Source organism: Bubalus kerabau, chromosome 15 (assembly GCF_029407905.1).
Source record: "Bubalus kerabau isolate K-KA32 ecotype Philippines breed swamp buffalo chromosome 15, PCC_UOA_SB_1v2, whole genome shotgun sequence".
Lineage (NCBI taxonomy): Eukaryota > Metazoa > Chordata > Mammalia > Artiodactyla > Bovidae > Bubalus > Bubalus kerabau.
This window is the reverse complement of record NC_073638.1, coordinates 69,547,389-69,619,477: the sequence shown is the minus strand read 5'-3', so window position 1 is coordinate 69,619,477 and position 72,089 is coordinate 69,547,389. Positions and strand designations below refer to the sequence as shown.

General features: G+C 38.1%; 1 long non-coding RNA gene across 1 annotated transcript; it reads left to right on the top strand.

The window, feature by feature from the left end:
* Positions 1-21,553: 21,553 nt before the first annotated feature.
* On the top strand, positions 21,554-51,555 carry LOC129628365 (uncharacterized). Its single transcript, XR_008702794.1, has 3 exons — positions 21,554-21,955; positions 50,121-50,267; positions 51,345-51,555. It is a non-coding gene; the product is annotated as an uncharacterized LOC129628365 (long non-coding RNA).
* Positions 51,556-72,089: the final 20,534 nt, after the last annotated feature.

The window sequence follows — 72,089 nt, the reverse complement described above, 5'->3', positions numbered from 1 at the left end:
AATTACTAGTTTTTATCTCTTGACACTCAAATCTAATCAGAAAGGAACATTTTTTTTTTTTTTTCCTCACTTGCCCACTTCAAATGCTGCCCTATTTTTCATTCTTTTTATTACTGGCATTCTTCAAAGAAAATTTATTTCTAGTTTCTTTCCCTCTTAATTAATTTTTATATTGCCTTAATCCTTACTTCTGACTTCTGCTTTTACTGTTACTGTGGAAAGGCTCTTTCCAAAATCATCTATATTTTTTATAATTCCTAGAGCCAAGGACTTGTTTCAGTCTTCACAATCTCAGTGCAGACTTTAACACTATTTTCCTAATCCTTTGATCTGTTCCCTTTTCCAAAAGTCAAGATACAACTCTCATTTTATCCTTTTTTTATCTGGCTGTCTCTCCTTTTCTCTCTAATATGCTGACTTATGTCCAATTAAAAATCTTGGCATTCTCAAAGAAATCATCTCTTGGTCTATATTTTTTCCTCAGACATTTCATTTATACAACCTTTATCTTAAGTGAATATCACCTAAATTGTTAAGATGAGCATGAAAGTCTTAATCTCCTTTCCCACTTCTAATGGATTGCATTCATGTAGTTTTGCAAACTTGGGGGCTTCTCAGGTGAAATTCAAAACTGACCCTCAAAAAGAAACAGCAAAGAGAGACCAAAGAAGTAGACAGATAACTCTAGATGAGTAGGTGGCACTTGTAATAAGCAAGGGAAGTTACACAGGAGGCTCGTCTAAGGTGGCAGAAGGAATAGATGTCCACACTTGCCCACCAGAATCTTAAGAGTTCATATGGAGGCCTTATAGGGTTCAGTCCTGTATTCAGTCCAGATGGTCTCAAAAACACCTTACTCTCTCAAGTGTCCTTGAAATGGCTCCTAGTTCAGTAACAATAGGTAGAACATAGATTCCAAAGACAAGCTTGGGGTCAGGAGCTTCTGATTGCCCAGGTCTGATTCTAGGGTCAACTGCCCTCACAGGTTCAAGAGAGCTTCCAAGATTTCTCCCCATGTTTCTTGTCTCTTGGTGCTCACACCCTTGTGTACTCTGTATATGCAATTAGGACTTACTGGCAGCCAATAGAATATCACAGGAATGATACTGTGGAGTTTCTGTGGGTATGTGGTTTTTAAAATGCTAGTTTCTACCTTGCCTTCTCTTGGACCACTTGCTCTGTGGAAAACCAGCTTCCATGTCATGAACCCTATGGAGAAACTGAGGTGTCCTGTCAATAAAAACATTCATTTGCCAACCATGTGAGTGAACTGACATGGAAGCAGATCCTTCAGCCACAATCCAGCCTTCAGATGCCTATAGCCCTTGATTGCAACCTCAAGATAGATCTTGAGCCAGAACCACTCAGATGAGCCATTTTCTGATCCCTGATACAAAGAAATCTGTGTAAGATATTGCTTTAACTTGCTATGTTTTAGAGAGTTTTTGTCTTCCCTTGGTTATACTGGGTCTTTGTTGCTGAGCTCAGGCTTTCTCTAGCTGTGGTGAGCAGGGGTTATTCTCCAGCTGTGGAGTGTGGGTTTCTCACTCCTTTGGCTTCTCCTGTTGCACAACATGGATTCAGTAGTTGTGGCCAGTGGGCTCGGTAGTTGCAGTTCTTGGGCTCCAGAGTGTAGGCTCAGTAGTTATAGCCCAGGAGCTTTGTTGCTCCATGGCATGTGTGGTCTTCCCTGAGCAGGGATCAAACCAGTGTCCCTTGCATTGTAAGTCCAGTTCAGTTTAGTTCAGTCACTCAGTTGTGTCTGACTCTTTGCAACCCCATGGACTGCAGTATGCCAGGCTTCCCTGTCAATCACCAACTCCTGGAGCTTACTCAAACTCATGTCCGTCGAGTCGGTGATGCCATCCAATCATCTCATCCTCTGGCATCTCCTTCTCCTCCCGCCTTCAATCTTACCCAGGATCAGGGTCTTTTCCAATAAATCAGCTCTTCACATCAGATGGCCAAAGTATTGGCGATGGATTGCACTGTAAGGTGGATTCTTAACCACTGGACCACCAGGGAAGCCCAAGGTATATTTTTTTCAGCAATGATAACTAAAATGCTGTATTATAGATAAAGAGATAGTAATTTTTTTTTTCTGTACAGGGCCAGATATTAAATATTTTATGTTTTCCAGTCTCTGATGCAATTACTCTATCATTGTAGTGTAAAAGCTCTTATAGGCAATATTTAAGGGGCTACACATAGATGTTTTAATAAAATTTTATTTACAAAAACAGAAGGTGGGTCATATTTGTTGTGTGTGCCAGAGTTTTCTGATCAGTGTTAGAGTTAGAAAAAAAAAATTATATGTTTCTGTAACATCATCACAAAACTAATTATCAGCTTATTTAATGGAATCATCAAAGTAGGAATCTTAAGGATAAATACCTTTCTTCAAATTTTTTTTCAGGTAAATAGTTCAGCTGTCTTAGCCAAATTTATTGTTTTTTTTATATAGCTGTATAGCATTTAAGTGTAGAGCATAGAAGAACTTTATAGCCTAAAATATCCACTTAAAATGAAGAGTCTATGATTTTTCCCATTACAATCTCTACAACTATTTCTGGGTTTTCTTTTTAAAGTCTTTAACTTTCATTGGAGGAAAAGGTGGATTGAAGATACAATGGAAAAAATTAACAATAGACTATTTAATGAACATTTTTTTCTGCCAATAAGAGGGAGATAGTATTATAATCCTCTCTGCTCTTAAATTACAGGAAAGACTTCTCATAAGCACTCCATAGTGGTTATTAATGACATAAAGGGATTGCTTTAAAATGGGCAAAATTCTCCATTCTCATTAGTGAAACATTTATTGGAAATGTCTGTTTAATAACCATAATAGTAATTTTACAGGGAAAAATTTAATAGAGTTGCAGAAGATCTTAGCCCTAAAGTAATTCTACATATGTTTTATAGATTTTTAATAAAAATTTTTATTAAATGGAATAGTCAAGTACTTCAAACAAAGGATTAAGTTTACAAAATTCAAATTATGACAGACAAAACTTTGAAAACTGCTTTGTATTTTAACCTGATAGACTGAGGTTGTAACTTTTATTGAAGAGCTAACTGCACTTTCAAGATGTGAGTGGGTGGCCCATGAATACAGATGACCGTTTAGTCTGTGTGCCTGCCACCATTCACCTCAAATTTATACTATTTCAGGGTCTTTTTTTTTTTTTTTTGAAACAGATATGCCTCTCCTAGATTTTCTTCTATATATTTCTGAAAATGAAAACTAACAAGGTGGGATCATGCCTCATGTGAAACAGGGTTTCAATCAACCTGTCCAAATCAATGAACAATTTTTTTGCTTGAAGCACTGCCAAGACTCACTCAAATCTCAATTTCAGTATATTCTGTAAAGGAGCCATGGGTTATTCCAGAATTTTGTTGTGGCAAACAGAGATATAGTTATTAAGAAATCAGTAGGACATTATATCATTTTGGTGACTAGTGATGATTATTGCAAAATATGTTTTCACTGAATGATTTAGTTTGTTATTAAAATCATCAGACTACTATGAATCAAATAGGCTCTCTTAGTGGTTTTATGTATGGGACTTTAAGGTGAATCCCTTATTTAGTAAAAGATTCATTGTCTTAAAATGGAGAAAGGTGAATTATATGAGTTTAGCAAAATGGAAGCAGCTTAGGCTTTTGATCACCTATGTACAATAATTTCTTGGAGGTAGGCCCACAGACAAAAATCTTAATTGAATTTCTGAATTTATACTTAGGAAAATTAGACTTAGAATATTTATGTGACTTAATAGTTTAGAAAGAGAATAGGTGTCAAAAATGAAGAATAAATACTGAAACTCCCAGTCATCTACTTTCCTTATGCAATAAAGCTTTAAAAACAGAACTGGACCAAAATGACAAGACATCTCATGCTGCAGTGAGTTCTGCCACTTGCCTTATCAATTTCCAAATTTGTACAAAAATGACCTTGACCATCGTAAGAATTATAAATTAGCCTGAAAATATAAATTGGGCATCACAGCCAATTAACTGTACATGCTATGGAATGTCATTCATATATATCTGATGTTCATGATAATTAAAGTTCATTCATCCATGATCCAGAAACAATTGGAGCTGACCTAGTATCAGTTCCACCAAATTTTTGCTGTGTGACTCTGGTCAAACTCTCTCTAAATATCAGTGTCAGAGTTTATATGAGAATCACATTAAGTAATATATTCATACCTAATCACAGGGTAATCATTCTTACAGAGTTATTATCACCATGGAGTCAATGATGTAAGGAGATAATTAAACATTTTAAAGATACCTCTCATGGTTAACAGAGTTTACATAGTCCTTCGAATATTATTCAACCTCTGTATGGGAAAGCATGACCTAATACACTACACTTGCTGCTCATTTCATTTTCCTATAACATTTATTAGAAGTTTAGCCTCTTTTCAATCAGAACATATATTTCTTGAGGAATCATGTCTAATTCCTTTCCTGCCACATTACCTTTACTTAGTACACTAACGGGCATATGGAGCCCCTTAATAAACTTATTTTGAAGACTAGAAGAGCTTCCTGAAGAACCAAGACCACCTGAGACTTACCCACAAAATAATTTAGACACCAACTCTATTTATTATCTATCTATGTATCCATCTAACTATGCACATACTACCAGCTATCCCATGCATGTTACACCGAAAAATGTAGATGGGAAACCATCTAGCAGTGGGGACTGTCTACAAAGAGAAGTGAGCATATAGAGATGTTATTGCTGTGGCTGCAGGTCCTACAAAGGGTTTTGAAACATACTCTCCATTGAAGAATACGGTTGATTTTCAGGGTTTATATCATCATTATTATTGATTTATTTTTTGTGTATCATTTTTAAGCCAGATTAACATGTGTATCCCTTCACTTTTAGGTTTAATGTATTACCAGTCACTAAATATGAATAACTGGATATATAATAAGAAATGATGATGATGATAGATAAGCTAGAAGAGAAAGGCAATAGAGAAAAAGAAGGGGGCAAAGTGAGAAAGGATGAGGAAGATAAAGGAGAAGAATGAAGAGGAGAAGAATAAATGGGGTAATGTACACCTTATTCTACCTCTGGAATTAAGGGCAAGGGATAGAGAGCTGAGAGTGGGTGTGCACATTATATAGATTAGTAAACTGTTGTCGTTCAGCTGCTCAGTCATGTCCAACTCTGCGATCTCATGGACTGCAGCAAGCCAGGTTTCCCTGTCCTTCACCATCTCCTACAGTTTGCTGAAACTCATGTCCAATGAGTCGGTGATGACTTCCAACCATATCGTCCTCTGTAGTCACCTTCTCCTCCTGCCTTCAATCAGTCCCAGAATCAGGGTCTTTTCCAACTGATCCAACCCATCACATCAGGTGGTCAAAGTATTGGAGCTTCAGCTTCAGCATCAGACCTTCCAATGAATATTCAGGATTGATTTCCTTTAGGATTGACTGGTTTGATCTCCTTGCTATCCAAGGGACTCTCAGAAATCTTTTCCAATATCACAGTTCAAAAGCATCAATTCTTCAGTGCTCAATGTTCTTTATGGCCCAACTCTCACATCCATACATGACTACTGGAAAAACCATACCTTTGATATATGGAAATTTGTTGCCAAAATAATGTCTCTACTTTTTAATATGCTGTCTAGGTTTGTCATAGCTTTTCTTCCAAGGAGTAAGCGTCTTTTAATTTCATGGCTGCAGTCACCTTCTGCAGTGATTTTGGAACTGAAGAAGATAAAGTCTGTCACTATTTTCATTATTTTCCAATCTATTTGCCATGAAGTGATGGGACCAGATGCTATGATCTTAGTTTTTCGAAGACTGAGCTTTAAGCCAGCTTTTTCACTCTTCTCTTTCACTTTCATGAAGTCTCTTTAGTTCTTCACTTTCTGCCATAAGGGTGGTGTCATCTGCATATCTGAGGTTATTGATACTTCTCCCAACAATCTTAATTCCAGCTTGTGCTTCACCCAGCCTGACATTCCACATGGTGTAATATGCATATAAGTTAAATAAGCAAGGTGACAATATACAGCTTTTATGTACTCTTTTCCCATTGGAACCAGTCCGTTTTTCCATGTCCAGTTTGGTTTCTTCTTCCCTTGCATAGAGATTCCTCAGGAGGCAGGTAAGATAGTCTGGTATTCCTATCTCTTTAAGAATGTTCCACAGTTCGTTGTGATCCACACACTCAAGGACTTTAGTGTAGTCAATGAAACAGAAGTATGTTTTTCTGGAATTCTCTTGCTTTTTGTATGATCCAATGAATGTTGTCAATTTGATTTCTGATTTCTCTGCCTTTTCTAAATCCAGCTTCTACATCTAAAAGTTCTCAGTTCATATACTGTTGAAGCCTAGCTTGAAGGATTTTGAGCCTGACCTTGCTAGCATGTGAAATGAGTACAGTTGTGTGGCAGTTTGAACATTCTTTGGCATTGCCCTTCTTTCAGACTGGAATGAAAACTGACTTTTCCAAATGTGGCAGCATATTGAGTGCAGCACTTTCACAGCATCATCTTTTAGGATTTTAAATAGCTCAGCTGGAATTCCATCAGCTCCACTAGCTTTGTTCAAAATGATGCTTCCTAAGGTCCACTTAACTTTGCACTCCAGAATGTCTGGCTCTAGGTGAGTGATCTCACCATCATGGTTATCCAAGTTCATTAAGCTCTTTCTTGTATAGCTCTTCTGTGTATTCTTACCACCTCTTCTTAATATCTTCTGCTTTTGTTAGGTCCATACCGTTTCTGTCCTTTATTGTGCCCATCTTTGCATGAAATGTTCTCTCAAAGAAATCTCTAGGCTTTCCCATTATATTGTTTTCCTCTACTTCTTTGCATTGTTTTCTTGGAAGGCTTTCTCTGGAACTATGCTATTCTTTGGAACTCTGCATTCAGATAGATATATCTTTCCCTCTCTCCTTTGCCTTTAACTTCTCTTCATTTCTCAGGTATTTGTATGGCCTCCTCTGACAACAATTTTGCCTTTTAGCATTTCTTTTTCTTTCAGATTGTTTTGACCACCACCTGCTGTACAATCTTACAAGCTTCTCTCCATTTATTTTCAGGCACTCTGTGTATCAGATCTAACCCTTGAATCTGTTTGTCACTTCCACTGTATACTCTTAAGGGAGTTGATTCAGGTCACACCTGAATGAGCTAGAGGTTTACTACCCTGCTTCCTTCAATTTAAGTCTGAATTTGGCAATAAGGAGTTCATGATTCGAGTCACAGTCAGCTCCTGGTCTTGTTTTTGCTGAGTGTATAGAGTGTCTCCATGTTTGGCTGCAAAGAATATAATCACTCTGGTTTCAGTGTTGACCATCTGGTGATGTCCATGTGTAGAGTGGTCTCTTGTGTTAGCATTCCCTGGCTCAAATGGTGACAAATCTGCCTGCAAGGCTAAAGACCTGGATTCGATCCCTGGACCGGAAGATCCCCTGGATAAGGGAATGGCTACCCAATCCAATATTCTTGCCTAGGAAATCCCATAGATGTAGTAGCCTTGTGGGCTACAGTCAACTGAGTGATTAGTAAATTAGTAAAGTAGAATTTGTATCCTGGATTTACTGTCAATTTATTATTAATACTAGTAAAAAAAAAAGTTACTTATTTAATCCTATATATAAAATCTCATTAGTTGATTTTATTTTATTTTTTTTTAAGTAGATGAAGTTAGCTATTGCATACAACTTCATTTCTTTCCCCATCTGCTTCTGCTTTAAGTATATTAAACAATGCATTACTGATTTTATATTAAATTTCACTTATTTGATTCTTATGTCTGTCTGTGGTCATTTCCTTTCATATACTGGGGGGGGTATCACAAAACACATTTTAAAATGCATTTAGAAAGTTATGATTAAAAATGTTTGTCATTGTTAATCAATTCTCCAAATCTCTAGAAAGGGTCTGTGTGTGTATATAGGTATGTGTGTGTATGTTTATACTGTTTTTTTCCACTGTGACAGACAATTACAAACATTAAATAATTTATCAGATACTTTTTCTATGGCTCAGACTCCTTTAAATCAGGGATCCCATGTAATAGAAATAATTTCAACTGCTCCACTATATATTATGAAGGTGATATTAATATTTAATGACTTTTAAAGAGCTAAGCCCTAATTAATTTATCAGATGGCTCTAAGTTAGGCAGTGTCAGGAAACATGTATTTATAAGTTGTTTACTTTTAAGTGTTATTTTCCTTATTTTTCTGACTTTCACTTTGATAAATAGCTTGCTTTGTACTGCATATTACAAAGTATGAAAATGAATATTTGATATTGTAAAGTCATATCATTGCTAATGGAGTCATTTTATCTTTGGACTTTATTGATGACATTAAAAAAAATAAATATGACCATAAAGTCTTACAGTTGCCAGAGAATTAAAGAAAGTATCTGTAAATCTCCAATTCCTGAACACTAATTCTTAGAGTTTCATGCCCTTTAGTTCCATCATATCCTTTCCTTCCTTTTAAAAGTCTAGATTGTTCTCTTCTTAAAAGTTCCATTTCACTCAAGTAATTGACCACACTTCATTTTCTTTTATCCTTGGATGACTTGGTTGCAGAGTCTTTTACTTCGTTTAAGTTTTCTAGAATTAAGAATTAGTCATTTTGGAAATTGATCATAGCACAATCAACTTACAAAGTTAGGCTATTGCGTATACCTATGTAAAGGGGATTTATGGATATCAGCATTATGTCCATAATTACACCTTGTTTAAAATTATATTTATTAGCTAATAATTACTCAGTAAGTATTTATTGAATTACTAGTATATACCAGATATGACAGTGATCAGAGATACAGTGTATCTGTGGTTGGGACAATACCAATATGCAATTAATACCTCTATTCAGAGGTCTGAACTATAGTCTTTGGGTCAAATCCAGTCCACAATCTGTTTCTGTAAACAAAATATTATTAAAATATTTCCTCTCTAGACATGAAGACAATGTTTGCTAGTCCTTTGTCTAATCGGTTACATTGGAATGAAATAGAATATGTTCATCTACTTTCATATTTACTGCTTTCATGTTAATTTTTCTGAATGGTGAACAATAAACTATGCATACATAGACATGTATATATGTAAATAAATATTTACTTATATATATGTGTATATATATATTTTCTATTATATCTTAAGAATTAATAACATTTGCTTATGACTTATCTATTTCCAGCAACAGAGATTAATTATTTTAATTTAACTCAGCACCCACAAAATGTCACAGGCATTTGAATGCAAAGATCATGACAGGATCTTTTTTTTTTTTTTTTTTGCTTCTCAATCACCAAACAATATTTTTCTCCAAAATGATCATGAGGGTTGGATGGTATAACAGAAGGAAAAGGGAAAACCTAGGAGGCTTCACCAGAGAGAGCATTCTTTGCTAGGAAAAGGGCTTCCCTAGTGGCTCAGATGATAAAGAATCTGCCTGCAATGCAGGAGACCCAGGTTTGAACCCTGGGTCAGGAAGATACCCTGGAGAAGGGAATGAAGCCTATTCATCTACTATTTTCTTCTGATCTATCATTAATTCATTCAAGACCTAAAAAGTCATGTATTTTTATTTTCTGTATTTACTTTTTATTTGCCTCCCTCATAGGTTCAGGGCTTCCCTGATGATTCAGCAGTAAAGAATTCACCTGCAAGGGAGAAGACGCAGGAGACAGGAGTTTGATCCCTGGGTCAGGAAGATCCCCTGGAGGACAAAGTAGCAACCCACTCCAGTATTTTTTCCTGGAAAGTCCCATGGACAGAGGAGGCTGAAGGGCTACAGTCCACAGGGTTGCAAAGAGTCGGACGTGACTGAGTGACTGAGCATAGGTTTAAGCATGGGATCGTCTCCTGGTTCATGCTCTGACAGTACCTGTTGCATTTACTTTGTAATTCCTCTAACGGCATGTTTGAGTCCTAGAATTAGAGCATGTACTTTTTAGAAATAATTGTTTACATAGCAAGTATATTCCATTCTCACATAAACACAACAGATACCAATGCTCTATTAGTAGATATTCAGTTAGTATGTTATTTACAGAAGATGACTCATTTCCCCAGTACATAATGGACTTTTCCTTATCCAAAGTAAAAGATGGTAACTGTGATTGTAAAGGTAGGTGATCCTTACTGAACCTAAATAAATAGTCAGTGAAAGACGCAAGGGAAAATACACTACCTACCACTCTCTCCTGCCTTCTCAACTTGTTTTGCTAGGATTTTTGCAATAGTCTCCTAACTGGTGCACTGTTTTTTTCTCCCTGCTCCTTATGTTTGTTCTCAGTATGGTAGCCAGAGTAGCCAGACTTCCAATAGGGAAGTCAGTATCACTTCTGTTCCCAAACCCTGTAATTTCAGTAAGGTTTCAGGTTTCTCATTTCAATTATCAGATCAGATCAGATCAGTCACTCAGTCGTGTCCGACTCTTTGCCACCCCATGAATCGCAGCACGCCAGGCCTCCCAAAGTTCTTCCAGTAGTGTAGAAAGTCCTGATTACTTTTTTTCTCCTAATACCTCATTTGTTCATATACACTTTGCTTTGCCCTCATAACCTAGCCCTTTCCCTGCCTCACTCCATTATAGTTTTTGAACTCTGCCTTTCAATTCAGACTTATTCCTCCCTTAGAAAATTTGTTCAGCTCTTTTCTTACAACCATATCTATTTTGCTAGTTTTTTCACCTCTTTCAAGTTTTCTCTCAAGTCCTGTCTTATTGAAGCCAAACTTGACCACCTGTTTAATATTACAAACCACATTCATCTTGGACTGATTCTTGATACCCTATGAAACTTTCCTTTCTATGCATAATACTCATCACCTCCTAACATATTATACAGTGTCCCAATGTATTATACTTTTAATTTGCTGTTCATTTTCACTTACTCTCTCCCTGCTGGAATGAACAATCTGGAAGTACTAATGATCTTGTTTTTTTCACTGATGTTGTTGAAATCCTGGTATATGATCAATAAATATTTGTAGGGAAAGAAAAAATATTCAAGACTAATTGTTCCATACTGACCTAAAGAAAAGATTGCATTAATCTTGTCCATAGGATAAATAATCCCTCAGGCCTTATCTGAGAGAAATTGTACCAACTGAGAAATAAGAGAAAGTAATTACTTTTGCTAAGAACACAAAAGTTTTGTTTGAAGGCAGTGCTTGGAATTATTTCAATATGTGGCAGTTTTTCATATAATCTGTATACAAATATGTGTAATTCATTTAAATAGTGTTTTATTATTTAATCTGTGATTAAATAATAGTGATTTATTTCTTATTTGTTTATTTATTTGGTTGCCTTGGTCTCCTAGCTGAGGTGCTTCCAGGCTCACTATAGTTGCAGCAGATATGTTTAGCTTCATGTGGGATCTTAGTTCCCAAACCAGAAATCAAATCTGAATGCTCTACACTGGAAAGTGGATTCTTATCCACTGGACCACCACAGAAGTCCCAGTAATTCATTTCTAATATAAAGTTTCATTGTCTCCAAACTCTAAATTTCCAGTGATATTGGAGGTAAATTAACTTCCTTTTCTATGCTCTCAGACAGGTAGTGAAAGTTGTTTGATGTTCCATTCTTTGTTTCCAAGAGTATGTGTTACCAAAGAAAAATTTGGAATGCAACATGTGAAAAAGGAAGTTATAGAGGTCATAACAAAATACTTTTAAACAGCTCTCTCAGGATGAGTTTGGAAGTTTACCTTCCTCTGCAATTTTCTGGAAGAGTTTGAGTAGGATAGGTGTTAGCTCTTCTCTAAATTTTTGGTAGAATTCAGCTGTGAAGCCGTCTGGTCCTTGGCTTTTGTTTGCTGGAAGATTTCTGATTACAGTTTCAATTTCTGTGCTTGTGATGGGTCTGTTAAGATTTTCTATTTCTTCCTGGTTCAGTTTTGGAAAGTTGTACTTTTATAAGAATTTGTCCATACCAAAACCTGACAAAGATGCCACCAAAAAAAAAAAAAAAAAAAAGAAAGAAAACTACAGGCCAGTATCACTGATGAACATAGATGCAAAAATCCTTAATAAAATTCTAGAAATCAGAATCCAACAACACATTAAAAAGACTGTACATCATGATCAAATGGGCTTTATCCCAGGGATGCAAGGATTCTTCAATATCTACAAATCAATCAATGTAATACACCACATTAACAAATTGAAAAATAAAAGCCATATGATTATCTCAATAGATGCAGAGAAAGCCTTTGACAAAATTCAACATCCATTTATGATAAAAACCCTCCAGAAAGCAGGAATAGAAGGAACATACCTCAACATAATAAAATGTATAAATGACAAACTCACAGCAAACATTATCCTTTATGGTGAAAAATTGAAAGCATTTCCCCTAAAGGCAGGAACAAAGACAATGGTGCCCACTCTCACCTCGATTATTCAACAAAGTTTTGGAAGTTTTGGCCACAGCAATCAGAGCAAAAAAAGAAATAAAAGAATCCAAATTGGAAAAGAAGAAGTAAAACTCTCATTGTTTGCAGATGACATGATCCTCTACATAAAAAACCCTAAAGACTCCACCAGAAAATTGCTAAAGCTAAATCCCTTGCATTCCTACACATTGATAAAGAAAATAGAAATAGAAATTAAGGAAACAATTCCATTCACCAGTGCAACTGAAAGAATAAAATACTTAGGAATATATTTACCTAAAGAAACAAAAGACCTATATATAGAAAACTATAACACACTGGTGAAAGAAATCAAAGAGGACACTAATAGATGGAGAAATATTCCATGTTCATGGATCAGAAGAATCAATATAATGAAAATGAGTATACTACCCAAAGCAATCTATAGATTCAGTGCAATCCCTATTAAGCTACCAACGGTACTTTTCACAGAGCTAGAACAAACAATGTCACAATTTGTATGGAAATACAAAAAAACCTCGAATAGCCAAAGCAATCTTGAGAAAGAAGAATGGAACTGGAGGAATCAGCCTGCCTGACTTCAGGCTCTACTACAAAGCCACAGTCATCAAGATAGTATGGTACTGGCACAAAGACAGAAATATAGATCAATGGAACAAAATAGAAAGCCCAGAGATAAATCCACACACCTATGGACACCTTATCTTTGACAAAGGAGACACGAGTATACAATGGAGAAAAGACAATCTCTTTAACAAGTGGTGCTGGGAAAACTAGTCAACCACTTTTAAAAGAATGAAACTAGAACACTTTCTAACATCATACACAAAAATAAACTCAAAATGGATTAAAGATCTAAATGTAAGACCAGAAACTATAAAACTCCTAGAGGAGAACACAGGCAAAACACTCTCCGACATAAATCACAGCAGGATCCTCTGTGACCCACCTCCCAGAATATTGGAAATAAAATAAAAAATAAACAAAAGGGACCTAATTAAAATTAAAAGCTTCTGCACAACAAAGGAAACTGTAAGCTAGGTGAAAAGACAGCCTTAAGAATGGGAGAAAATAACAGCAAATGAAGCAACTGACAAAGAATTAATCTCAAAAATATACAAGCAACACCTGCAGCTCAATCCAGAAAAACAAACGACCCAATCAAAAAATGGGCCAAAGAACTAAATAGACATTTTTCCAAAGAAGACATACAGATGGCTAACAAACACATAAAAAGATGCTCAATATCACTCATTATCAGAGAAATGCAAATCAAAACCACAATGAGGTACCATTTCACAGCAGTCAGAATGGCTGCTATCCAAAAGTCTACAAGCAATAAATGCTGGAGAGGGTGCGGAGAAAAGGGAACGCTCTTACACTGTTGGTGGGAATGCAAACTAGTACAGCCACTATGGAGAACAGTTTGGAGATTCCTTAAAAAACTGGATATAGAACTGCCATATGACCCAGCAATCCCACTTCTGGGCATACACCCCAAGGAAACCAGAATTGAAAGACATGTGTACCCCAATGTTCATTGCAGCACTGTTTATAATAGCCAGGACATGGAAGCAACCTAGATGCCCATCAGCAGACCAATGGATAAAAAAGTGTGTTATATATACACAATGGAGTATTACTCATGCATTAAAAAGAATACATTTGAATCAGTTCTAATGAGGTGGATGAAACTGGAGCCTATTATACAGAGTGAAGTAAGCCAGAAAGAAAAACACCAATACAGTATAATAGTGCATACATATGGAATTTAGAAAGATGGTAATGATAGTCCTGTATGTGAGACAGCAAAAGAGACACAGATGTATAGAACAGTCTTTTGGACTCTGTGGGAGAGGGAGAGGGTGGGGTGATTTGGGAGAATGGCATTGAAACATGTATATTATCATATGTGAAATGAATCGCCAGTCCAGGTTCGATGCATGATACAGGATGCTTGGGGCTGGTGCACTGGGATGACCCAGAGGGATGACATGGGGAGGGAGGTGGGAGGGGTATTCAGGATGGGGAACACATGTACACCTGTGGCGGATTCATGTCAATGTATGGCAAAGCCAATACAATATTGTAAAGTAATTAGCCTCCAATTAAAATAAATAAATGTATAAATAATTTAAAAAAATAAACTGCTCTCTCTAGGGAGGAAAAAGAGGTTCTAGAAAAAGCTGCCTATTTTTATTAGGAGTACCTCTGAAAATCTTGGTTTGCCATTTCTTGGGTAGATGGCCATCTAAGGATTGTTCTTTTCTCTTTCTGACACCAGCTGCCAGTTGACAAGCCTTATCTATCTGCTTCATGTTGTGGGTAGAAAGATCAATCAGAACTTCAGTCATCTACTTAAAACCATTTGAGTATAAATGGGCTCATTGTTACAGTCACAAAATGTATCCATTTGAGAACTGGAGACCTGGGTTCCACTGTTGGCTTAATTATATCCTAGCCATATGATCTTAGACAAGTCATTTAACCAAAGTGTGTAATTTTGCCATATATTTATCAATCTATAATTTCTACCAAATATTAGATTAAGATGATATTCAGATCAGATCAAATCAGTCGCTCAGTCGTGTCCGATTCTTTGCGACCCCGTGAATCGCAGCACGCCAGGCCTCCCTGTCCATCACCAACTCCCGGAGTTCACTCAGACTCACATCCATCGAGTCAGTGATGCCATCCAGCCATCTCATGACATTATACAAGAGAAAATATTTTAAAGTCATTTTTCAACTGTTAAATAGTTTTAATAGCATAGTATATTAAAATATTTTAATTTCATAATAAAAATTATCTAATAAGTCTGTATTCCAGTTTGGTCAAAGAATAGTCAAATAAAAAAAGGAAAATTAAAAATCATAAGATGATAATACTATATTTAAAATATTTATACACTTCTTGTGATTGAAGAACAAAATTCTAAAGTTTCATGATTTCTAAAAGTCATTGACCAGCAACTATTTGACTTTGGAAAAATGCTGTAGAGGAATTAAGGTTGTTGTCAGTGATGGTCACATAAATAACTCAAGTTTCTCAAGATGGCATTATATTTTGGTTAACTTACCATTAACAGAATAATTGTTCTCCAGTGTACTTTGTACATCCACCACAAAGTGTCCTAAGAGGAACAGAGATTAATTTAGAATTGACCTGTTGCTCTATTACTGCCAAGCTTAAAAAAAAATGTGAGATATTTGACTAGCAAAATGTACAAACTGATAAGGAAACTATGCATATTTGATATAGTGTAACTCAGGAGGAGACTCAAGTTTATATAAATTTGAGTTATGATCTATTGTCAATATTGAATGTAAGTAACACTATTGACAAAAGAATCAAACCCTTATATTTATGAGTCAATACATTCTCTCATTGAGAATTATTCATAAGAAGTAAATATATAATCAAACACTTTTTAAATTTATTTTATTTTTTATTGAAAGATAATTGCTTTACAGAATTTTACTGTTTTCTGTAAAATCTCAACCTGAATCAGCCATAGGTATATATGTATCCCCTCCCTTTTGAACCTCCCTCCCATCTCCCTCTCCATCCCACCCCTCTAGGTTGATACAGAGAGCCCCTGTTTGAGTTTCATGAGCCATACAGCAAATTTCCATTGGCTATCTATTTTACATATGGTAATGTAAATTTCCATGTTACTCTTTCCATACATCTCACCCTCTCCTCCCCTCTCCCCATGTCCATAAGTCTATTTTCTCTCTATGTGTTTCTCCATTGCTGCCTTATAAATAAATTCTTCAGTACCATTTTTCTAGATTACATATATGCGTGTTAGAATACGATATTTATCTTTCTCTTTCTGACTTACTTCACTCTGTATAATAGGTTCTAGGTTCATCCACCTCATCAGAACTAACTCAAATGTGTGCATTTTTATGGCTGAGTAATATTCCATTGTGTATATGTACCACAACTTTTTTATCCATTCATCTGTCAATGGACATCTATATTGCTTCCATGTTCTAGCTATTGAAACTAGTGCTGCATTGAACAATGGGATACATGTGTCTATTCCAATTTTGGTTTCCTCAAGGTATATGCCTAGGAATGGGATTTCTGGGTCATACTGTGGTTTTATTCCCAGGTTTTTAAGGAATCTCCATATTGTCTTCCATAGTGGCTGTATCAATTTACATTCCCACCAATAGTGCAATGCTGCTGCTCCTGCTAAGTCGCTTCAGTCGTGTCCAACTCTGTGCGACCCCATAGACGGCAGCCCATCAGGCTCCCCCATCCCTGGGATTCTCCAGGCAAGAACACTGGAGTCGGTTGCCATTTCCTTCTCCAATGCATGCAAATGAAATGTGAAAGGGAAGTCGCTCAGTCGTGTCCGACTCTTAGCGACCCCATGGTCTGCAGCCCACCAGACTTCATCCATGGGATTTTCCAGGCAAGAGTACTGGAGTGGGGTGCCATTGCTAATAGTGTTCCCTTTTCTCCACACCCTCTACAGCATTTATTGTTTGTAGACTTTTGGATGATGGCCATTCTGACCAGGGCAAAGTGATATCTCATTGTGGTTTTGACTTGCATTTCTCTAGTAATAAGTGGAGTTGAGCATCTTTTCATGTGTTTGTTGGCCACCTGTATGTCTTCTTTGGAGAAATGTGTGTTTAGGTCTTTTCCTCAGTTTTGATTGGGTTGTTTGTTTTTTCTGGCATTGAGTTGTATGAGCTGCTTGTGTATTTTGTAAATTAATCCTTTGTCAGTTGTTTCATTTGCATTATTTTCCCCCATTCTGAAGGTTGTCTTTTCACCTTGCTTATAGTTTCCTTTGCTGTGTAAAAGGTTTTAAGTTTAATCAAGTCCCACTTGTTTGCTTTTGTTTTTATTTCCATTACTCTAGGAGGTGGGTCATAGAGGGTCTTACTTTGATTCAGGTCATCCAGTGTTCTGCCTATGTTTTCCTCTAAGAGTTTTATAGTTTCTGGTCTTACATTTAAGTCTTTAATACATTTTGAGTTTGTCTTTGTGTATGGTGTTAGGAAGTGTTCTAATTTCATTCTTTTATATGTAGCTGTCCAGTTTTTCCAGAACCATTTATTGAATAGACTGTCTTTGCCCCATTGTATATTCTTGCCTCCTTTGTCAAAAATAAGGTACCCATAGGTGCATGGGTTTATGTCTGGGCTTTCTATCTTGTTCCATTGGTCTATATTTCTGTTTTTGTGCTAGTACCATGCTGTCTTGATGACTGTAGCTTTGTAGTATAATCTGAAGTCAGGAAGGTTGATTCCTCCAGCTCCATTCTTCTTTCTCAAAACTGCTTTGGCTATTCAGAGTCTTTTGTGTTTCGATATGAATTGTGAAATTTTTTGTTCTTTTTTTTTTCTGAAGAATGTCATTGGTAATTTGATAGGAATCACATTGAATCTGTAGATTGTATTTGGTAGTATAGTAATTTTCACAATATTGATTCTTCCTACCCAGGAACATGAAATCTCTCTCCATCTGTTTATGTCATCTTTGATTTCTTTCATCAGTATCTTATAATTTTCTGTGTACAGTTCTTTTGTCTCCTTAGGAAAATTTATCCATAGATATTTAATTCTTTTTGTTACAATGGTGAATGGGATTGATTCCTTATTTTTTCATTTTGATTTTCCATTGTTAGTATATAGAAATGCAAGTGATTTCTGTGTATTGACTTTGTATCCTGCAACTTTGCTAAATTCACTGATTAGCTCTAGAAATTTTCTGATACTACCTTTAGTATTTTCTATGTACAGTATCATGTTATATGGAAACAGTGAGAGCTTTACTTCTTCTTTTCTGATCTAGATTCATTTTATTTCTTTTTCTTCTCTGATACCTGTAGCTAGGACTTCCAGAACTATGTTGAATAATAGTTGTGAAAATGGACACCTGTCTTGTTCCTGATCTTAGGGGGAATGGTTTCAGTTTTTCACCATTGAGAATAATGTTTGCTGTAGGCTTATCATATATGGCCTTTACTATGTTGAGGTAGGTTCCTTCTATGCCCATTTTTTGAAGAGTTTTAATCATAAATTGTTGCTGAATTTGGTCAATGGCTTTTTCTGCATCGATTGAGATTATCATAGGTTTTTATCTTTCAATTACTTAATATGGTGTATCATTTTGATTGATTTGTGTACTTTGAAGAATCCTTGAATTCCTGGAATAAACCCAACTTTATCATGGAGTTTGAGCTTTTTCGTGTATTGCTGAATTATGTTGCCTAAAATTTGTTGAGGATTTTTTCAACTATGTTCATCCGTGATATTGCCCTGTAGTTTTCTTTTTTTGTGTTGTCTTTGTCTGGTTTTGGTATCAGGGTGATGGTGGACTTATAGAATGTGTTTGGAAGTGTTCATTTCTCTGCAATTTTTTGAGAGTTTTAGAAGGGTAGGCACTAGCTGAGAGTTCCAGAAAAACATCTATTTCTGCTTTATTGACTATGTCAAAGCCTTTAACTGTGTGGATCACAATAAACTGTGGAAAATTCTGAAAGAGATGGGAATACCAGACCACCTGACCTGCCTCTTAAGAAATTTGTATGCAGGTCAGGAAGCAACAGTTAGAACTGGACATGGAACAACAGACTGGTTCTAAATAGGAAAAGGAGTTCGTCAAGGCTGTATATTGTCACCCTGTTTATTTAACTTATATGCAGAGTACATCATGAGAAATGCAGGACTGGAAGAAACACAAACTGGAATCAAGATTGCCAGGAGAAATATCAATAACATCAGATATGCAGATGACACCACCCTTATGGCAGAAAGTGAAGAGGAACTAAAAAACCTCTTGATGAAAGTTAAAGTGGAAAAATTGGCTTAAAGCTCAACATTCAGAAAACGAAGATCAAGGCATCTGGTCCCATCACTTCATGGGAAATAGATGGGGAAACAGTGGAAAGAGTGTCAGACTTTATTTTTCTCAGCTCCAAAATCCCTGCAGATGGTGATTGCAGCCATGAAATTGAAAGACGCTTACTCCTTGGAAAGAAAAGTTATGACCAACCTAGATAGGATATTAAATAGCAGAGACATTACTTTGCCAACAAAGGTGCGTCTAGGCAAGGCTATGATTTTTCCGGTGGTCATGTATGGATGTGAGAATTGGACTGTGAAGAAAGCTGAGTGCCGAAGAATTGATGCTTTTGAACTGTGGTGTTGGAGAAGACTCTTGAGAGTCCCTTGGACTGCAAGGAGATCCAACTAGTCCATCCTAAAGGAGATCAGTCCTGGGTGTTCATTGGAAGGACTGATACTAAAGCTGAAACTCCAATACTTTGGCCACCTCATGCAAAGAGTTGACTCATTGGAAAAGTCTCTGATGCTGGGAGGGATTGGGGGCAGGAGGAGAACGGGATGACAGAGGATGAGATGGCTGGATGGCATTACCGACTCGATGGACATGAGTTTGAGGAAACGCTGGGAGTTGGTAATGGAAAGGGAGGCCTGGCGTACTGCAATTCATGGGGTCGCAAAGAGTCGGGCACGACTAAGTGACTGAACTGAGGGTTAGATCTCTTGTGGTCTAGGGTCTTGGAGTCAGTGCTCCCACTCCAAAGACTCAGGGTTGATCTCTGGTCAGGAACAAAGATTCCAAAACTGATTTGTTATGGCATTAAGTGAGATTCAAATGGGTATATGTTTCCTTTTCTCCTTTGCTTTTCGCTTCTCTTTTTTTCACAGATATTTGCAGGACCTCCTCAGACAGCCATTTTACTTTTTTGCATTTTTTTTCTTGGGGATGGTGTTGATCCCTGTCTCCTATACAATGTCATGAACTTCCTTCCATAGTTCATCAGGCACTCTGTTTATCAGATCTAATCTCTTGGACCTATTTCTCACTTCCAATGTGTAATCTCAAGGGATTTGATTTAGGTCATATCTGCATGGCCTACTGGTTTTCCCTACTTTCTTCAATTTAAGTCTGAATTTGGCAATAAGGAGTTCATGATCTGTGCCACAGTCAGCTCCTGGTCTTGTTTTTGTTTACTGTATAGAGCTTCTCCAACTTTGGCTGCAAGGAATATAATCAATCTGACTTCAGTGTTGACCATCTGGTGATGCCCATGTGTAGCGTTTTCTCTTGTGTTGTTGGGAGACGGTGTTTTCTATGACCAGTGTGTTCTCTTGGTAAAACTCTGTTAGTCTTTGCCCTGCTTAATTCTGTATTTCACGGCCATATTTGCCTGTTTTCCAGGTATTTCTGATTTTCTACTTTTGCATTCCAGTGCCCTATAATGAAAAGAACCTCTTTTGGGGGTGTTAGTTCTAGACAGTCTTGTAGGTATTCATAAAACTGTTCTACTCCAGCTTCTTCAGCATCACTGTTTGGGGCATAGACTTTGATTACTGTGATATTGTGTTGTTTGCTCAGGAAACAAACAGAGTTCATTCTGTCATTTTGAGATTTTATACAAGTATTGCATTTTGGACTCCTGTTGACTGAGGGCTACTCCATTTCTTCTAAAGGGATTCTTGCCCACAGTAGTAAATATAATGGTCAGCTGAGTTAAATTCACCCATTCCAGCCCATTTTAGTTCACTGATTCCTAAAATGTTGATGTTCACTCTTGCCATCTCCTGTTTGACCACTTCCAATTTACCTTGATTCATGGACCTAACATTCCAGGCTCCTATGCATATTGTTCTTTACAGCATTGGACCTTGCTTCCAAAACCAGTCACTTACACAACTGGGTTTTTTTTGTTTTGTTTTGTTTTGTTTTTTGCTTTTGTACCGTCTCTTCATTCTTTCTGGAGTTATTTCTCCACTCTTCTCCAGTAGCATATTGGGCACCTACCAACCTGGAGAGTTCATCTTTCAGTATCCTATCTTTTCTCCTTTTCATTCTGTTCTTGGGGTTCTAAAGGCAAGAATGCTTAAGTGATTTGGCATTCCCTTCTCCAGTGGACCATATTTTGTCAGAACTCTCCACCATGACCTGTCCACCTTGGGTGGCCCTATACAGCCCAACTCATAGTTTCATTGAGTTAGACAAGGCTGTGCCCATGTGATCAGATTGGTTAGTTTTCTGTGATTGTGGTTTTCAGTCTGTCTGCCTTCTGATGGAGAAGGATAAGAGGCTTATGAAAATTTCCTGATGGGAGAGACTGCCTGAGGGGGGAAACTGGGTCTTGTTCTGATGGGTAGGGCCAGGCTCAGTAAATCTTTAATCTCATTTTCTGTTGATGCCTGGATCTGTGTTCCTTCCTTGCTATCTACCTGGGGCCAAATTATGGTTTGGAGAAGGAAATGGCAATCCACTCCAGTATCCTTGCCTGGAAAATCCCATGGACAGAGGAGTCTGGTGGGCTACAGTCCATGGGGTCACAAGAGTCGGACATGAGTTAGTGACTAAACCACCACCACTAAACTATGGTGGAGGTAATGAAGATAATGGCCACCTTCTTCAAATGATCCCATGCATGCACTGCTACACTCACTGCCCCCAACCCGGCAGCAGGCCACCACCGACCCACACCTCTGCTGGAGACTCCTGGACACTCAAAGGTGAGTCAGGGTCAGTCTTTTGGGGGTACTGCTCTTTTTTGCTGGATTCTGGTGCATACAAGATTCTGTTTTTGCCCTCCAAGAGTCTTTCCCCCATTCCTATGTAAGATCTGACAGCTCTATGGTGGGGTTAATGGGACCTCCTCCAAGAAGGCTTATGCCATATTCAAGTCTGCTGTGTCAAGAGCCCTTGGCCCTGTGGCAGTCTACTGCTGACCTGTACCTCCACAGGAGATGCTCAAACACAGTTCTGTCTCAGTCTCTGTGGGGTCTATGGGTCCGGGTGCACAGGAGGTTTGTTTGAGCCCTCTGAGCATCTCTGGTAGGAGAAGGGTTAAATTCTATATGCAGATTTGCCCCTCCTACTGTCTTACTGGGGATTCTCTGACCTTTTAAGGGATATCTCCTCAAGGCTGCTCCAGTGAAGCACAGCCTGTGCTCCTGACCTTCGACATGGGGTATCTCCTCATTGCACCTCACTGCTCCAGGGCCACACAGTCACTGCTCTCTGCTCCAGCAAAAAGCAAAGGAGAAAAAGAAAGATATACCCATTTGAATGCAGAGTTCCAAAGAATAGCAAGGAGAGATAAGAAAGCCTTCCTCAGTGATCAGTGCAGAAAAAAAAAAAAAAAAAAAAGAGGCAAACAATAGAATAGGAAAGACTAAAGATCTCTTCAAGAAAATTAGAGATACCAAGGGAACGTTTTATGCAAAGATGGGCTCAATAAGGACAGAAATGGTATGGACCTAATAGAAGCAGAAGATATTAAGAAGTGGCAAGAATACACAGAAGAACTATACAAAAAAAAGATCTTCATGACCCAGATAATCACAATGGTGTGATGACTCACCTAGAATCAGACATCCTGGAATGTGAAGTCAAGTGGGCCTTAGGAAGCATCACTACAAACAAAGCTATTGGAGCTGATGGAATTCCAGTTGAGCTCTTTCAAATCTTGAAAGATGATGCTGTGAAAGTGCTGCACTCAATATGCCAGCAAATTTGGAAAACACAGCAGTGGCCACAGGACTGGAAAAGGTCAGTTTTCACCCCAATCTCAAAGAAAGACAATGCCAAAGAATGCGCAAACCACCACACAATTGCACTCATCTCATTCGCTAGTAAAGTAACTTCCATGAAATTCCGGATGTTCAAGCTGGTTTTAGAAAAGGCAGAGGATTCAGAGATCAAATTGCTGACACCCACTGGATCATTGAAAAAGAAAGAGAACTTCATAAAAACATCTATTTCTGCTTTATTGACTGTGCCAACGGCTTTGACTGTGTGGATCACCACAAACTGTGGAAAATTCTGAAACAGATGGGACTACCAGACCACCTGACCTGCCTCTTGAGAAATGTGTATGCAGGTTAGGAAGCAACAGTTAGAACTGGACATGGAACAACAGACTGGTTCCAAACAGGAAAAGGAGTATGTCAAGGCTGTATATTGTCACCCTGCTTATTTAACTTACATGCAGAGTACATCATGAGAGATGCTGGGCTGGAAGAAGCACAAGCTGGAGTCAAGATTGCTGGGAGAAATATCAGTAACCTCAGACATGCAGATGACACCACAGTTATTACAGAAAGCAAACTAAGAAAGAACTAAAGAGCTTTCTGATGAAAGTGAAAGAGGAGAGTGAAAAAATTGGCTTAAAGCTCAACATTCAGTAAACTAAGATCATGGCATCTGGTCCCATTACTTCATGGGAAATAGATGGGGAAACAGTGGCAGACTTTATTTTTGGGGGGCTCCAAAATCACTGCAGATGGTGACTGCAGCCATGATATTAAAAGGTGCTTACTTCTTAGAAGAAAAGTTATAAACAACCTAGACAGCATATTAAAAAACAGAGACTTACTTTGCCAACAAAGGTCCATCTTGTCAAGGCTATGGTTTTTCCAGTAGTCATGTATGGATGTGAGAGTTGGACTATAAATAAATCTGAAGGCCAAAGAATTGATGCTTTTGAACTGGTGTTGGAGAAGACTCTTGAGAGTCCCTTGGACTTCAAGGAGACCCAACGAGTCCATCCTAAAGGAAATCAGTCCTGAATATTCATTGGAAGCACTGATGCTAAAGCTGAAACTCCCATATTTTGGCTACCTGATTTGAGGATCTGACTCATTTGAAAGGACCCTGATGCTGGTAAGATTGAATGTGGGAGGAGAAGGGAACGACAGAGGATGAGGTGGTTGAATGGCATCATTGACTCAATGGACATGAGTTTGTGTAAACTCCGGGAGTTGGTGATGGATAGGGAAGCCTGTTGAGCTGCAGTCCATGGGGTTGCAAAGATTTGGACATGACTGAGAGACTGATCTGAACTAAACTAAGTGAGATTAAAACAAATATCCAAAAATGAGAAACCAAGAATGAATCCAAGACAAATAGCAGTACAAAATCAGGAAAATAATTATTAAAATAATGGAATATATAAATATACACATACAACCATGAGCAAAGTCAAAACAGTCCAACAAAAATAAAGTATAGTAGATTGACCCGGAGAACAAAGGAAATCAAAACTTAAATTTACCATTTAAGAACAAAACGAACTGAAGCACAAACTGGAATAGAAAACTAAAGCAAGTTGCCAGTTTGGGAATAAATCAATGAAAACAAAACTAACAAATATGTTGAGAAGAAAAGAAAGAAAGAATAGATATGCAATGTTAAATAGAGGTAGATGAAGAAGTTTTATATGCATTAAAGATTAGCTGCAAGGGGAAAAGGATAGTAAGAAAGGCAAACAAAGGAATAAATATATAAAAATATAATAGGTTTTAAAAAATTAAAAGTTAAAATTATTAAAAACAAACAAACAAACAACAAAAAAAAAACACAGAAGAAAGAAAAAAGGAAAAAAAGGAAAACTCCACAGAACTGCAAAAGTCCAACATAGAGGCAAAGGTTTATAACAACAAGAAAAAGTGTGACTGAATATACAGATGTACATAAACACCCATAAGCAAAATAAAAATATTCCAACAAAAATAAAGTTCAATAGATTGACCCAACAAACAAAGGGAACCAAAAATTAGTCTATCAGAACAAAACTAACTAAAGCACAAACTGGAAAACAAAACTAAAGCAAGGTGCCAATTGGGGAATAAAGCAATGAAAATAACATATATGTTGAGAGGAAAGGAAAGAAAAAAAAGAAAAGAATAGATATGCAAAGTTACATAGAGGTAGAAAAAGAAGATAGATAGATATATATATATATATATATATATATATATATATGACTAACTGCAAGGGGAAAAGAACATTAGGAAAGGCAAACAAAACAATAAATGTAGGGAAAACAATATGTTTGAAAATTAAAATTAAAAAAGAGAGAAAAAAAATGGAAAACTCCCCAGAACTGCAAAAGCCCAATGTAGAGGCAGAGGTTTTTAACAAAAATAAAAAAATGTGACTGGGGAAAAAAAAAACTCAAAAGCTTAATTAGATTTCATAGTGCGAATAAAATCGACACCTACAACAGATGGGGTTAAAAATGAGAAAAAAGGAAAAACATCCAAAAGAATCTACAGAGCAGGTCAAAACATAAGAATAATAAATGTTTTTCTTGAGTCACTGCTGTCAAGAGTCCTTTCCCTCGCTGGGATTCACAGTCCATCTATCCTCCCTAAGAGGCCCCCTAACACTGTGCTGATCTCTGGACCTGCTGTGGGGACAGCTCAGATTCCAATCTGGTCCCACTCTGCTGTGTTTTTGCCTCCAATGTCCACACCTATCAGAACTAGTGTGTTTTCTTTTGTGGGAGCTCTCAATGACTTTTTAGATACATAGACACAGAGTCTGCCTAGTTGATCATGTGGATTTAATCTGCAGCTTCTACATCTGGTGGGAGGGTTTTGGGTCTTCTTCCTTAGCCACCCTGCCCCTGGGTTTCAATTGTGGTCTTATTTCCACCTCTGCATGTGGGTCGTCCGCTGGGGTTTGCTCCTGAGCCTGCCCTGGAGAACTTGGGTTTGCCCCCGTGAGGGCCAGGTGTGAAGGTGGTGCAGCTGCTTGGGTTGCACTGGTTGTGGCAGCTGCAGGTACCCAGGGGAGTTGGTGGATAGGGCAGCAGGAAATATAGTGCTCTAGAAGGGTGTGGCAACAAGTATTGGCCAATACGCTCCAGTCTTCTTGCCTGGAGAATCTCCTTCCCTGACAGAAGCCTGGCAGGCCACAGTCTACAGGGTCTCATAGAATCGGACACTACCAAAGCAACCCTGTGCGCAGAGACACAAGACTTTTTTTTGCCTGTGGCAGTTCTGCCCCAGTGAGAGCTAAGCATGAAGGTGCCACAGCTTGTTTGGCTTGTGGGGACCCTGGAGGCTCCAAGTGTGCAGGGACATGGACTGCCTCTGCTGCAAGAGTTATGGCCCTATCAGAGTCTTTTTTTGAGCCTCTTGCAGCTGGTGATCAGAAGGCCTCTTTGGCCAGTCTTTCTCCATACCTCCACCCGTTAAGGCACTTAAAGGGCTTCTTTGCCTGGGGTCCTTCTCTGTTGTTTGGCATGTCAGGCACATACAGGGGGCCCCTAACTGGGATCCTACTCTGTAGATGAGCACGTGAGTCACTTAAAGGAGCACCCTGGGTGGGGTCCTACTCTGTAGTTCAGTGCGTCAGGCGTTTGATGGGCCAGCCTCCCTATTGTTCTGCTGCCGGTGCTGTCTTGTCAGGAGAGAGAGGCTATGGTGATGGCTCCACCCACTAAGTGTGACTCAGCGGTATCGCCTTGCTTCCATGGCTGCCAGGCTTTCTTCCACAGGCGTTTCCCACCACAATCTCCTGCCTCACATCTCTTCCACTCGTCTCTCCCCAGTCAACAGCAGCCCTTACCCAGGGAATGCCCCACAATCCCTAAACTCCTGCTCCCAGCCATTGTGCCTTCCAGGGGATCTCTATCCCTGTCTGGGGTATGTATGGCTGTGGCAAGAACTGTCTGATTCTCATTCCATTTAGGCTGCCACCAATCAGCTGTTTCACGCTCAGCCTTAAATGCTTCTCCTCTCACTCAGACAATTGCCCCAGTGTGGGGATCAGACCCCTGCTTCAGTTGTCCCACCCACTGAGGGCAGGTCCAGTCCTACTAACACTCCTGTTTTTCCCCTAGTTTTGTTTTTCCCCTAGTTTCTTGGGTCTATATATTCTTTTCCACTGGTCAGGTACTCCTGTCTGCGCTCAGCTGGTGTTCTGCATGCACTTCTGTTTCTGAAGGTGTATTCCTGATGTATCCATGGAGAGAGATGTACTCCACGTCCACCTACTCCTCTGCACATCTTGTTCTCTCCCAAACATTTGCTTTTTAAGCATAGATTCAGAGCTGTGGTGGAGTCTGAACATGAGTAGTGGTGGTATATGGATTAAATGTTTAATGATATTAGAATGGTAGTATAAGAACATTTTTGTATACATAAATGTATTATATATATATATTTATTTATTTATATATTATATGATGTGATTCAGAAGAGTCTTGTGTTCTTCCAGTTTTTAACGATATATTATGAACATGTGATCTCTGGATAGTTAAGATATTGCTGTAATATGACATTTCACTTAAAGCTAGCTGGTTAGGTTTCCAGGAAGTCATGATGGAGGAAACAGTTAAAAATTGCTTATTGAAGAGTATTCAAATACCCAAAACTCCTAAAGAGTTTTTTTTCTCTAACTTGCTAGAAGGGGGATTACTTAACAAAGCTGGAAAGAATCACTTCAAAGTGAATTTCCAACAGTTTACTGACTCAGGCCATTACAAAATAACCTCAACTATTAGTAAGCTAAGCTCAGTTACATTCCCTCTTATTTCACCTTTGAATTGTTCTTGAGGCATTGCTGATTCTCTGGACAGCATTGCCAATACAGTTTAGCTAAGTGTGAGGCCTGCTCATCAGCATCCTAACTCTGTTTTGCTAAGAATTTGGAGAATAATTACTCCCCAGAGGTTGCAGCCTGCCCTGTGCAATATGTGCTGAGCAATCTGACTAGAAATTCTGATAGATCCAAGCCTGGTCTCCTGCCAACTCAAACAGTAGGAAGATTCTTGGATCCTAGAGTGTTTCAGGAATACAAAGCCAAGCAAGATCTTCTGGATACTTTCCTATGATTTTAGATTGTAAAAGCAGTGGGTTCCTTGAACATAATAGTTTATGGAAGAATTGAAAAGTTCTGCCTAAATTTACTCTTTTTCATTTTCCAACATAATGCAGGCTATTGGAGCTAAGGGACTTCAAGTTGCAGCCATACCGTTGCATTAAACTGTGTCATTTTCAATAGGACACAAGTAATGGAACTTAATATGACATACCAGATAGAGATATCTGTGTTGGCTGGCAACCTGTATGTAACTACTGATAGCATATAAATAGGTCCAATAAATTAGACAAAACTTTTGAAAAACATAACAGTGAAATCCATATTCTCATTGAAAACATATAGATAAAAAATACAAAACCAAATAAAATACTTGACTTTTTAGTTGATATACAGATATGTTGTACTTATAACAACCTTAGTATTCATTTAAAATATTAAAATAACACACAGATGTGTACAAGAATACTAAATTATTATTGAATTATTCTAATTGTTGAGATTATTTTAGTATTGGATTGCTTAAAGTTAGCTAAATAAAATATCTTTTAAGAAGAATATGCTAATTATTGAATAAGAAGGAAATTTTGTGATGAAAGAAGAAAATAAAGACTCTAGCTTGTAAGTTGTCTATTAGAATCATTAATAAAATCTTTATATATGTATTTATCTGCTTTTATATTTGATGTACAATATTATATGAGTTACAGGTGTCCAATAGAATGATCTGAAAATTTTAAAGTCTTATGTAAAGTAAAAATGAGCAACCTACATAAGATCTTTCAAAACAAGCCTAAGACATAGTAGGATAATGTAGCTGCTGCTGCTGCTGCTAACTCACTTCAGTTGTGTCTGACTCTGTGCGGCCCCATAGACAGCAGCCCACCAGGCTTCCCTGTCCCTGGGATTCTCCAGGCAAGAACACTGGAGTGGGTTGCCATTTCCTTCTCCAGTGCATGACAGTGAAAAGTGAAAATGAAGTCACTCAGTCGTGTCTGACTCCTAGCGACCCCATGGACTGCAGCCTACCAGGCTCCTCCGTCCATGGGATTTTCCAGGCAAGAGTACTGGAGTGGGTTGCCATTGCCTTCTCTGGATAATGTAGTATATAACCTTAAAATACTAGTAAATACTAGTAAAATAGAAATCATTTATTTTAGAAACTTTTAGCACATTATTAGGAATTAATTGGCATGCCAAATTTTTACGTCACATGTTAAAAAACTTGGGGTAACTGGAAATGATCATATTTTAAAATTATTTCTGACTAGAGACTAAATTCTAGGCTTATTCATTTGGTATAAAAGAATCTCTTATTTAACAACATTTTATTGAACTTTTACTTAATGTGGCACTGCCACAATGCCCAGAAATGACAGTGGCGGCTATGGATAAGAGGTTTCTGCTCTTTTATATCCTTTTATTCACATGACTGCTTATGTATATTCACAACCGTTTCCTCTATGAAATGATACAGTCTTCTGCTATGATGCTATATCTCCAAATACATTAAGTGATTGAGGACATTTTCAGAGGAGTTTATTGGCGTCAGGAGGGGAAAGAGAGGTTCATCTTGAAGAATAGTCTACGTGAGGGAAGGAGAGTTGAACAAACAGTGACTTACTGAAATGTTCTTAAGTAAAACTGTTTTTCTGCTCTAAGGCCCTAATGGCTAAAATATTATAAAATGGATCTTGTAGAAAAAGATGAGACATTTAAACACTGGTGACTACATGCAACTCTAATGTGTTAAGTTACTCACCTCTCCTTCAAGCAGACTTTTTGACTTGAGTTTCATTGACTCTATTTTCAGACTTATTTATTTGTCTAAGCCAATTATGGCACTCCATCTATCTTACCAATGATAGCTCAGAAGACTTGGCTTAAAGCAAATGACATATGTTATTCCCTGTTGATTATTATTGGTCCACAAGTAGGCACGTAGTTTACATTAGCTCAAACTAACTGAAGAGAAGCATTTTTATTCTATGGTTAAGCAAACAGCTACCTCTGTCCACTGACTGTTAAGAGAGAATCTGTTCTTCCTGATGCTGCAGCCATTTTCAGTTACGAGAGTAGCCAATCTGAAGGAAAAACCAAAAGAAGCACGGAGTCTATAATTGTTTAATGTCATACTATGTGTGAAAAAGCAAATTTCCTCACCTTTATCATTTTAAGCTGGGTTTTCTATAATTTGAGGCTAAAAGAATCCTGAATCAATTATTAACAGTTAAGAGTTTTCTTAGAGCCCAGTTCTGTTTGACTTTTAATTTAGTTACCTTTCATTGTCCTTGAAATACATAGACTATATATTCAATGACATGGTAAAATAGCTAGTTCTAACCTAGGATCCCACATTTTGTTTTCATATTTGTCAAGTAATTGACCGAATATCTAAAAACAAACAAACAAACAAACAAAAAACAAAACAGTAAGCACGTGAATGGCTTACTACTCAGGAAAGTTAAAGTGTTAGTCCCTCAGTTGTGTCTGACTCTGTGACCCTATGGACTGTAGCCTGCCAGGCTGCTCTCTCCATGGAATTTTCCAGGCAAGAATACTTGAGTAGGTAGCCATTCCTTTCTCCAGGGGATCTTCTGGACCCAGGGTTCGAATCAGGATTTCCTCATTGCAGGCAGATTCTTTACCCTATGAGCTTAGGGGACATGTCCAAATTTTAGAGTTGTCTTTAGAAAATCTCAGCTCAGCTCAGTTCAGTCACTCAGTTGTGTCTGACTCTTTGCGACTCCCATGGACGGCAGCACACCAGGCTTTCTGTCCATCACTAACCCTCAGAGCTTGTTCAAACTTGTGTCCATCACGCTGGTGATGTCATCCAAACATCTCATCCTCTGTTGCCCCTTCTTCTCCTGCCTTCAATCTTTCCCAGCATCAGTCTTTTCTAAGGAGTCAGTTCTTCGCATCAGGGGGCCAAAGTGTTGGAATTACAGTTTCAACATCAGTCCTTCCAATGAATATTCAGGACTGATTTCCTTTAGAATGGACTGGTTTGATCTCCTTGAAGTCCAAAGGACTCTCAAGAGTCTTTTCCAACACCACAGTTCAAAAGCATCAATTCTTCGCTGCTTAGATTTCTTTATAGTCCAAGAAAAAACTGAAGCCTTGACTAGACAGACCGTTGTCAGCAAAGTAATGTATCTGTTTTTTTTAATAGGCTGTCTAGTTTGGTCATAGCTTTTCTTCCAAGGAGCAAGCCTCTTTTAATTCCACAGCTGAAATCACTATCTGCAGTGATTTTGGAGCCTCCAAAAATAAAGTATCTCACTGTTTCCATTGTTTCCCTTTCTACTTGCCATGAAGTGATGGGACAAAATGCCATGATCCTAGTTTTCTGAACATTGAGTTTTAGTCCAACTTTTTAACTCTCCTCTTTCACTATCATCAAGAGGCTCTCTAGTTCCTCTTCTCTTACTGCCATATGGGTGGTTTCATCTGCATATCTGAGGTTATTAATATTTCTCCTGGCAATCTTGATTCCTGCTTGTGTTTCATTCAGCCCAGTATTTTGCATGATGTACTTTGCATATAAGTTAAATAAGCAGGGTCACAATATACAGCCTTGACGTACTCCTTCCCTGATTTGGAACCAATCTGTTGTTCCATGTCCTGTTCTAACTGTTGCTTCCTGACCTGCATATAAATTTCTCAGAAGGCAGATAAGGTGGTCAGGTATTCCCATCTCTCTTGGAATTTTCAGTTTGTGGTGATCCACACAGTCAAAGGCTTTGGCATAGTCAATAAAGCAGAGGAAAATGTTTTTCTTGAACTCTCTTGCTTTTTCAGTGATCCAGCGGATGTTAGCAATTTGATCTCTGGTTCCTCTACCTTTTATAAATCCAGCTTGAACATCTGGAAGTTCATGGTTCATGTACTATTGAAACATGGCATGGAGAATTTTGAGCATTTCTTTACTAGCATATCATGAGTGCAATTGTGTGGTAGTTTGTACATTCTTTGGCATTACTTTTCTTTGGGAATGGAATAAAACCGAACTTTTCCAGTCCTGTGGCCACTGCTGAGTTTTCCAAATTTGTTGGCATACTGAGTGCAGCACTTTCACAGCATCATCTTTTAGGATTTGAAATGGCTCAACTGGACTTCCATCACCTCCACTAGCTTTGTTCATAGTGATGCTTCCTAAGGCCCACTTGACTTCTCATTCCAGGATGAATATTCACCTGGCTCTAGGTGAGTGTTCACATAATCGTGGTTATCGGGGTCATGAAAATCTTTTTTGTACAGTTTTTCTGTGTATTCTTGCCACCTCTTCTTAATATCTTCTGCTACTGTTAGATCCATACCATTTCTGTCCTTTATTGTGCCCATCTTTGCAGGAAATGTCCCCTTGTATCTCTAATTTTTTGAAGAGATCGCTAGTCTTTCCCACACTGTTGTTTTCCTCTATTTCTTTGCATTGATCACTGAGGAAGGCTTTCTTATCTCTCCTTGCTAAACTTTGTAGCTCTGCATTTAAATGGGTATACTTTTCCTTTTCTCCTTTACCTTTCTCTACTCTTCTTTTCTCAGTATGGCCTCATCAGACAACCATTTTGCCTTTTTGCATTTCTTTTTCTTGGGGATGGTCTTGATCACTGCTTCCTGTACAAACCTCCATCCATAGTTCTTCACAGACTCTGTCTATCAGATAATCCTTTGAATCTACTTGTCACTTCCACTGTATAATCGTAAGGGATTTGATTTAGGTCATATTTGAATGTCCTAGTGGTTTTCCCTACTTTCTCAAATTTAAGTCTGAATTTGGAAATAAGGAGTTCATTATCTGAGCCACAGTCAGCTTCCGGTCTTGTTTTTTCTAACTGTACAGAGTTTTTCCTCCTTTGGCTGCAAAGAATATGCTCTAGCTAATTTTGGTATTGACCATCTGGTGATGTCCATGTACAGAATTTTCTCTTGTACTGTTGGAAGAAGGTGTTTGCTATGACCAGTGTGTTTGCTTGCCAAAACTCTGTTAGCATTAGCCTTGCTTCATTTTGTTCTCCAAAGCCAAATTTGCCTGTTACTTAAGGTATTTCTTGACTTCCCACTTTTGCATTCCAGTCCTCTATAAATGAAAAGGACATCTTTTGGGGACATTAGTTCTAGAAGTTCATGTAGGTCTTCATAGAATCTTTCAACTTCAGCTTCTTCAGGATAATTGTTTGGGGCATAGAATTGTATTACTGTGATATTGTGTGGTTTGCCTTGGAAATAAACAGAGAACATTTGGTCATCTTTGAGATTGCATCCAAGTACTGCATTTCGGACTCTTTTGTTGACTATGGTGGCTACTCCATTTCTTCTAAGGGATTCTTGCCCACCGTAGTAGATATAATGATCATCTGAGTTAAATTTGCCCATTCCAATCCATTTTAGTTCACTGATTTCTAAAATGTCATTGTTCACTCTTGCCATCTCCTGTTTGACCTCTTCCAATTTACCTTAATTTATGGACCTAACATTCCAGGTTTCTATGCAATATTGTTCTTTACAGCATCAGACTTTACTTCCATCACCAGTCACATCCACAACTGGGTGTTGTTTTTGCTTTGGCTCCCTCTCTTCACTCTTTCTGGAGTTATGTCTCCACTCCTACCATTAGCATATTGGACACCTACCAACCTGGGGAGTTCATCTTTCAGTGTCCTATTATTTTGCCTTTTCATACTGGTCATGGGGTTCTCAAGGCAAGAATACTGAAGTGGTTTGCCATTCCCTTCTCCTGTGGACCACATTTTGTCAGATCTCTCCACTATGACCTGTCTGTCTCGGTTGGCCCTAAACAGCATGGCTCATAGTTTCATTGAGTTAGACAAGACTGTGGTCCATGTGATCAGATTGTTTAGTTTTCTGTAATTGTGATTTTCAGTCTGTTTGTCCTCTGAAGGATAAGGATAAGAGGCTTATGGAAGCTTTCTGATAGGAGAGACTGACTTGAGAAAATAAAAGTCATGTAAAATAAGAGCAAAGGTGTATTTTTCAAACATGCAGTTGGAGATTTAACTCAAACTGGCATATATTGAACAAAATCTTTGTAGTTTTGTCAGTGTTTTGGGCTCTCCTACATGACAGTGGGAAAATCACCTGAAAATGGAGTTAATTATCACAGTGGAGGGAACTAACTTTGGTTTAGGAGAGGTTAGAGAGAACTATTTGAAAGAAATCATATGATGAACAAAAGATAAATTCATAATAGGATACCTTTGGATTGTAAATAAAAAGAGAATAAACTGAGCCTGAATTTTTGGAAAATTCTTAGAGGTACTTAAGACACATTTCATTTCCTTCTGAACTTGTCATAGTAATTGTATTTAATTAACTAATATTTGTGTGGACTGATACTAATTTTGTCATCACCATGAAAAAGAAAATAGTTGAAGATTCCATGTGTATGGGCTTCCCTGATAGCTCAGTTGTTAAAGAATCTGCCTGCAATGCAGGAGATCCAGTTGAATTCCTGGGTTGGGAAGATCCACTGGAGAAGGGATAGGCTACCTGGTTCAGTGTTCTTGGGCTTCATTGTGGCTCAACTGGTAAAGAATCTTCCTGTAATGCAGGAGACCTGGGTTTGATCCCTGGATTGGGAAGATCCCCTGGAGAAGGGAAAGGATACCCACTCCAGTATTCTGGCCCAGAGAATGCCATGAACTATATAGTCGATGGGGTCACAAAGAGGCAAACACGACTAATAGACATTATCTATAAACTTGTGAAATATAGATTGTGTTGCTACAACAAAAGGCAGATTAACCTGAACAAGATAAGTGTTCATTCCTTTTTCTCATAGAGCAGTTAATGTATAAGTAGTCCAGGCTGCTATAATGGCTCCAATTGTCACGAATCCAGGTTCTTTTCTTTTTAAATATTCTATCTGCAGTACCTCACTTATGAGCTTAAAATGCTGCTCCAGCTCTTGCTATTATATCTGACTTGATAACAATATGAGGCTTTAAAAGATCCAACACGATTTCAAAGTTATGTGGGCCAATACATTTCCTTTTTGAACTGGGTTATTTTTAGTTGTGTTTCTTCTATTTGCAGTTGAAAGAATTCTAGTTCATTCAGGCTCTCAGTTATCTATAAGATAACTTGCAAGCTTCTAACCTTGAAACATTAAATCCCTTCATAATCTGGCCTCATCCTGGCCCTCTAGTCTGATGGCTATAAACCCCTGCCATGTATGTAGTATTATAGTGATACAACAAATTATCAGGAATTTCCCATACATAGCATGGTTATTCTGTTCTCTGTTTCTCCTCTTTTTCCATGCTGGGAATGCCCAATTCTCCACACCTGCCTTTAACTCATTATCTCCCACTCATCATCTGAGATTGGTCTGAGGGATCACTTCCTTCATCAATCTTCCTCTGTGCTTGCAGACAGAGTACCCCTACTCTCTTCCCTTAATGACAACCTACAAGTGTCTCAAACATTGCATCTACTGTAGTGTGCTGTATTATTTATTTTTTTACTCTAAATTATGGGCTACAATGACTTATAGTCATTCTTTCATTTCAATCCCAACACACGTTCTTCCCAAAGTAGAAGTTTAATAAAAATAATTGAATAAATGAACTACATAATGAAAATACAGAACTTGAAACTGTCAATTTAATAACCCTGTCTGCAAGATTTATTTTTGTAAAAAAATGGAGTGGAAGCTAAAACACCAGAATTGAGTTTGACTTTATAATTTACTTTTTTCCCCCCGAACCCAGTCTTTTTGTCTGATTGTGTTCATGTTTTCACAATAGGACACTTCCCTATGGATATTAGCATTCGCTTCACTCCTTATTCACTTCTGCTTAGGCATAGAAAGGTGACTAAGATGGTGAATTTGGGAGAAGGAATGATAGTGGATCTGTTCTTATTGACCCCTTCTTAACTCACTTTGACATGTGCCAACCTGCAGGCATCAGATGTTTAGATTTGCTTTCTGTCATGTGCTATAATGCCCTGCCTTTTTAGAGGAGTCCTGCAATTGGTTCACTATTTGAATGACCATGTGTGTAATTATATATCATTTAGCAGTGAAATATTAACCAGCCTGTTTAGCCACAGACTAAGACCCATCTTCCAATGTTGTGTGTCCATATCTGAATGTTCTAGATTAGCAAAAGAGAGATTACGAGTCGCCAGTCCAGGTTCGATGCACGATACTGCATGCTTGGGGCTGGTGCACTGGGACAACCCAGAGGGAGGGTATGGGGAGGGAGGAGGGAAGAGGGTTCAGGATGGGGAACACAGGTATACCTGTGGCGGATTCATTTCGATATTTGGCAAAACTAATACAATATTGTAAAGTTTAAAAATAAAATAAAATTAAAAAAGAAAAAAAAAAAAGAGAGATTCTCAACAATCTCAATATTCTCCCAATTAGTAAAATAATTTATGCTTGGAGTTTGTAAAATTTTAATTGCATGTGCCTGGCATTATGTAAATGTTAAGATAATTAAATTAATAATACATATTTCACAACCTCAGGGAATTCTCATCTAGGGAAAATGTGCATCTTTCCAAACACATGAGTTATACAACATTAGTATTCTATAAGAATATTAGGGACCCTCCAACCTAACTGATCATTGGGAAAGGTCTAATAACTAAAGAACCTCTAGTCATTCCCTCCTCCAGGGGATCTTCCTGACCCAAAGATTGAATCTGGGTCTCTTGCATTGCAGGCAGATTCGTTACCATCTGAGCCACTAGGGAAGCCCCCTTATAAATAATAGAGATACTCATTAAGACTCTCTGGGGGTGGGGATTTAGAATCCACTCTTTTTGTTTGCTTGCTTGTTTGCTTATGATACATCCAAGTGATTATCACTATCAATATTTTACTAAATTCTGGGAACTATTAATTGAATTGCTCACCATAGTCAACATCCAAGACCTCCATTGACTGACAATACCGCCAGCCTGTGATAACTCACAGGACTTTGGGGTTTATATAATGAATTAGGGGAGTGTTATAGACTTTTACACAGAAGTGCTAGTATCCAGTGAGATGTCCATTGGTCTCACACATAGCACATATGTGTGTACAGGCATGTATGCACACAGATGGAAAGTGAAACTGAAGTCACTCAGTCATGACCAACTCTTTGTGACCCCATGGACTGTAGACTGACAGGCTTCTCCATCCATGAGATTTTCCAGACAAGAATACTGGAGTGGGTTGTTGTCTCCTTTTCTAGGTGATCTTCCTGATCCAGGGATTGAACCTGCAGACAGACTCTTTACCGTCTGAGCCACCAGGGAAGCCCTGATAGACACACACTTATTGGTGGATGTCTAAAAGATTCTTGGTGGCTCAGACAGTAAAGCATCTGTCTACAATGCGGGAGACCTGGGTTCAATCCCTGGGTTGGGAAGATCCCCTGGAGAAGGAAATGGCAATCCACTCCAGGACTATTGCCTGGAAAATCCCATGGACAGAGGAGCCTGGTAGGCTACAGCCCATGGGGTCTCAAAGAGTTGGACATGACTGAGTGACTTTACTATGTCACTATAAGAGATTCTTGTAGTCAAACACATTTGGAACTACTGGGAATAAATTAAGTCAAAGAATTTCAACAGATTTATTGGAGAATTAGTATCTTGAAGTGCATTGTGAGTCTCCAAGAGCTGGTTAAGGTCTCTCTAATTTCCATTTATACTATATCCTGAAATCTTATTTAATTGGAATACATTTGGGGCATAAGCATTTGTATATGCAAAAATTTACTATGAATTATTATATTATTATGTAATATTATACACCTATAAACTATTTTCATGTCAGATTTGGTCAAAATAATATATTAAACCCATTACAGAAATTGGCAACAAAATTTTCAAAACTGAAATTTTTTGTTTTGTGTTACTTAGCATTAATCGATTTCCATAAATTGTAACAAATTATGGAAATAAGATAATGAGCCATAAAATATTAATACTAAATCATACAGAAATGATTCATAGAATAGCATGAGTTAGGGTCAGGCTTTTTTCAGTAAAGGAGATTTTGCCAAACTTGCTCAATTATTTGCTTAAAGGATTTTGTAGTCTATCAGCTGTTTTCCAAGTTAGAACTAAAGTCTCCAAGCTACAACATAGAAATATTCAGGATCACCATTTTTAAACACTTGACACATTATATAATAAGGGCAGATGGGTAACTAGAATCCTGGGGAAATGAAACAAAACATGAATCTGATATTCCATCTTCTGAAATGCATTCTTTTAGTCTTATTTTTCTCCTTTTAATTCTTTCCATTCACTGATTCCGGAGCAATTTAAATTGTTTCCAACTATGGTAAGTGAAGGCAAGTATAAAAATCTATACAGAAGTTAAATGTAAAAATCTATACAAAAGTTAAATGTATAAATTAAGCATAAGAATATAAAAAAGACAACTTTTTTTCTTAGAGATTCAGTTTATCAATTCCTTTTTAGCCATTACCACTTTTCCTCCAATTACTTTATCAGTTTCTTATCTTGAAATATTGACCCAAGGGAGCAAAACACACACTCAAAGAGCTGGCTATTTAATAAATTGAGAGAAGGAAAAAATAAGAAAAATTTAAATTTCTATGATAATGGCTCATTTAGGACTGTTACATAAAACTTTTGATTCAGAATCCTTGGGATCATAAAATATTTACATATAATGATACCTAGAAAAATTTTACTAAACAAACATATTAGAATACAGTATTTCAGACATCAGATTAGAAGATTAGAATAAAAAACAGTTTCTTCCTGAAAGTCAGGAACTGAAAAAGACTGTAAAACAGTCTCTGCTCAACCTCCATTAAACATATAAAATGGAGTAGAAAAAAAAATTATGGCTATTATTTATTAGAGCCATGGAAGCCCTTAACATTTCACTAATGAGAATAGAATCTGCAGAATTATTGCAATAAACTCTGCATTCTAAAATGCCATTGATTCTACAATGCACCAGTTCATAACTATCTGGTTTTGTGTGGATTAGGAGATATAAATTATATACATTAATTACCTTAATACCCCTGTTTTACAACATTATAATGTGGAAGAAAAAAATGCATGAATAGAATAAGACTTTCTAAACCTTATCGGTACCCAAATCCATTGCAGATATGTTAACCAATGTTGTATTCTTAATGTTGGATAAGGCAAAATTTAAAAGCTTTTGAAATATAACTAACAGAGTACAAGGCCAGAGCAAAGTTATTAGTTTATTAGGTTCTAAACAAGTATTTATTGAAACAGGGAAAAATTATTACAAGGAAACAGTGATTGCACATCTCTAGGCAATGTAATATTAATATGGTACAGACAATTGATAAAGAATACAGAATTCAGTGTCAATAGAACTGCAGAAAAAAATATTTTCATGTTTCTGCACAGTTAGGGTTTTTCAAAAGAAAAAAAAAAAAGGAAAGTGAAATCCCAGCTAAGAACACACTTTAGAAGTTAAAAGGTGATTGAAAATCTAGAAAATCTTTGTAGAGTCGTAACAATTTTCCTTCGCAGAGCTCAAAGGGTGATAAAACTCTCAGTCAATGGACTGTATACTAGAGACTTTTCCGTTCTCTTTCCAGAGATTAGTTTACCTTTAGGAGATTGTATTTGCCACTCTCTCTCAAGAGAGGGGGAAGAGATTTGATTAATCCAGGATTCAATAGCACTAATAATAATAATAATAAGTACATGAAGGGTCTAGCTGGTTCTCACTGCATCACAGTAAAAGGAAGAAGAAGAAGCAAGGTGAACAATGCAGCTGTGCCTGTAAGTAAAAATAACAGTTTAATCTTGACTGAAAAAAACCTATGTTTTATTTCAAGCTAAAATAACTAGAGATATTTTAGCAAAATTGTTGCACCTCCAGTTGTTTGTTCATTCTATTCTTTATTTCACTCCAATAATTTATTGGGGGGAAGGAATAGCTAGGAAGTTTGGGATGGACATGTACACACTGCTATATTAAAGTAGATGTCCACTATATTTAAAGTGGATAACGATCAAGGACCTACTGTATAGCAAAAGGAAGTCTGTGCAATGTTATATGGCAGCCTGGATGGAAGGGGTGTTTGGAGGAAAATGGATACTTTCATATTTATGGCCGTGTACCATTATTTGTTAATTGGCTATTGTTGTTTAATCGCTAAGTCTAACCGGAGTCTTTTGCTATCTCATGGACTTTAGCCCGCCAGGTTCCTCTGTACAGAATAAAAAGTTTAAAAGAGAGAGGAAAAAAAAAAAAAATCTAGCATCTAGGACAGTACAAACACACAAAAAGAAAACATGAAGCAACTTTGAAAGATTTTACATGTGAGTACCCACAACATAGATTCTAAGTTTACCATATCCATCCCCTTATTCATTCCATCCAGGTGATAATCCATCTAATATTTTTAATTTTGCTTTTAAAAGTAAATTGCAGATATTAACACACTTCTGTCTAAATACTTTAGCATGAATTACCACTAGAGTTTAATAATTTACTGGCATGTATGTGTGTGTGCTAAGTTGCTTCAGTTGTGTCTAGTTCTTTGTGACCCTATGGACTGTAGCCCTTCAGGCTCGTCTGTCCATGGAATTTTCCAGGCTAGAATACTGGGCTGGGTTGCCATGCCCTCTTTCAGGGGATCTTCCTGACCCAGGGATCAAACCTGCATCTCCCACAGCTCTTGCATTGCAGGCATATTCTTTACTGCTGAGCCACCAGAGAAGCCCTGACTTACTGGCATTTAAATATTTATTTACAGCTTATTTTTTTATCATGAAATTTATCCACAGTGCTCATCCCAAATATTAAATTTTTCTCTGCCAAGCTTTGACAGTTTACATGCAGTCCTGTAACCCACACCACTATTAAAGTATATTAACATCTCCCAGAAAGTTCCCTCAGGCCCTTTTCTTGCCAATTGCTGCTCTCACCCCTCAAGGAAATCCCTGTTATTTTTCTGTCGTTGATAATCATGACTGTTTTCAAACTTTATATACACAATATGTATTCTTTTAAAATTTAGTTCTCTCAGTGTAAGTTTCCTGAGGATTACTCATATTCCTGCAGGTAGCAATAGTTTATAACTTATTGTTGTTGTTTTTGGGCTCTCTTTCATTATCTAGGTATATCTAGGTATATCCAAACGCAAAGGAGAAGTCCCAGCAAGATGGTAGGAGGGGCGAAATCATGTTTAGAATCAAACCCCATACCAGCCAAAGATGCTCAGAGGGCTCAAACAAAACCTTGGGAGCATCAAGACCCAGAGACCCACAGAGACTGAGACAGAACTATGTTTGAGTGTCTCCTGTGGGGTATGGGTCAGCAGTGGACTGCTTCAGGTGCAGGGGATCTGGGTGTAGCAGACCTGGGTATGGCATAAGCCCTCTTGGAGGAGATCACCATTAACCCCACCACAGAGCCACCAGAACTTACACAGGACTGGGAAACAGACTCTTGGAGGGAACAAATAAAATCTTCTGCATAACAGGGCCTAGGAGAAGGGAGCAGTGAGTCCACAAGAGACTGACCCAGACTTGCCCATGAATGTCCAGGACTCTCTGGCAGAGGCATGGGTTGGTGGTGGCCTGCTGCAGGGTTGCTACACACTGAGTGCAGCAGTGTGTGAATGGGACTTTTTGAAAAAGTTCACCAATATCTTCATTAACTCTATCAGTTTGGCCTCAGGTCAAACAACAGGGAGGGGACTCAGCCCCACCCATTAACAGAAAATTGGAGTAAAGAGTTCCTGAGCATGGCCCCACCCATCAGAACAAGACCCAGTTGTCCCCTCAGTCAGTTTCTCCCATCAGGAAATTTTCATAAGCCTCTTATCCTCCTCCATCAGAGGGCAGACAGAATGAAAACCACAAAAACAGAAAACTAACCAATATGATCACATGGACCACAGCCTTGTCTAACTCAATGAAACTATGAGCCATGCTGTGTAGGGCTACTCAAGACAGATGGGTCATGGTGGGGTGTTCTGACAAAACATGGTCCACTGGAGAAGGGAATGACAAGCCACTTCAGTATTCTTGCCTTGAGAACCCAATGAGCAGTATAAAAAGGCAAAAAGGACACTGAAAGATGAACTCCCCAGGTTGGTAGGTACACAGTATGCTACAGGAGATCAATGGAGAAATAACTCGAGAAAAAATGAAGAAAGAAAGAGAATGAGTCGCTCAGTCGTGTCCGACTCTTTGCAACCCTATGGACTGTAGCCTATCAGGCTCCTCTGTCCATGGGATTTTCCAGGCAAGAGTGCTGGAGTGGATTGCCATTTCCTTCTCCAGGGGATCTTCCCGACCCAGGAATTGGGGCCAGGTCTCCCACATTGCAGGCAGACGCTTTACCATCTGAACCAGAATGAAGAGAGGGAGACAAAGCAAAAACAACACCCAGTTGTGGATGTGACTGGTGATGGAAGTAAAGTCTGATGCTGTAAAGAACAATATTGCATAGGAACCTGGAATGTTAGGTCCATGAATTAAGACAAATTGGAAGTGGTCAAAGAGGAAATGGCAAGAGTGAACATTGTCATTTTAGGAATCAGTGAACTAAAATGGACTGGAATGGGCAAATTTAACTCATGGCCATTATATCTACTATGGTGGGCAAGAATACCTTAGAAAAAATGGAGTAGCCCTCATAGTCAACAAAAGAGTCTGAAATACTGTACTTGGATGCAATCTCAAAAATGGCAGAATGATCTCTCTTCATTTCCAAGTCAAACCACACAATATCACAGTAATCCAAGTTATGCCCCACAAAGTAATGCTGAAAAAGTTGAAAATGAACAGTTCTATGAAGACCTACAAGATGTTCTAGAACTAACAATGGAAAAAAAAAAAATATATATATATATATATATATATATATATATATATATCTATCTCCTTTTCATTATATGGGACTGGAATGCAAAAGTAGGAAATGAAGAAATACCTGGAGTAATAGGCAAATTTGGCCTTGGAGTACAGAATAAAGTAGGGTAAAGGCTAATAGAGTTTTGCCAAGGGAATGCACTAGTCATAGCAAATACCCTCTTACAGCAAAACAAGAGAAAACTGTACATCAGTCCAGTTCAGTTCAGGTCAGTTGCTCAGTCATGTCCAACTCTTCGTGACCCCATGAATCGCAGCATGCCAGGCCTCTCTGTCCATCACCAACTCCCGGAGTTCACTCAGACTCACATCCATCGAGTCAGAGATGCCATCCAGCCATCTCATCCTCTGTCGTCCCCTTCTCCTCTTGCCCCCAATCCCTCCCAGCATAAGAGTCTTTTCCAATGAGTCAACACTTCGCATGAGGTGGCCAAAGTACTGGAGTTTCAGCTTCAGCATCATTCCTTCCAAAGAAATCCCAGGGCTGATCTCCTTCAGAATGGACTGGTTGGAACTCCTTGCAGTCCAAGGGACTCTCAAGAGTCTTCTCCAACACCACAGTTCAAAAGCATCAATTCTTTGGCGCTCAGCCTTCTTCACAGTCCAACTCTCACATCCATACATGACCACAGGAAAAACCATAGCCTTGACTAGATGGACCTTTGTTGGCCAAGTAATGTCTCTGCTTTTGAATATGCTATCTAGGTTGGTTATAACTTTCCTTCCAAGGAGTAAGCGTCTTTTAATTTCATGGCTGCAGTCACCATCTGCAGTGATTTTGGAGCCCAGAAAAATAAAGTCTGACACTGTTTCCACTGTTTCCCCATCTACTTCCCATGAAGTGATGGGACCAGATGCCATGATCTTCGTTTTCTGAATGTTGAGCTTTAAGTCAACTTTTTCCACTCTCCTCTTTCACTTTCATCAAGAGGCTTTTTAGTTCTTCTTCACTTTCTGCCATAAGGGTGGTCTCATCTGCATAGCTGAGGTTCTTGATATTTCTCCCGGCAATCTTGATTCCAGCTTGTGTTTCTTCCAGTCCAGCGTTTCTCATGATGTAGTCTGCATATAAGTTAAATAAGCAGGGTGATAATATACAGCCTTGACATATTCCTTTTCCTATTTGGAACCAGTCTGTTGTTTCGTGTTCAGTTCTAACTGTTGCTTCCTGACCTGCATACAAATTTCTCAAGAGGCAGGTCAGGTGGTCTGGTATTCCCATCTCTTTCAGAATTTTCCACAGTGTATTATGATCCACACAGTCAAAGGCTTTCGCATAGTCAATAAGGCAGAAATAGATGTTTTTCTGGAACTCTCTTGCTTTTTCCATGATCCTGGATATCAAAAATAGTCAATACCAAAATCAGATTAATTATATTCTTTGCAGCCAAAGATGGAGAAACTCTATTCAGTGAGCAAAAACAAGACTGTCAGCTGACTGTGGCTCATATCATGAGCACCTAATTGCTAAATTCAGAATTAAATAGAAGAAAATAGGAAAAACTATTCAGGTACGACCTAAATCAAATCCCTTATGATTATACAGTGGAAGTCACAAATAGGTTCAAGGGATCAGATCTGATACACAGAGTTCCTGAGGAACTATGGATGGAGGTTTGTGACAATGTACAGGAGGCAGTGATCAGGACCATTCCCAAGAAAAAGAAGTGCAAAAAGGCAAAATGGTTGTCTGAGGAAGGCTTACAAATAGCTGTGAAAAGAGGAGAAGTAAAAGGCAAAGGAGAAAAGGAAAAATATACCCATTTGAATGAAGAGTTCCAAAGAATAGCAAGGAGAGATAAGAAAGCCTTCCTCAGCAATCAAGGCAAAGAAACAGAGGAAACCAATAGAATGGAAAAGACTAGAGATCTCTTCAACAAAATTAGATATAATTTTGAACAAGGGAACATTTCATGCAAAGATGGACATATAAATGTACAGAAATGTTATGGAACTAATAGAAGCAGAAGATATTAAGAAGAGGTGGTAAGACTACACAGAACTGTCCAAAAATATCTTCATGACCCAGATAACCACAATGGTGTGATATCTCACCTAGAGCCAGACATCCTGGAAAGCAAAGTCAAGTGGGCCTTAGAAAGCATCACTACAAATAAAGCAAGAAGAGGTGATGGAATTCCAGTTGAGCTATTTCAAATCCTGAAAGATGATTCTGTGAATGTGCTATACTCAATATGCCAGCAAATTTGGAAAACTCACAGTGGCCACAGGACTGGAAAAGGTCACTTTTCATTCTAATCTAAAAGAAAGGCAATGCCAGAGAATGCTCAAACTACCAGACAATTGCACTCATCTCACACGCTAGAAAAGTAATGCTCAAAATTCTCCAAGCCAGACTTCAACAGTACATGAACCATGAACTTCCAGATATATGTTCAAGGTGGATTTAGAAAAGGGAGATGAACCAGAGGTCAAATTGCCAACATACGTTGGATCATTGGAAAAGCATGAGAGTTCAAGAAAAACATATTCTTCTGCTTTATTGACTACATCAAAGCCTTTGATTGTTTGAATCACAAAAACCCATGAAAAATTCTTAAAGAGATGGGAATATCAGACCACTTACCTGCCTCCTGAGAAATCTTTATGTAGTTCAAGAAGCAACAGTTAGAATTGGACGTGGAACAACAGACCGGTTCCAAACCACGAAAGTTCAGTTCTGTTCAGTTCAGTTCAGTCTCTCAGTCGTGTCCAACTCTTTCTGATCCCATGAATTGCAGCATGCAGGCCTCCCTGTCCATCACCAACTCCCGGATTTCAAACTCATGTCCATCGAGTCGGTGATGCCATCCAGCCATCTCATCCTCTGTTGTCCCCTTCTCCTCCTGCCCCCAATCCCTCCCAGCATCAGATACTTTTCCAATGAATCAACTCTTCACATGAGGTGGCCAATATTGGAATTTCAGCTTCAGGATCAGTCCTTTCAATGAACACTCAGTACTGATCTCCTTTAGAATGGACTGGTTGGAACTCCTTGCAGTCCAAGGGACTCTCAAGAGCCTTCTCCAACACCACAGTTCAAAAGCATCAATTCTTCTGCACTCAGCTTTCTTCACAGTCCAACTCTCACATCCATACATGACCACAGGAAAAACCATAGCCTTGACTAGATGGACCTTTGTTGGCAAAGTAATATCTCTGCTTTTTAATATGCTATCTAGGTTGGTCATTGCTTTCCTTCCAAGGAGTAAGTGTCTTTTAATTTCATGGCTGCAATCACCATCTGCAGTGATTTTGGAGCCCCCAAAAATAAAGTCAGCCACTGTTTCCACTGTTTCCCCATCTATTTGACATAGTGATGGGACCGGACGCCATGATCTTCATTTTTTTGAATGTTGAGCTTTAAGTCAACTTTTTCACTCTCCTCTCACTTTCATCAAGGGGCTTTTTAGTTCCTCCTCGCTTTCTGCCATAAGGGTGGTGTCATCTGTATATCTGAGGTTATTGATATTTCTCCCACAATCTTGATTCCAGCTTGTGCTTCTTCCAGCCCAGCATTTCTCATGATGTACTCTGCATGTAAGTTAAATAAGCAGGGTGACAATATACAGCCTTGACGTACTCCTTTTCCTATTTGGAACCAGTCTGTTGTTCCTTGTCCAGTTCTAACTGTTGCTTCCTGACCTGCATACAGGTTTCTCAAAAGGCAGGTTAGGTGATCTGGTATTCCCATCTCTTTCAGAATTTTCCACAGTTTATTGTGATCCAAATAGTCAAAGGCTTTGGCATAGTCAATAAAGCAGAAATAGATGTTTTTCTGGAACTCTCTTGCTTTTTCCATGATCCAGCAGATGTTGGCAATTTGATCTCTGGTTCCTCTGCCTTTTCTAAAACCAGCTTGAACATCAGGAAGTTCACAGTTCACATATTGCTGAAGCCTGGCTTGGAGAATTTTGAGCATTACTTTACTAGCCTGTGAGATGAGTGCAATTGTGCAGTAGTTTGAGCATTCTTTGGCATTGCCTTTCTTTGGGATTGGAATGAGAACTGACCTTTTACAGTCCTGTGGCCACTGCTGAATTTTCCAAATTTGCTGGCATATTGAGTACAGCACTTTCACAGCATCATCTTTCAGGATTTGAAATAGCTGAACTGGAATTTCATCACCTCCACTAGCTTTGTTCGTAGTGATGCTTTCTAAGGCCCACTTGGCTTCACATTCCAGGTTGTCTGGCTCTAGGTGAGTGATCACACCATCGTGATTATATTGGTCATGAAGATCTTTTTGTGCAGTTCTTCTGTGTAATCTTGCCAACTCTTCTTAATATCTTCTGCTTCTGTTAGGTCCATACCATTTCTGTCCTTTATCGAGCCCATCTTTGCATGAAATGTTCTCTTGGAATCTCTAATTTTCTTGAAGAGATCTCTAGTCTTTCCATTCTGTTTTTTTCCTCTATTTCTTTGCATTGATCACTGAGGAAGGCTTTCTTATGTCTTCTTGCTATTCTTTGGAACTCTGCATTCAGATGCTTATATCTTTCCTTTTCACCTTTGCTTTTCATTTCTCTTCTTTCCACAGCTATTTTTAAGGCCTCCTCATTCAGCCATTCTGTTTTTTTGCATTTCTTTTCCATGGGGATGATCTTGATCCCTGTCTCCTGTATAGTGTCACAAACCTCCGTCCACAGTTCATCAGGCACTCTATCTATCAGATCTAGTCCCTTAAATCTATTTCTCCCTTCCACTGTATAATCATAAGGGATTTGATTTAGGTGATACCTGAATGGTCTAGTGGTTTACCATACTTTCTTCAATTTCAGTCTGAATTTGGCAATAAGAAGTTCATGATCTGAGCCACAGTCATCTCCCAGTCTTGTTTTTGCTGACTGTATAGAGCTTCTCCATCTTTGGCTGCAAAGAATATAATCAATCTTATTTAGGTGTTGGCCATCTGGTGATGTCCATTTGTAGAGTCTTCTCTTGTGTTGTTGGAAGAGGGTGTTTGCTATGACCAGTGCGTTCTCTTGGCAAAACGCTATTAGCCTTTTCCCTACTTCATTCCATATTCCAAGGCCAAATTTGCCTGTGACCCCAGGTTTTTCTTGACTTCCTGCTTTTTCATTCCAGTCTCCTATAATGAAAAGGACATCTTTTTTGAGTGTTAGTTCTAAATGTTCTTGTAGGTCTTCATAGAACTGTTCAACTCCAGCTTCTTCAGTGTTACTGGTTGGGGCACAGACTTGGATTACTGTGATATTGAATGGTTTGCCTTGGAAACAAACAGAGATCATTCTGTCGTTTTTGATATTGCATCTAAGTACTGCATTTCAGACACTTTTGTTGATCATGATGGCTATTCCATTTCTTCTAAGGGATTCCTGCTCACAGTAGTAGATATAATGTTCATCTGTGTTAAATTCACCCATTCCAGTCCATTTTAGTTTGCTGATTTTTAGAATGGCGATGTTCAGGCTTGCTATCTCCTGTTTGACCATTTCCAATTTGCCTTGATACGTGGACCTAACATTCCAGGTTCCTTCCTATGCAATATTCCTCTTTACAGCATTCGACCTTGCTTCTATCACCAGTCACATCCACAACTGGGTATTGTTTTTGCTTTGGCTCCATCCCTTCATTCTTTCTGGAGTTATTTCTCCACTGATCTCCAGTAGGATATTGAGCACCTACCGACCTGGGGAGTTCCTCTTTGAGTATCCTATCATTTTGCCTTTTCATACTGTTCATGAGGTTCTCAAGGCAAGAATACTGAAGTGTTGTGCCATTCCTTCTCCAGTGGGCCACATTCTGTCAGACCTCTCCCTCATGACCCGCCTGTCTTGGGTGGCCCCCCAGGGCATGGCTTAGTTTCATTGAGTTAGACAAGGCTGTGGTCGGTGTGATTAGATTGACTAGTTTTCTGTGATTATGGTTTCAGTGTGTCTGCCCTCTAATGTCCTCTAGCAACACCTCCCATCTTACATGGGTTTCTCTTACTTTGGATATGGGGTATCTCTTCACGGCTGATCCAGCAAAGCACAGCTGCTGCTCCTTACCTTAGACGAGGGGTATCTCCTCATGGCCACCCCTCCTGACCTTGAACGAGGAGTAGCTCCTCTCGACCCTCCTGCACCCGTGCACCTGCCACTCCTTGGACATGGGGTTGCTCTTCTCAGCCACTGCCCTGACCTCTGGCGTGGAGTAGCTCCTCCTGGCCACTGCCCCTGACCTTGGGCAAGGGGTAGCTCCTCTCGGCCATGATTCTGCGCGGTCCGTCACAGCTGGTGCGAAGGAGTACATCCAAGCTGTATATTGTCACCCTGCTTATTTAACTTATGCACAGTGTACATCATGAGAAATGCTGGACTGGATGAAGCTCACGCAGAAATCAAGATTGCCAGGATAAATATCAATAACCTCAGATATGCAGATGATACCACAGTTATGGCAGAAAGCAAAGAATAACTATAGAACCTCTTGATGAAAATGAAAGAGGACAATTAAAAAGTTGGCTTAAAACTCAACATTCAGAAAACCAAGATCATGGCCTCTGGTCCCATCACTTCATGGCAAATAGATGGGGAAACAATGGAAACAATGAGAAACTTTATGTTTTGGAGTCCAAAATCACTGCAGATGGTGACTGTAGCCATGAAATTAAATGATGCTTGCTCCTTGGAAGAAAAGCTATTACCAACCTAGACAGAAAATTAAAAAGCACAGATATTACTTTGCTAAGAAAGGTCCATATAGTCAAATCTATGGTTTTTCCAGTAGTCATGTATGGTTGTGAGAGTTGGACTATAAAGAAAGCTGAGCACCGAAGAATTGATGTTTTTGAACTGTGGTGTTGGAGAAGATTCTTGAGAGTCCCTTGGACTGCAAGGAGATCCAACAAGTCCATCCTAAAGGAAATCAGTCCTGACTATTTATTGGAAGTACTGATACTGAAGCTAAAACTCCAATACTTTGGCCACATGATGCGAAGAACTGACTCATTTGAAAAGACCCTGATGCTGGAAAAGATTGAAGGCAGAAGGAGAAGGGGATGACAGAGGATGAGATAGTTGGATGGCATCACCAACTCAATAGACATGATTTTGAGTAAGCTCTGGGAGTTGGTGATGGATAGGCAAGTCTGGTGTGCTGCAGTCCATGGGGGTCACAAAGAGTCGGACTCGACTGAGAGACTTCACTTTCACTTTTCCCTTTCATGCATTGGAGAAGGAAAGGCAACCCACTCCAGTATTCTTGCCTGGAGAATCCCAGGGACAGGGGAGCCTGGTGGGCTGCTGTCTATGGGGTCGCACAGAGTTGGACATGACTGAAGCGACTTAGCAGCAGCAGGAGCAGCAGCATCCTTACAGATGTGAGGTGATGTCTCAGTTTGGTTTTGATTTGCATATCCCTGATGATTATTGATCATAATCAATAATCTTTTCCATGACTTTTGTATGATTTCTTTAGAAAAATGTCTGTTTGGGTCCTTTGCCCATTTTTAAAACTTGATACTTGGTGTTCTTTAGTTTGGTCTTGTCTTATTTTGCTTTTGCTGTTGAGTTGTATAAGTTCCTTTTATAGCCTGAATATTGGCCCCTTATTAGACATGTAGTTTGCAAATATTTTCTCCCATTCCATAGGTTGTCTTTGCATTTTATTGATGATTTCCTTTGCTGAGCATCAGCTTTATAGCTAATGTAGCCCCATTTGTTATTTTTGCTCTTGTTGCCTTTGCCAAAAGTTTATTCTTGTATTAAAATCTGAGCTTGCAGCAGCTATTGCTGCTCTATCAGCAAGATTACTGTGTTTAGAATCTTCATCCTTTTGCCCTATGGAAGCTTTAAAATGAATTACTGATATCTGAGCAGGCAGTTGTAAAGCCTCTGACAAAAACTGATATCATTTTTTTCATGATACATTTTAGTTCTCATTGAACTAAAAATCCCTTATATCAAAAAAATTTAACCTATTGCATGATAGAAATGAATCATGTATTTATTAGTATATATCCATATTAAACCCAGAACCAAGAATTGCAGCTCTAGCAATTGCTATTCACATATCTGCTTGTGTAAAGACAACGCATGAGCTGCCAAGGAATTACGATGTCATCCCACCACAGGGATCTTAACTGAGTCACTTTTGTCCCAACCCATCAATGAACATGATCAAATATGCAGTAAAAAAGGAATAGCAGATAAATTAGGTCAGTTTTTTGTTTTCTTTCTTTCTTTCTTTTTTTTAATTTGGAACCCCCTAATCTGAAGGAGAGGCTACAGCCAAATTTAATTGTTCAAATTCCTCTACAGATTCTAAAGTTAGGACCATAGTATCTACAGAATTATGTAATGTCTCCATCAGAGGGTTTGTTCCCCCTCCAAAATCTGGAATCAACTCTCTACATTACTGTGTTAGTTCCTAAAACTGTCTTTTTTTTTTTTTTTTTTGTAGTGGACTGTTTTGTCTTCAAAATGTACTAACTCGTAGACTGAAATACTTGGTGGCCTACAGTTTGACAACAAATGCTCTAAAAGTTTCATCTCAGTTGCACAGCATTGTGATTTTTCCAGTGAGGCTCTGTCTCCTTGTAAAACAAAGAATATTAACAAATCAAAGCATCACCTTTCACTCTCTTTCTCATGCTCCGTGTAGTAGAGAATTACAAGACAAAGTAAGAAAGTCCTGAAATTTTTGAGGAATTCTTTCCCATGAAAAGTCCCATGGACTCTTTGTTAAAAAAAACCAAAAAACAAAAAACAAAAAAAAACACATAGACTTATCCAGTAGATAAGAAGAAAGGAGCAAAGAAGGAGAAAGGAAGATAATTAGAGGAAGAAAATAAAGAATTGCAATACAAAGATCAATTACAAAGAAAATTTTTGCAGATAATAGTTTCAATATCAGAAGTCAGATAGTTGCAGGGCTGTGAATTATAGATTATCTAGGTTTATATAATGCTTGACTATATCAAATTAACCTTTCTTTCTTTCTTGGAGGTATTACAGCATGAGTGTCCCATTTTTTTCAAATTATTGTTTGTTTTCTGAATTCTTTTATAACCATTTTTATTCATTTTAATTAAGTCCTAGATTGAGGACACAGTTTTATATAAGGCCATGGCTTATCCTTTTAGTAAACTATTTTAAATGGTTTTCTTGTTGTTCAGTTGTCAAGTCATGACCAATTCTTTCTGATCCCATGGACTGCAGCATGCCAAGCTTCTCTGTCCTTTACTATCTCCTGGAGTTTGTTCAAACTCATGTTCATTGAGTCAGTGATGCCAGGCAACCGTTTCATCCTGTCACCCCCTTTTCCTCCACCCCACTTTCTCCCAACATCAGGATCTTTTCTGATGATTCAGCTCTTCACATTAGGTGATCAAAGTATTGGAGCTTCTTTAGTTCATCTTCATTTTGATATCTTTTCAAAAATCTTAAATAGTAGTACAAGTATGGGTCTGTGTTTAAACATCTCATAAATGTTCTTCATGTGTTTGTTAATTTTCATGTGACCTTTTATTTATAGATATTCACATTTTTAACTTTAACATGGAACACAGTCATTTGATACAAAGAGATAGTGATGAAAGTGAAGATGAAAGTGAAAGAGGAGGCTTACAGCTCCTCTTTGGCTTACAGCTCAACATTCAGAAAACTAAGATCAAAGCATCCAGTCCCATCACTTCATGGCAAATAGATGAGGAAACAGTGGAAAAGGTTGCTAACTTTATTTTGGGGGGGCTCCAAAATCACTGCAGATGGTGACCACAGCCATGAAATTAAAAGACACTTACTCCTTGAAAGGAAAGTTATGACCAACCTAGACAGCATTTTAAAAAGCAGAGATATTACTTTACCAACAAAGGTCCATCTAGGCAAGGCTATGGTTTTTCCAGTGGTCATGTATGGATGTGAGAGTAGGACTATAAAGAAAACTGAGCACCAAAGAATTGATGCTTTTGAACTGTGGTATTGGAGAAGACTCTTGAGAGTCCCTTGGACTGCAGGGAGATCCAACCAGTCCATCCTAAAGGAGATCAGTCCTGGGTTGTTCATTGGACTGATGTTGAAGCTGAAACTCCAATACTTTGGCCACCTGATGTGAAGAGCTGACTCATTTGAAAAGACCCTGATGCTGGGAAATATTGAGGGCAGGAGGAGAAGGGAACAACAGAGGATGAGATGGTTGGATGGCATCACCGACTCGATAGACATGGGTTTGGGTAAACTCTGGGAGTTGCTGATGGACAGGGAGGCCTGGAGTGCTGTGCTTCATGGGGCTGCAAAGAGTCGGATAGGACTGAGTGACTGAACTGATCCATTTTTCATATAAGGAGACAAAAAAGTACCCCAATTTTAGAGATTTTCTCAGGGCAATTGAGCTAAAGAATCTCAGTGGAAGAATTTCTGACTTCAGATTTCCTTTGTGCTGAATTCATTATCGTGTGACAATATTCTTCCTCCTGATTCCTGTGGTTCCATGAGTAACTGCAACAGACAGATGCATGTAGACGTGGATTTATGCAAATGTGGAGAATGGTTTTCACAAGTTTACTGCAATGTTATCATACCAGGAAATCATAGGAATTCTTCTATAATTGGTGGGATAAAGAGTTAAAGTTTTAGAAGAGATTTTTTTTTAGGATTATACTTCCTTATTGTTTTGACCCATTTTATCTAGCCTCAGAGAAAATAAGGTTACATCTGCCAGCAGGTAATCTTATAGAGGTTTTGCTAAAGTTTTGTAAAATGTACCAAATCTAGTTTTGTAATCTAAAATAAAGCATCTTAAAGTTTATATATATATACCAATAAGTATACTACTCTGAATTCATTTCACCCACCCAATATTAACTTCTAGAAAATCTCTGAGATCCTGTAAACATCCTTTCAAATGAGTGCCTCTTAATAAAGAGATTAAATTTCTCTTTAGTTTGTGTTCTTCAATAATAAATATTTGATAATGCATTCTCCTTTAAATCCAGACCTCATAGCCCGTGGCTCTTCAGCAAGTAGACTAGGGCATTTCAAACTGGGAACACAGGTATTGGTATACTTTATAGCATTAAATGTTATTCAGTAAACAGTACATAATCATGTTTTTCTTGAATATCTTTCTAACCAAAAGGAATGTATGATGTCCTGGGTCTCCAGTAACTGGTATCAATTTATGCTGGTGTCAGGCAACACCCTCAGGGATTTTAGTGTGTCTAGATCCTAATGTTCAAGGGTCGTATCATTCTTTCTGGTCCCTCCTTTCACTCTTCACTGGAAGCATTTCTCCTTTAATAAAATGATTGGACAGCTTCACTGATGGTCAGAAGTTATTCCAAAAAGTAGCACTCATTTCTATCTTGCCATTTCCAAAATGCAGGAAGTGAAAAATATCCACAGACACTATTACTTGAAAAGTGAAAGTCACTCTGTCATGCCTGAGTCTGTGACCCCATGGCATACACAGTCCATGGAATCCTCCAGGCCAGAATACTGGAGTGGGTAGCTTTTCCTTTCTGCCAGGGATCTTCCCAACCCAGGGATCAAACCCAGGTCCCCTACCTTGCAGGCAGATTCTTTACCAGCTGAGCTACTAAGGAAGCTACTACTTGATGCCACCCACAATACTAGGAGACATTGTGAAAAGGTTGAGTTACTCCCTCTCAAAGTGCTCAGGTCCTGCATGCTTTGATTCAAATCACTAAATTATTACTGCGTCCATGACATCTATATGACTATTATGACGCAATCACAACACACAGTCAAATGCTTCCAGCTTTAAAATCATAGAATGGTTTTACTGGCAAACTTCTGAACCTATACAGCACATTCTTGGTCAGTTACACTTTTCAACAGCTTGGATGCTTATTATAAAACTACATAAGGAATTCTAAGTTGTGATCCTTGATTTTTTACATGGTAAATACCACACATCCTGATAATATTTCTTTTTCATATGGCCATATTTCTGATATCCATATAACTTGTCATTTAGTTGCTAAGTTGTGTCCGATTCTTCTGAAAACCTCTGGACTGTAGCCTGGCAGGATCCTCTGTCCACAGGATTTCCTAGGCAAGAAAACTTAAGTGGGTTGCCATTTCCTTCTCTAGGGGATCTTTGTGACCCAGGGATACAGCCCAGCATCCCCTGCATTGCAGGTGGATACTTAACTGCTGAGCCACCAAGGAAACCCAGTAATAGCTTAAGAAGGTTTATCATGTGGACCGCTTTGATATCCCTTTTTATACTTTGTGCCCATTTTAGGCCTTCTAAGGAATCATTCGCATCCATCCCTAATCCTCCCCATAAGAATCTTACAAGATTATAGTAAAGGCATATGTACATGCTAAGTTGCTTCAGTTCAGTTCAGTTCAGTAGCTCAGTCGTGTCTGACTCCTTGCAACCCCATGAACTGCAGCACGCCAGGCCTCCCTATCCATCACTGACACCTAGAGTCCACCCAAACCCATGTCCATCGAGTCGGTGATTCCATCCAACCATCTCATCCTCTGTCGTCCCCTTCTCCTCCTGCCCTCAATCTTTCCCAGCATCAGGGTCTTTTCAAATGAGTCAGCTCTTCACATCAGGTGGCCAAAGTATTGGAGTTTCAGCTTCAACATCAGTCCTTCCAATGAACACTCAGGACTGATCTTTAGGATGGATTGGTTGGATCTCCCTGCAGTCCAAGGAACTCTCAAGAGTCTTCTCCAATACCACAGTTCAAAAGCATCAATTCTTCAGTGCTCAGTTTTCTTTATAGTCTAACTCTCACATTCATACATGACTACTGGAAAAACCATAGCCTTGCCTAGACGGACCTTTGTTGGCAAAGAACTATCTCTGCTTTTTAATATGCTGTCTATGTTGGTCATAAATTTCCTTCCAAGGATTAAGTGTCTTTTAATTTCATGGCTACAATATCATCTGCAGTGATTTTGGAGCCCCCAAAATAGTCTGACCCTATTTCCCTTGTTTCCCCATCTACTTGCCATGAAGTGATGGGACAGGATGCCATGATCTTTGTTTTCTGAATGTTGAGCTTTAAGCCAACCTTTTCTCTCTCCTCTTTCACTTTCATCAGGAGGCTCTTTACTTCTTCTTCACTTTCTTTCATAAGGCTGGTGTCATCTGCATATCTGAGGTTATTGATATTTCTCCCAGCAATCTTAATTCCAGCTTGTGCTTCTTCCAGCCTAGCGTTTCTCATGATGTACTCTGCATATGAGTTAAATAAGCAGGGTGACAATATACTGCCTTGACATGCTCCTTTTCCTATTTGGAACCAGTCTGTTGTTCCATGTCCAGTTCTAATTGTTGCTTCCTGACCTTTATACAGGTTTCTCAAGAGGCGGGTCAAGTGGTCTAGTATTCCCATCTCTTTCAGAATTTTCCACAGTTGATTGTGATCCACACAGTCAAAGGCTTTGGCATAGTCAATAAAGCAGAAATAGATGTTTTTCTGGAACTCTCTTGCTTTTTCAATGATTCAGTGGATGTTAGCAATTTGATCTCTGGTTCCTCTGCCTTTTCTAAAACCAGCTTGAACATCTGGAAGTTCAGGGTTCACGTATCACTGAAGCATGGCTTGGAGAATTTTGAACATTACTTTACCAGCATGTGAGATGAATGCAATTGTGTGGTAGTTTGAGCAGTCTTTGGCATCGCCTTTCTTTGGGATTGGAATGAAAACTGACATTTTCCAGTCCCGTGGCCACTGCTGAGTTTTCCAAATTTGCTGACATATTGAGTACAGCACTTTCACAGCATCATCTTTGAGAATGTGAAATAGCTTTACTGGAATTCCATCACCTCCATTAGCTTTGTTTGTAGTGATGCTTTCCAAGGCCCACTTGACTTCACATTCCAGGATGTCTGGCTCTAGGTGAGTGATTACACCATTGTGATTATCTGAGTCTTGAAGATCTTTTTTGTACAGTTCTTCTGTGTATTCTTGCCACCTCTTCTTAACATCTTCTGCTTTTGTTAGGTCCCTACCATTTCTGTCCTTTATCGAGCCCATCTTTGCATGAAATGTTCCATTGGTATCTCTAATTTTCTTGAAGAGATCTTCAGTCTTTCCCAGTCACTTCTAACTCTTTGTGTCCCTACGGACTGTAGCCCCTCCAGGCTTCTCTGTCCATTGGATTCTCCAGACAAGAATACTGGAGTGGGTCACCATGTCCTTCTTCAGGGTGTCTTCCCATCCTAGGGCTCAAACCTGAGTCTCTTATATCTCTTTCACTGGTAGATGGGTTATTTACCACTAACACCACCTGAGAAGCCTCTACAATAAAGTAAACTTCCCTTTTTAGAACTGTTCCTCATTTTTATGTGTTTTCAGACTTTCTTCCTCTTTCCTCATTATTTTCTGTCACTCTGTCATCCTCTGTCATTGACTGAGACTGCAGCCTCTTTGGAAATACAAAGCTAACGTCCATTAACTGACATCAATGAAAGTGTCTTACTTATTAGTCTTAGTCCCCAGCTATTGAAAACAGGCTCTGTAAACATTTCCTCATCCACTGCTACCTTAGCAACTAACTTCAATTACTCTTCTGAGCCACAGTACATAAGCAAGCATATTTTCTCTGATGAACAGTACTTTAAGTTGCACAAACCTACAGTTCTTGACATTCTCAAATCCCAGACAAAACCTCTATACTCTTGCACACTTCTCCTGAAGCTCCATTTATTCACAGAATACACATGACTTCACATTTCAGAACAAGTTGGTGACTGGCACACCTCTGGCATCTTAGTTATCTATTAGAAGATGTGTCCCCCTGGGATTGAAGGATCACTCCTGAGATTCAGCTCTTGTTTCTGAATCATTACTATAGTTTATAAACAATACTTTTTTATTGCTTGACATAAGACCTTGGCCCTTGCTCAAATGGTAAATGTATCCATTTGGAGGACATAAGTATCTTGCTGTACCCTAGGACTCTGATTATATCATATATTACATATTATTTTTCTAGGCAGAGGCTTCAGCTTTAGGATTTCAAAACATAAGCCTGAGTCAACATCTTTAAAATGTATATATTTAGGCAGCAGCCTTTCAATGATCTTCCTGAGAGTCACTAGAAAATCAAGTTTTTGATAAGCTTTACTAGAACTCCTGGAGACTTGGCAGTCTTAACTAAAAGTTTTAGCTCTTCAAGATCTTTTTGATGGACTTCCCTAGAGGGAACTGTGCTCCACATCAAAAGAAGCCATAGCAATGAGAAGCCTGTGCACCGCATCTGGAGACCTGCTTTCCACGACTAGAGAGAGCCCTCACACAGCAACAAAGACCCCGTGCAGACAAAAATAAATAATATTTGAAAAGACCTCTTTTGTGATGCTGAACTCTGATGTATGTTTATAATGTTACAGATGGGATTAAAAATAAGTTAGGGAATCTTCTTATACAGGTATAATGAGATGCTCAGTTTGTATAACACATTGCAACAGCAATGTCAGAATTTGCTGGATAAAACCTGATGGAACTGAAGTCCATGTGTTGATGATCTTGCAAGATTATGTTTCTCTTCACTAGGACCAGAGTTGAGGCCAGGTTTCTTCCCACTTGACTGCAGATGATAACATCATTCCATATCAGAGTTTCCTCAATTTTATCAGTAAAGGAATTACAAAAAGTGGTGAGACTGAGACATCTAGGCCTTCAGGATTTGTTGAACATGCCCCTCTGTATGAAGAAGTGAGTGAGGATCATCATATACTTGCTAATATTACTGGTCACTTCAGTGTGCTGAGCTAAACTGTTGGGTATATCAACAAAATTAACAATTGCAACAAATTTGTTACATTGGTACTATTATTTTTCCATATTAAAGATAGGAAACTGAGATAAAGACAGATTAAAAAACTTGTATAAATTCATGTGGCAAATAAAACACAGAGTCAAAATGCTAACCCAGGTGTTCTTACACCAGAGCTTGTCCTCTTGTTTATTAACCAACACAGAAACTTCCAGTCTGACCAAGTATGGGAAAACTGAACTGAAATTTCTTCAAAAAATTTTGCCAAATGTTATCACTTTCTAATTGCTTTCTTTAAATGAGTTTTATATAAAAAAAAATGTATGTGAAGTCGTTCAGTCTTGTCAGACTCTTTGCTACCCCATGGAGTATAATCCACCAGGCTCCTCTGTCCATGGGATTTTTCAGGCAAGAACACTGGAGTGGGTTGCCATTTCCTTCTCCAGAGGATCTTCCCAACCCAGGGATTGAACCCAGGTCTCCTGCATTGTAGGCAGATGCTTTAACCTCTGAACCAAAAATTCAGAATGAATTTGCACTTATCCCTGGTTAACAGTACTCCTTCAGGGTCATGGATATAACTGATAGAACCTGATTTAGTAATTTTTGTAAAAAAAAAAATAATAATTGTATTTCTGTTTAAATAAATATGAGTCCCACCTTGCATATTATAAGTAGGCCATTATGCTCCTGAGAATTCTCTTCCTTTACATTCATGTAGACCTCTAAAGTGGTTCACTCAGTTGGAATGATCAGTCTTTATTACTTTGCCTGAATCAGTCATGACAGTGTCTTATCTTCATATGTTGTTCTCTGCAGCTATTCCTCAAGCTCACATGTGTGATACAGAGGTACCAAACACAAATACTTCTTATCTTACTGAATTCCCCAAATTGAGGGATAAAAGCAAAGGATATGATGGAACCACCAAAGGTCAACAATAAGCTTCTAAAAGTCTTGATTTTTCAAACTGAATTAGTCCCAAATGGTGGCCCCAGTAGTCAGAACTATTTCTTTCTTCTTTTCTTTCTTAAAGGTAAGTCTATCTAAAGACAAACCTAGATTGCATAGTAAAAAGCAGAGACATTACTTTGCTGGCAAAGCTCTCTCTAGTCCAAGCTATGGTTTTTCCAGTAGTCGTGTATGGATGTGAGAGTTGGATCATAAAGAAAGCTGAGCACCAAAGAACTGATGCTTTTAAACTCTGGTGTTTCAGAAGACTCCTGAGATTAAACCAGTCCATCCTAAAGGAAATTAGTCCTGAATATTCATTGGAAGGACTGATGCTGAAGCTGAAGCTCCAGTACTTTGGCTATGTGATATGAAGAACTGACTCATTGGAAATGCTGGGATGCTGGGAAAGATTGAAAGCAGTAGGAGGGGGGTGGTGACAGAGGATGAGATGGTAGGATGGCATCACCAACCTGATGAACATGAATTTGAGCAAGCTCTGGGAGTTGGTGATGGACGGGGAAACCTGGTGTGCTGCAGTCCATGGGGTTGCAAAGAGTTGGACACAACTGAGTGACTGAACTGAACTTATCATTGATCTAAAGACATCCTTAAATTTTTATTACTAAAGAAAACAACATCAAGGCTATTTTCAGAGTCAAGGACGTTAAAGTTATCTATAGAAATTGTGAAAATTTGTCATACCACATCTATGTAAATAAAGTATTCATCTTTATGTATTTCCAAAACAAAAGGAGTTTCACTGGCAATGATCTCTTTACCTTCATTCTACCAAATTCCTGGTGTCCCCAAAATTCTACCATTAAGGGAGACAGAAAGGCAAGCAGAAGATTGATAAAGAGAGGGAATCTAAAATTTAGAGTCTAATTGGGGTGTATCTACCCTGAAATTTGAGATCTAAATAAAATTTCTCTTCGGTCTACTAAATGAAATCTTGCTTTTCTTCTCACACATTGACTTGGATAATTGAGAACATATATGAGTTGGAGAAATAGTTTTAAAAATTCTACTAAAACCATTTTAGGATATATCCTCCAACTTTAAACCTGAACCCATACAAATTCTAACATCTTGAAAAAACTTCCCTTGCTCTCCACTGCTCCTTCACCCTTTCTATAATGCACTTGTGCACGCGCGCGCACGCACACACACACACACATAATGCTGTGGGTAATTTGATATTTTTGTTCTATTAATTTTTCCTTGCCTAAAGTTATGTCAAATAATAATAATGATGATAATGATGGCAACAAAAAGATGATTCAGGGTACAGATTTTGAGAATAGACTGAGTTACTCCAGTGAAATCAATCTAATCACATGAATCCCTAAAAGCAGAGGACTTTTCACCACTACAGAGTGCCATATCAGAAGGATCAGAGAGATGACACTGTGAGAAGAATGTAATTCCCATTGCTGGTTCTGAAAAGTAGGTGGCTCTTTGCAAGGGTGGAGAAGGCTTCTAGACTCTAATTGTGGCTCTAGCCAAGAGCCACCAAAGCAATGGGACTTCCATCTAACAAGCATGTCAAACTCAATTCTGCCAAAATTTGAATAACCACAAAACATTTCCTCCTATAGGAAGAAAAAAATTTCAGCCCTGACAACACCTTGGTCTTAGCCTGGTGAGAACTATACAAGGCTTCAGAACTATAAAATAATAAATGTGTGTGGTTTTAAGCCAGTTAGTTGTGGTAATTTTTATGGCAGCAAAAGAAAAAAAAATTTACAACTTTCTTAATAAATAGATATGGGTGTGTATATATATATATATATATATTTATGAGTTTGAACAAACTCTAGGAGATAGTGAAGGACAGAGAAGCCTGGTGTGCTGCAAGCCATGGGGTTGCAAAGAGTCTCACACAACTTAGCAACTGAATCCATGGTCCATGGGATTTTCCTGGCAAGAATACTGGAGTGGGCTGCCATTTCCTTCTCCAGGGGATCTTCCCAACCCAGGGATTGAACCTGGGTCTCCTGCATTGCAGACAGACGCTTTACCGTCTGAGCCACTAGGGAAGCCCATGTTATATATATATATATATATATATATATATATATATACATACACAGACATACATATGTATATATGTATATATTTCAGGAATTCCTATCCTTCTTGAAACATGACACATGACACTGCATCTTACTTGTTAAGAATTGGACTCTGGAGTAAAGAAGACTAGAGTCAGTGATTCTGGCATTACTACCAGGTGATTTAGGGTCATTTCCTCCAGAATCCTTTGCTTTAGTTGCTTCATCTTTATAATAGAAGCAGTCATAAAAAGAATTTTAAGATTCAACGAAGCAATGTAAGTGAAGTAAGTAGCACATTTCTTCACAATTAGCCAACACTTCACACATCTCAACCACCACTGATATTAGTATAAGTAGCTGTAGCGTGGTGTGTGCTGCGGTTGCTGTACCAGTGTTATAAAAAAGTGTGACTAAATATCATTTAAGGCCTGCTGTTAATCATTTCAGAAAACTCCAAGATATGATAATATCATGAATCTTAGAAACATAATTTTCCTGTTGGATATATAGCATATCAACTTCCCATTATATATTTTTGTTTCTAAAAAAGTAAATAAAAGTATCTATATTGTTTTCACTTTTCATTGCCTTGTTTATCTGCAAATTATATAAATTTATCTTAATTTCACAAAGGGACAGCTTTGGGCATCAGTGTATAAAATATTAATGTTATCCACATTCAGGGCAACTTAGCAGTCATCTAGAATGGAGATGATTATCCAAGTTCCCACTCTCAGGTGCCAGGGGTAGAATTCAAACATGTTTTGTGGAGGAGATACAATTCTACCTTCTACAAATGCCTAAGCTTGAGATTGTAAGAAGCACAAAGAATGTTCTAGAATGCTGGTAATGCTCTTGATCTAGGGGCTGATTATATTATAGTTTCAATTTATACAAAAATATCCAGCTATTCCCTTATATGTGCACTTTACTCTATGGATGTTATGCTTCAATTAAAAAAAATAAGTTAAAAAAAATTAAGAATGTAGATGATTGTTACTATCACTGGCTATAGGATCTATAGAGCCTGAGGGCTCTTCCATTCAGAGAACAGATAAATGCTTGGGCTGATTTTTTCTATAGTGTTTTATAAATTGCTTATATATTTCCCACCCCCCATTTTCAAATAAGAAAACTGAAGCTTAGAAAGTTTGCTTAATCACAAGACCCACATAGATAAACGTCTGTGCTTGTGTGTGTGTGTGTGTGTGTATTGTTTCTGTAAGACTGTTGACATTGAAAACATTAATCAGAAAGTTTCAGACTGTATTCTTCTCCGACAGTGTTTATTCATCATCATTCTCATCCTCATAAATTGAAAATAATTCATCGTCATCCTACTTGCAAGTTACTTTCATTTAGACACTAACAATTATAATGCAACTCATAAGAATAAAGAATTCCTACATTGAAAAATTTAGCATAGCAAGTAGATTTGAAAGTCTAAGATCTACAATTTTAACACATGGTCTAACTCATAGGTTGATACAAAATAGAAAAGGCCAAGTGAGTATAACAAGTTAAGATAAATCATTAAGTGAGAATCAAAGAGTAAAATATAATCTTTCATTTTCTCCTAGCAGAGTACTTTACACCATAAATCCAATTAGTTTGAACTGAAAAGAGATTAATCAATTTCTGGGAGCTTCAGGTTTTACAACAATGAATTAAGAAAAAATAAAGAAAAATGTTATGTTTTCAAGAAAATATACCCTGTCCTTGATGATTTTCAAAGCCAATTTTTAATTGTGTTTGGACTGACCAGTGCTCTTTTTCAGCTTCTTTTAGGTTTTCATATATGTGCACTCCTGTATATGCCACACACACACACACACACGCACACTCTCTCTCTCACTCAAGTCACACACTCTTGTCTGAGGATATTGCTGAAATATCTTATAATAAAATAACATGATCCGGCTTCCCTGGTGGCTCAGTGGTAAGGAATCTGCATGCCAATGCAGGAGACATGGGTTCAATCCACGGGAAGATCCAACTTGCTCCAACTTGCCTGTTTACCACAACTACTGAGTCTGTGCTTTAGAGTCCAAGAAGCAAAGGTGCTGAAGTCAGCACAGCTAAAGCCCATGCTCTGCAACATGAGAAGCCCACACCTCAACGAATAGCCCCCACTCACTGCAACTAGAGAAAGCCCTCACAAAGCAATGAAGACCCAGGAGTCAAAACTTAAAACAACAAACAAACAAAAAAACATGGTCTACAGGGGAATTCAACTCTTACAAAGAGGTAAATAAAAAAAAAAAAATTAGACTTAACACAGGTAGAGAGAAAGGAGGTACATTTAATATACTTTGGAAAAATGGGTAAAATTACTAAAGTGCATTAAATCACAAAAGTGCTGAGACTCAGTTTCCAAGTAACATAATGGGAGAAAATGAAATCTTAAAGATGTGGAGATAAAAGTCATATTTTTATTTAAATTGCATTAAATGCAAGTAAAACAATTATTTATGTGGGGGAGGCATGAAATTTGGAATTTGAGATGCATCAAGAAAATTTAAAAGAAAATATTCACTACCATCTCTAATAATGCTCTCTTTTGTACACAGACTATTCTAGTGAACCCACTAATTTCTTGGAATTAATTTTGTGACCAAGTCCAAGAATAAACTTGAGAGTCCCTCCCTCTTGAATGTATTGAGTCTTGTGGGCATATAAAGGCCAAGGTCTAAAGCATATACTATGGACCCAAGGTCAAGAGCAGAACTAAACTAAGATTTTAATTAAAATCTTGTATGTATTATTATCATACTCTCTCCACTAACTAAACTGAATAAGGATACTGACATACTACTCCTAGTAACATAGTAGGTGCATAATATGTGGTAATTGATTGAATAAATACCTTCTCACACATTTTCTCACAAAACGTCTGTCTTTCCTTACATTACCTATCTTGAAATCTTTAATATACAAAATGTTATTTCCTGGAAATTATGCTTATTAAGATTTGTATATTGAACATAGAGCTATGGAAAATGCAGTTGGTGATTTTTAATGCACTCACAGTTTACAAACTCTTATATTTTCATTTTTATGAATAGAAGCAAATATCATTTTAACCATTTAGATCCTAATTTAAAATATGAGGTTTTGATTTTCAAAATTGATGAGCTCTATTCCATTCCAAATTGCATTTTGCCCTTCTAGATGAAGCACAGATTGAAATCAATAAATATTTTGTTTACTAGTTAAAGTGACTAGTTAGGTAGTTATGCAGAAAACCTTGAGACACACGCACACAAACACACACATTCAGTTAAGTCCAATTATATACAGAGTTTGAGACAGCACTCCAAGCATAATATCCCTACTTTCAGCTCTATACTGCACATCCACATGATATCAAGGCTTTATTTGTTCACAGCTTTTTAAAATTAATTTTTATTGGAATATAGTTACTTCACAGTATTGTGTTAGTTTCTGCTGTGCAGCAAAGTGCATCAGTTACACATATACATATATCTACTCTATTTCAGATTCCCTTCCCATTCGAATCACCACAGAGCACTGAGTAGAGTTCCCTGTGCTATACGGTAGATTCTCACTAGTAATCTATGTGATCAGTTCAGTTCAGTTGCTCAGTCGTGTCCGACTCTTTGCGACCCCATAAATTGCAGCACGCCAGGCCTCCCTGTCCATCACCAACTCCCGGAGTTCACTCAAACTCACGTCCATCGAGTTGGTGATGCCATCCAGCCATCTCATCCTCTGTTGTCCCCTTCTCCTCCTGCCCCCAATCCCTCCCAGCAACAGAGTCTTTTCCAATGAGTCAACTCTTCGCATGAGGTGGCCAAAGTACTGGAGTTTCGGCTTTAGCATCATTCCTTCCAAAGAACACCCAGGGCTGATCTCCTTTAGAATGGACTGGTTGGATCTCCTTGCAGTCCAAGGGACTCTCAAGAGTCTTCTCCAACACCAAAGTTCAAAAGCATCAATTCTTAGTAGTGTATATATGTCATTCCCAATCTCCCAATTCATCCCATTCCACTTTCTCCTTTGGTAACCATAAATTTGTTCTCTATATCTATGACTAGTAAAATATACAGATGAACTTATTTGCAAAGAAGAAATAGAGTTGCAGATGTATTTTTCCATAGTTTTAATAAGATTCCTTGTCCATGCCCCTCTCCAGTTGGAATGAACTTTTTATAAAGAATAAAACTCAATCTTCCAATTGAAAATCAGGTGAAGTATGGAGATAAGCAGACCCAAAAGAGGTGATGTCTCAGGCTTCAAGTTCATAAATTAGCCCTAGAAATCCAAGAACTAAAGTCTGGATCACTAAAAGGATATAAAATAGCTGATTGATCATATAAAAACCTCACAACAAAGAAGAGCAAATGCGATCACCAAACTGAAGATCATAGTGAAGACAAGATATAAGTTGACTCCACAAGCTTTGTATGGGAACTTTGAATTATAGAGAATAGACTAAATTTGAGAGCACATTTCATTTGTTTTTGTGCAACATTTTAATACTCAAAAGGAAATTATTTTAACATTTCTTAAATCATTGTTATTTGTTAAGTCATCATTTGTAAGTGATACAAAACAGTATCTCATCATTTGTAAATTCAGTAATTTACATCCTCATAGGATTGTTTGCTGGATTAAATCAGATAATGCATTTAAAAGGCCCAATGCGGTCCAACTCTTTGTGACTCCATGGACTCTTTGTGACTCCAGGGAAGCATGCCAGACTTCCCTGTCTTTCACCATATCCTGGAACTTGCTCAAACTTATGTCCATTGAGTTGGTGATGTCATTCAACCATCTTATCCTGTCATCACCTTCTCCTGCCTTCAATCTTTTCCAGCATCAGGGTCTTTACAAATGAGTTGGCTCTTCGCAACAGGTGGCCAAAGTATTGGAGCTTCAGCATCAGTCCTTCCAATGAATATTCAGGATTGATTTCCTCTAGGATTGACTGGTTTGATCTCCTTGCAGTCCAAGGAACTCTCAAGAATCTTCTCCAACATCACAGTTCAGAAGCATCAGTTCTTCAGTGCTCAGCCTTATTTATGGTCCATCTCTCACTTCCCTGGTGTCTCAGATGATAAAGTGTCTGCCTACAAGGTGGGAGACCTGGGTTCAATCCCTGGGTTGGGAAGATCTCCTGGAGAAGGAAATGGCAACGCACTCCAGTATTCTTGCTTGGAAAATTCCATGGATGGAGGAGCCTGGTAGGCTACACTCTCCATGGGGTCACAAGGAATCAGACACAACTGAGCAACTTCACTTCTCACATCTATACATGACTACTGGAAAAACCATAGCTTTGACTATATGGACCTTTGTCAGCAAAGTAATGTCACTTCTTTTTTAATATGCTGCCTAGATTTGTCATAGCTTTTTTTCCCAAGGAGCAAGCATCTTTTAATTTCATGGCTGAAGTTACCATCTGCAGTGATTTTGGAGCCCAAGAGAATAAAGTCTCACTGCTTCAATTGTGTCCTCATCTATTTGCCATGAAGTGATGGGACCAGATGCCATGATCTTAGTTTTTTTAATGTTGAGTTTTATTATTCCTATATAATAAACTTATTTCTGAATGTACAATATTGAATGTAGCACTGTCTTACAAAAGTACACTTTTCTTTCCAATGCCTCTGACAAAAATTGACAGGATATATTCAATGAACGTCTCCAGGAGGATTGTAAAACATTTAAATTGCTCTCCTTCCACATTGGGAATCTCTCTCTCTGCTCACTTTCATCTCATGAGATATTGTCAGACCAAATGTAATTTCATCCCAACACTTTGTTCTATTTGACCAATTCCAATTTTGATTATACAGTATTTTTTGGATGATTGATTGAGTCCCCCCACTCTTTTAGTTGATATAGACATGAACTGAGTACATTTTCCACAATTATCTGCTACTTAAGTGTAGTTAATTCAATCCATCTGGGCTGGGAGCAGTAGTTGCACTATCCCTGTTGTTCAAAGCACTGTCTGTGTCTGATATTGCTTGTATTTTTTGCTCAAGTCTTATATAACTGAGACTTTTCTCTCCTTCCAAATTTGAGCCTCCAACCCCATCAGACCCCCTTTCCCCTTATTATATCCTGTGAAAATATAGTGTTGAAAACACGTTGTTGAGACGAATTTGACCACAGCATTTTCCATGCAATGAATGTGACAGAAAGCAAAATTTTAAAGATTCCTCACACTTTCAGTCATCTTCTAGAGCCCTAGGAGATGCTCAACCAATGTTCTCACATGAACACAGGTTTTTATAAAATTTTTAAAACTAAATATTTTAAGATTTGGTATGGCCATTGATTGTTCTAATGTCCCTTTCATCACATTCCTCTCATATTAAATAGTGGAAGTGGCTCCCAGTGGATCTACAGTCTATTTCTTGGGAAGTCAAGATGCAATTGGACACTCAGTTTGGGTTGAGTAGAGTTTAGGCTTCCATGTATATTTAGTATATATTTAGCATTACACATATCTGTGTGTGTGTGAGCACAGGCATGCCTTGGAGATATTGTGGGTTTGGTTCCAGACCACTGCAATAAAGCAAGACATATGATTTTTTTTTGTTTTTCCACTGCACACAAAATTTATGTTTATGCTGTAGTCTGTTAGGTGTGCAAGAGCATTATGTCTGAAAAGCAATGTGCATACTTTAAGAATACTTTATTGTTAATAAATACTAACCATCATCTGAGCCTCCAATCAGTCATAGTAATGACATCAAATGTCACTGACCACAGGTCATCATAACAAATGTAAAATTAGGAAAAAGTATAAATACCACTAAAAGAACCAAAATATAACACAGAGACACAAAGTGAGCAAATGCTGTTGGAAAAATGACAATTGATTTGCCTAACACAGGGTTGCTACAAACTTTCAATTTATGAAAAATGCAGTATCTGTGAAGTACAATAAATGAGGTATAACTACATATATCATAAGTACTAAGCATATAAGTGTGTGTGTGCCTGCATGTGTGTGTTTTGTTTATGATTTGCATTCACATCTTCGTGTAGCTAAGTTTTCGTCAACCTTACTGCCATAGGAACAGCTTTCATCTCATTGACAAACAAGACTGGTAACATTTTCATGACCAGGGTTCATTTCGGACTGTGAACTTTCCCACAGCTTTGAAGACCAGAAATATGTGGGCATGGGATGAGGTACAAGATGTCAATTGTAAAAAGCCAAACTCATAAAGTTCTATACAATATTAAAACTTATGTATAAAATACACTTGATAGAGATCTTTCCAATTTTTCAATAACCCTACGCATTTATATGACATCCATGTTCATGTTAAGTCACTTCAGTTGCGTCTGACTCTTTGCAACCCTATGGACTGTAGCTCACCAGGCTTCTCGGTCCATGGGATTCTCTAGGCAAGAATGCTGGAGTGAGTTGCCATTCCCTCCTCCAGGGGATTTTCCCAACCCAGGGACTGAACCCATGTCTCCTGTGGCTCTTGCATTGCAGGTGGATTCTTTACTACTGAGCCATCAGGGAAGCCCTTATATGACATTTAGTTCAGTTCAGTTCAGTTGCTCAGTCGTGTCCTACTCTTTGCAATCCCATGGACTGCAGCACATCAGGCCTCCCTGTTCATTACAAACTCTCAGAGCTTACTCAAACTCACGTCCATTGAGTCAGTGATGCCATCCAACCATCTCATCCTCTGTCATCGCCCTCTCCTCCTGCCTTCAATCTTTCCTAGCATCAGGGTCTTTTCAAATGAGTCAGTTCTTCAAATCAGATGGCCAAAGTATTGGAGTTTCGGCTTCAGCATCAGTCCTTCCAATGAATATTCAGGACTGATTTCCATTAGGATGGACTGGTTGGATCTCCTTGCAGTTCAAGGGACTATCAAAATTCTTCTCCAAAACCACAATTCAAAAGCAACAATTCTTTGGTGCTCAGCTTTCTTTATAGTCCAACTCTCACATCTATACATAACTACTGGTAAAACTATGCTGCTGCTGCTGCTAAGTCGCTTCAGTCGTGTCCGACTCTGTGTGACCCCATAGACGGCAGCCCACCAGGCTCCCCCATATCTGGGATTCTCCAGGCAGGAACACCGGAGTGGGTTGCCATTTCCTTCTCCAATGCATTACAGTGAAAAGTGAAAGTGAAGTCGCTCAGTCGTGTCCGACTTCTAATGACCCCATGGACTGCAGCCCACCAGGCCCCTCCGTCCATGGGATTTTCCAGGCAAGAGTACTGGAGTGGGTTGTCATTGCCTTCTCTGGGTAAAACTATAGCCTTGACTAGATGGACCTTTGTTGGCAAAGTAATATCTCTGCTTTTTAATATGCTGTCTAGGTTGGCCATAACTTTTCTTCCAAGTGTCTTTCAATTTCATGACTTCACTCACTATCTGCAGTGATTTTGGAGCCCCCCAAAATAAAGTCTGTCTCTTTTCCACTGTTTTCCCATCTATTTGCCATGAAGTGATGGGACCGGAAGCCATGATCTTCATTTTCTGAATGTTGAGCTTTAAGCCAACTTTTTCACTCTCCTCTTTCATCAAAAGGCTCTTTTGTTCTTATTCACTTTCTTCCATAAGGGTGGTGTCATCTGCATATCTGAGGTTATTGATATTTCTCCCAGCAATATTGATTCCAGCTTGTGCTTCTTCCAGCCCAGCGTTTCTCATGATGTACTCTGCATATAAGTTAAATAAGCAGGGGGGCAATACCAGTAAAAATTTGTAAACCTGTAAAAAATGGAAAATTATTAAAATTATATAAGATACAAAAATGAAATACAGTATTTTAATTTTCTCCATGGTTGTAATATCACAAAAATAGTGAGAGTGGAAAGAAGTGATAAACGACTATGTGACTAAGAAGGCAAATGAATAATGTTAATAGAAATATTCCATTTTCTAACAAATCATATTTATTTTGGATCTTGAATCTATTGTACAACATATTTTCCCCAGTTTCTTATTCAAAAATCTATTTTCTTTGTTCATCTAAGTTAATTTAAAATAATTTACTAGCAAATAGTTGACAGTAGATACTGTTATTGGTACAAATTAATTACATGAGCACAGTCATGTTACTGAGATTTAGACAGCGAAATATGTATTTAATTTACTTTGTGTCTTCTTCAAATTCTACATTTTTCTAAGTAAATCTAGAGAGCCTTTGTGGAAATGTTGCCGAATTCCAATTATATTCTGTATAGTTAACCGACTTATTGTCAGTGTCAAGGACGATTTGTTTGAGTTGTTCTTAATAGGGGTGCTCTTCAGATCCCTGTTTCCTCCTTCAGATGCTCAAAAGCACAAGGTGAAAGCAAAACCAAGTTAAAATTTTATCTCTTTTTAATATTAACAATTAATCTGCAATTTTGACTGAAAATAAGAGTAGCAGTCATGTATTTCTGTATCTTAGCTGTCTTAACACTCAGTGAAATCATTAGTAGTGGTTTAGAAATAATATTTTCAGTTTTTTCCTTATCTAGCACTAAATTTTATTCCTCATAGAGAATGTTTAGTGTTGGAAGAACTGGTTCATAAGAAAATATTTCATTGCCTTTGGTTTCATGAACTTACCATGACTTTGGTAGTATTTACCCAAATAAATTTAGGATTTATTTATCTTTGTTGATTTTTAATTTTATGACTTTTCCTCACAATAATTGCCAGAAAGAAAACTTCCTCTTAACTATTTCTGCATCAGATACTTTCTTTCTTTTATTTTTTATCAGATACTTTCTGACAAAATATGTTCTACCCTTTTATGAAGGGTTCAAAGAACAGAAAATTATTTCAACCACAGAACCAAGTATCTTAGAATTATGATTCAAATGCTATAAATCATTTAATTCATGAATCATTAACTTACTAACTGAACTGCATCTTGAAATATAATTTTCTGCAATGAAGTTAGAAAATTTTACTTATGCATTAATCAGATGTTAAATTAAATGTAAAAGAAAACTAATCTTTGATAGCATTTGATGGATAGGCCAATACATATTTCTATGAATATATTTGGAAGTAGTTTATGATTCTCAAGCATTTGGTTGCAGAGAAGATTCAAGGACAAAGGTAAAAATCCACATTCTAGGCCTCAAACTAGAGATTTTTACTCAAGTGTCCTGGAGAGTGACCCAAATATATAGATTTTTAATCAAGAAACAATATCAATTAAAATGTTTGGCCTCATTTTGGGATCAACATATATTGTATATTTTATACTTTTCATAAATTTTCAAGGGGGAAAAAACATAGTTTTTTGACAGATACAGTTTTTACTCTTTCCTTGTGTATTCAGTGTAAAGGAAGTCAGAGATATAGTACACCAGGGGTTTCATAGTAACTCAGCAAATGATTCATTTGAATAAGTTTACAGCAAGGCTCCCTAGGTGATGCTACTGGAAAAGATTCTGCCTGCCATAGCAGAAGACA